Source organism: Scyliorhinus canicula, chromosome 19 (assembly GCF_902713615.1).
Source record: "Scyliorhinus canicula chromosome 19, sScyCan1.1, whole genome shotgun sequence".
Taxonomy (NCBI): Eukaryota; Metazoa; Chordata; class Chondrichthyes; order Carcharhiniformes; family Scyliorhinidae; genus Scyliorhinus; species Scyliorhinus canicula.
In genome coordinates this window covers 86,977,834-87,037,234 of record NC_052164.1, presented here as the reverse complement: position 1 = coordinate 87,037,234, position 59,401 = coordinate 86,977,834, and the positions used below count along the sequence as shown (strand labels likewise).

At 46.0% G+C, this 59,401-nt stretch overlaps 1 protein-coding gene across 1 annotated transcript; it reads left to right on the top strand.

Moving 5' to 3' along the window:
• The first annotated feature begins 4,468 nt into the window (after window positions 1-4,468).
• LOC119954198 (A disintegrin and metalloproteinase with thrombospondin motifs 8-like) lies at window positions 4,469-41,471 on the top strand. The gene is made up of 8 exons (XM_038779214.1): window positions 4,469-5,776; window positions 10,387-10,519; window positions 16,415-16,582; window positions 24,617-24,909; window positions 27,289-27,475; window positions 29,049-29,221; window positions 36,979-37,154; window positions 39,871-41,471. Exons 1-8 carry the CDS (start codon window positions 4,865-4,867, stop codon window positions 40,607-40,609), a joined length of 2,781 nt encoding a protein of 926 aa, XP_038635142.1. The 5' UTR covers window positions 4,469-4,864; the 3' UTR covers window positions 40,610-41,471.
• Window positions 41,472-59,401: the final 17,930 nt, after the last annotated feature.

Genomic DNA, 59,401 nt, shown 5'->3' with positions numbered 1-59,401 from the left:
GTTCTTCTGACCTTCCCCTCACGGCACAGCGCAATGGCACAGTGGTTAGAGCTACTGGTCACGCGCCAGGGACCCGGTTCATTCCTGACCTCAGGTGGAGTCTGTACATTCTCCCCTTGTCTGTGTGGTTTTACTCCGAGTGCTTCGGTTTCCTTCCACAGTCCAAAGATGTGTGGGTTAGGTGGATTGGCCATGATCAATGCACGCGGTTATGGGGATAGGGCGGAAAAGTGGGCCATGGTAGAGTGCTCTTTGAGGGTGTCAGTGCTGGCTCGATGGGCCAACTGGCCTCCTTCTACACAGCAGAGATTTTATGACTCTGAATATTCTTGTCCTCAGCAAGGGTCTCAAAAACATGCCCTTGCAACCCCTTCTCAATGGATTCTGAGCTTGGTATATCGCTGAGTTCTGTCGCCTCTACCCACCATGCCCAGTCGTTTTACTGAGAGTCTTCTCTCTGCTCACCTGTTATCAGAGACCGTAGAATCCCTGCAGTGCAGAAGGAGGCCATTCAGCCCATCGAGTCTGCACTGACCCTTGGAAAGAGCACCCTACCTAGACCCACTCGCCTGCCCTATATCTATAACCCCATAACCTCACCTAACCTGCGCATCTTTGGACAATAAGGGGCAATTTAACATGACCAATCCACCCAACCTGCACATCTTTGGACTGTGGGAGGAAACCGGAACACAAGGAGGAAACTCACGCAGACATGGGGGGTGAATGTCCACAGTCATCCCAGGCCGGAATTGAACCCAGGTCCCTGCCATCATTCTCCATCATTCTCCCTCCACCAGAACCTCTTTTTTTTCCCTCCATTCCTAAAGTTACAAAGCCAATGCACAGAGCGGACAGGGCAAGCCCTAAATCCATCTCATAGCTTGCTGCAAAAAACAATTCAAATTCAAATTGAATCCAATTCACCATCTTCCACAAGAGACAATACAGGGGCTGGTTTAGCTCACTTGGCTAAATCGCTGCTTTTAAAGCAGACCAAGCAGGCCAGCAGCACGGTTCGATTCCCGTACCAGTCTCCCCGGACAGGTGCCAGAATGTGGCGACTAGGGGCTTTTCACAGTAACTTCATTGAAGCCTACTCGTGACAATAAGCGATTTTCATTTCATTTCATACAAGATCCAAGCTGACACGAAAAGGTGTTCCGCCTCATCTGACTCTTGACCTTAGCCAAGAAGTCGAGAAGGACCCCTCTTTCAGCCTCTTACCCTCTCTGGACCTTTTCACTGAGAACAGCCAGTGTGACATCAGCCACCTGAATTTCTCTGCTCCTCTCACTCACACTTACCTGTCTCCCTTTGAGAATCTGCTGCATTCCGCGCCCTCAGGTCCAGCCCACACATTGCTGCTGACAAGAGCTGGGTTGTTGCCTGGTGTCCTGACCTCTGCCCAGCGGAGGCCAAATGCCAACTCTCCTGCTGAAAGGCCATCAAGCTGAAACATTAACTCTTGTCCCTCCCTCCATGAATGCTGCCTGATCAGCTGAGTATTTCCAGCATTTCTTTTCCAGGTTCCCAGCATCCGCAGTATTCTGCTTTTCAACACTGTCCGAAGTGGATATCCCTTGAGCCCCCTTTGCAATGAAATTGAAAAAAGGATATGTCAGTGCACAGATTTAATACATTATAAATACATTGCTGGCCCGTTTGAAGTTTTTAATTACAGATGAACTGCCGTGCACAGGTTTTATATACAAAAGTAAAAATGCTGATGAGAAAAGGCTCTTACCGCAAGGGGCTTTGGAAGGTCGGAAGTGATGCTTTGGTTACACAGAGCGTTGGGTAGACCCATATCTGGGCCATGGTGTTTAATTTTCGAAAGGTTTATTGGTCTGTGGAGGGTTACAGCACAGATTCTTCAGAATAACATTGCAGCTTAAAGGGTTAAATTATAAGGCCAGGTGACAGAAACCTGGTTTAGATTGATTTTGAGTTTGGAAGGTTGATCTAACTGAGGTATTTAATTAAGGTGGCAATGCAATGGGATTGAGATGAGGGGATACAGATAAACAGTTTCCCCTGCAGGACCATCTTTAAACAAGAGGGTATAATCTTAAATCTTGGGGCCAGGCCCATTTCGGAGAGCACTTTCTCCCCAGGCTGTGGGATTGAGTCGATTGAAAATTTTAAGACTGAGATGAGCAGAGTTTTGCGAGCTGAGGGCATGAAGAGGGTGGGATACGGGGTGGACAAATGGGGGTTAAAAGGCACTGAGTAGCCACAATCTATTTGACGGTGGGATCAGCACCATGTGGTTGAATAGCCTTCACCTGCTCCTGAATTGTGTTTTCTTTTTTTTGCAAGAGTAGAACAACGCTGCCATCTGGCGGCGTGAGCTGGTGATCCATCACAATGTGAACGAATGATGTGGAGATGCCGGCGTTGGACTGGGGTGAGCACAGTAAGAAGTCTTACAACACCAGGTTAAAGTCCAACAGGTTTGTTTCAAACACGAGCTTTCGGAGCACGGCTCCTTCTTCAGGTGAACGGCTCCCCCCATTCACCTTAATTAAATACTAATGTGAACGAAAGCTGTGTTGAAAATAGTTGAAAAATAATATTAGAATTGAATCGCAACCATGCTGCCGGAGTGTTGGACAGCAGTGCCACCGTGTGGAAAATCGCAGAACTTTTCTTAGGGAACAAGCTCCAGCGGGAATTGGTCAGAAGAAGGTGATGAGTTCTGGACAGGTATCGAACAGTGGTGTGTGACCCAGTTGAGAGACAAGAGTAAAAAGAAACTCGAAGTATAAGAAAACGGGGACATGATGCCGAGGGATAATTTTGTTCATAAATTAACTCGATCTCTTCAAAGAATGTTGACAGGCAGGTGAAAATTTCAGCCCAGACTTTCCCCAAATGCCCAGCCACCGCAGTGAGTAGAGTTAATCTCACTGAGTGATGGATGGCTGGGGGGGGGGGGGGGGATCTCCAACATTGAAACTCCTGCAGCCTCTCACATTCAGCAGCCTGACCGACACGTGCATCAACACACACATTGAACCAGCCTGTCGTCCACGGGAGATGTTTTGTTTTTGTTTTTGTGGTTTGTTTGCCTTTTGTTTTTGTCCGGGAGCTTCCAAAAGTGTATTGGAAACAATAACCGGCCGGGAGAGGGTGAAGCGGGTGATGGGCAATCTCCAGCACTGTGCAGGGTGTGTATCTGATTGCGAGCCTGGATGTTTCACTGGGCGATTTCAGGAAATAGTATCAGAGCAAAACTTCAATGAAACGGGGAAGGTCTGCTAACTCCACCTGATCTGAATAACTAAACTTTATTTGAAGTTGACAGGTGAATGCAGCTTTAGAATCGGAATGTTCGCTGATTTAACAACATGGTTCTTGATTCCGAATTGTCAGATTGGATTAATTTCATTCAATAATTTGCTATATTGGGATATGATGCAACCCCCCCCCCCCCCCCCCCCCCCCCCAAAAAAAAGATGTTTCTCATCTAAAGGAGGATTCATATAGAGTTTCTTTACAGCACGGAATTTTACACCCTTCGGCCCATCGAGTCTATGCTGGCCATCAAACATCTCTAATCCTATTTTCCAGCACTTGGTCCATGTCCCCGACAGTCACACGTGGCCAGGTGGAAAGAGCAGACTGGGCTCTTCCAAAAGGGCCAGTACAGGTCACACCGGGTCGAATGGCCTGTTTTCCCGCTTTGACAAAGAGCCATGCAGTCTGGAAACGTTCGCCCCCTCCTCTCCTCGCAGATGCTGTCAGACCTGCTGAGGCTGGTGGTCAGAGTTTTGCTGTTGCTCTGCTGCCGGGGTTTAGCTTCCCCGCTGAGGAGCTGCATTTACTGAGCTGGATTCACACGTTCACCCCCACCGGGCACCGATTCCTGTCCGGGGCGGGGGCGGCGGGGTTGAGTCAGTTTCTCTTCCGAAATCCCCGAGAGCGGGGAAGGCTCAAATAAAGAGAGAGGGAGACAGAGAGAGGGAGGGAGAAAGAGAGGGAGAGAGAAGGAGGGTGGGAGAGAGAAAGCGAGGGAGGGATGGAGAACGAGAGGGAGAGAGAGAGGGTGGGAGGGAGAGAGAAAGCGAGGGAAATTGAGGAAGCGAAAGAGGGAGGGAGAGAGAAAGCGAAGAAAATAGAGAGAAAGGGTTAGAGAGAGAAAGAGGGAGGGGGAGGGAGAAAGCGAAGAAAATAGAGAGGGAGAGAGAAAGGGGGAGGGAGAGAGAAAAAACGAAGAAAATAGAGAGGAAGGGAGAGTGAGAAGGAGAGAGAAAGAGGGAGGGAGAGGGAGAAAGCGAGGGAAATAGAGAAAGCAATAGAGGGAGAAAGTGAGGGAGATGGAGAATGAGAGAGGGAGAAAGCGAGGAAAATAGAGGAAGAGAGAAAGGGGGAGAAGGGGAGAGAGAGAATGAGAGAAAGGGTGGGAGAGAGAGGGGAGAGAAATGAGAAGGAAAGAGAAAGACAGGGAGAGAGAGAGAGAGAGGAGAGAGGCGTGGCGAGCCGGGCTGCGGTTGGTGGAAAGTTTGCAGCGAAGCTGTATTGGGGAGGTGGAGGCAGCGGGCAAGTGATCAAAGCCGGGGCTGGGTAAAAATAAGAGCGCTTATGTCAATGGAGGCGGTGGAGAGAGTATAAAAAGCCGGCGTTTTGCGGCCACTAATTGGTGCTGCAGACACGGGAGATCCGGACACTCAGTCCGTTCAACCCCCAGCAAAAGATCTTCTGCAGATCAGAGCGACTAGACACCAACTTGCTGCAAGAAAGAGGGAAAAAACTCGTTGAATTATCAGCCCAGATAAATCAGTGATAGATTTTAACAGCAAAAACAGTGCAGTCTAGTATATTTTTGTGTTGTTTTTTTAGTTGTGAGCATTTGCTGGAGATGGTTTGTGCAATTCTCCTGGTGCTCAGCACCCTCCCAGTGTTGCTGCCCTGTCTCCCGCTGGGACAGAGGGGTGTCGATCCCTGTGTGGTGGAGGTGATCCCGGTGAGGTTGGATGAGAAGCGGCCAGCGCCTGGACTGGGAGCAGATCTCCCCGTTTACCAGCTGCGGGCATTCGGCGGAGAGTTCATCCTGAGCCTGGCTCCCGATTCCAGCTTCCTGGCTCCTACTCTGCGGGTGCAGAGGGTGGGCAGCAGGAGCGGGGCTGCCCCCACTCCGAATGGCACCGAGCTGAGGGGCTGCTTCTACTCCGGGAGGGTCAACTCCAGCCCCGGCTCCATGGCGGCCGTCAGTCTGTGCGGGGGGATCCAGGGGGCTTTCTACACGGACACCGGGGAGGAGTACCTGATCCAGCCGGCCAGCCCGGGGCGAAACCTCTCCAGGGTCCACCTCCTCCAGTGGAGGTGGGGAAAGAGAGGGGGGCAGAGAGTGGGGGAGAGGTGCACCCTTTCTGAGCTCCAGCAGCCCAGGTCACAGCCCCCCAGGCAGGAAGCCAGCCCAGGGCATGCAGCCCAGCCCAGGGCCAAGAGGTTCGTGTCCGAGGCGCGGTACATCGAGACCATGCTGGTAGCTGACCACACCATGCTGAATTTCCACGGAGCCTCTCTGCAACATTACCTCCTCACCCTGATGGCCATGGTGTCCCGCCTCTACAAGGAGCCCAGCATCCGGAACCTGGTCAACGTGGTGGTGGTGAAGGTGCTGCTGGTGGAGGACGAGGTGGAGGGGCCGAATGTCTCCAGCAACGCCGGCCTCACCCTGCGCAACTTCTGCAACTGGCAGCTCGGCTACAACCAGGCCAGCGACCGACACCCCGAGCACTTTGACACCGCCATCCTGTTCACCCGCAAGGTAATCAACCGAGAGAGCGGCCCTTCGGCCCGTCCTGGCTTTGCCAGCCCGTTTGGGAAAGAGCTGTCCAATCCCTTGTTCACCAAATCCCTGACGTTTTCCCAAATGTTCAAATTTGATCTAATTCATTTTTGGTTCGAAATGACCGTGTACTCTTTCGGGAAGAACAATCCACATCAAAATCCCTGCTTAAAATCTCGTTCCTTTAACCTGGAGTCATGGTTCTCCACTGACTGACCATTCCCGCCCCAACTCCCTCATTTATTTTAACGTTAACTTAATGTGGACACTAAACCCCGATGTGACAAAGAGGGGAGGGGAGGGCTGGTTATTGGTGACACATCCCCAAGGTTTTGATTGCACTCCATATTCAGAGTTACTGTCGCCCTGATTGATGTATGTGTGCGTCTGTGTGTGTGTGTCTATCTATCTCTATCTGTGTGTGTGTCTCTCTCTGTCTGTGTGTGTGTGCCCGTGGTGATTCCCTTTATCTCTGTGTTTCTCGCTGTGTCTGTGTGCGTGTCTCTGTGCATGTGTGTCTATGTCTATCTATGTATGCCTGTGTCGGTGTCCCTGTCTGTCTATTTGTGTGTCCCTCTGTGTACGTCTTCTGTATGTGTGTTTATGTGTGTGTGTGTGTCTGTGTCTCTCACTCGGCCTGTGTGTCTCTGCGTGTCTTTGTGTCATTCTGTGTGTATCTCTCTATTTGTATGTGTCTCTCTGTGTGTGTGTCTGTCTGTGTGTATCTGTTTTGTTTCTGTGTGGGTCTGTGTGTCTCTCTGTCTGTGAGCCTCTGTGTCTGTGTGTCTCTGTATCTGTGTTTCTGTCTGTATGTGTCACTCTGTGCGTCTCTCTCTCTCTGTATCTCACTGTGTGCGTGTCTCTCTGTGTGTATCTCACTGTGTGTCTGTCTGTGTGAATCTCACTGTGTCTCTGTTTGTGTGAATCTCACTGTGTCTCTGTCTGTGTGTATCTCACTGTGTGTGTCTCTGTCTGTGTGTATCTATGTTTCTGTGTGTGTCTGTGTGTATGTATCTCACTGTGTGTGTCTCTGTGTGTGTATCTCACTGTGTGTCTCTGTCTGTGTGTGTATCTATGTTTCTGTGTGTGTCTGTGTGTCGCGAACGCATTCCCTCTGTCGCCACGGTTACCAATATGTGGACTAATCCATGAATCCAAAACGGGATCCAATGTAACTTCCAGGCTCTATTATCGAGCGAGTTTTTAAAAAATCTGTTGCCAGCCAAGTCACCTTCAAGTTGAATGAGTCTGGCAAATCTCGGTAAATGTGATTTCCTGTCCCTTTATCGGGCGGGACAGTGGCATTGGGACTGACTCTCCCCGGCTACTCCGGATTAAAGGGTCGGCATTGGCTGGCATTCTCCCTCTGCTCTCGATGGACTGTGACAATCAGAAATACAACGGGTCAGGGAGGAAAGGGGTGGCAGGATCAAATTGTCAGTAAGTGTGGGAGAGGGGGGGGGGGGGGTAACCCATTGAAAGCAAACTGCTTTCACCTTTAAAAAGCCTCTTGTGAAATGGTGACCAGAGTCTCGGATCAGAATCAGAGAAATCCCCAAATATTATCACTGCTGCCAGCTCTAGGACTGCACTGGAGCGGCCCATTAACCCTGGGAATGGCTGAACGCGGGTTTATATGTCAGTGATCTTGTGCTCAGTTACAGGCAGTGGCCGCTCCCTCGTGGTGGCTGAACCCTCCCTGTGTGGTGTGGAGTTTACCTGCAGTGTTATAGCAAGGTGGGTCTTCTCCACATTCCCGCCTCTTGAAGGAGTGTTTAACAGGCACCTGATCAGTGGAACCACCTCGGCACAAACTCCACACCAGAGGCGGGGAGGGACCAATCTACCCACCCATGTGGGTAACACGAGGAGGGGGGAGTGGAACTGGTGAAAATGAAATTTGGAGAAGAAATTGCCTCTATAACAATGTCACCTGTTCACAGAGCTAACTCCTGATATCAGTTAGTATGTCTCAGTCTGTCCCTGTGTGTCTTAATCTGTCTGTGTGCGTGCCTCAGTCTGTGTCTCAGTGTGTGTGTCTGTCTCTGTGTGCCTGTCTATGTGCCAGTCTGTGTGTGTGCCTCTGTCTGTCTCGGTGTCTGTCTGCCTTTGTGAATGTTTGCCTGAGTGTCTCTGGGCGTATCTGTGCCTGTATGTCTCTCTGTGTGCCTGTCTGTCTATCGGTGACTGTCTGCCTCTGTCTCTGTGTGTATGTGTCTGTGTGCCTGTCTCTGTGACTCTATATCTGTCTACTGTGTGCCGGTCGTACCTCTGTGCATGTGTGTGCGTGTTTGTCTTTGTGTCTGTCGCTGTGTGTGTCTGTGACTACCTCTGGCTGTGTGTGTGTATCCGTGCATTGCGATCAAACAAATTCTCTGTAATCTGTCAGCACCCGGACAGGGTGGTCTGCAGGTAATGATCCTCAATGGGGTCTCCATTCAGCGGGACGATGAACTAAGAAGGCAGTGAATGTTCCCACAATCCTGCTGCCGCCGAGTTAGTGCTGTGTCTGCCCGTCTCCCATCAGCTCTGATTCGGCAGCTTGGATATGATCACAGAGCCGGTTCCTTCCACCGCCTGTGTCTCTCTTCACTGAAATGAGAGCTGGGAGACTGCCCCCGCCTCCCCCCCCCCCCCCCCCCCGCCCCATTCAGTCTGCTTCCCTGGAAAACTCACAGAAGGTGAATTGCGGGTCAGCATCAACCCGGCGGGACATGTACAAGTGGGTCTGGTTTTACAGCCGGCCCCAGGGGAGCTGGTGACAGATTGAATCATCAGAGCCCTGTCTGGATGGAGGTTTTTTTTTCATATCTGTGATATATTAGAAAACTATGGCATTTATGTCCAGGTTACGACGTGACCTGTTTATAAATGAAATCTTCCAGCCACTGAGATGTTAATAACTGGAGTAGAGGGGCTGGCTTTAATAACACGTATATTCTGGATATAATCATCCTATCTCACTGTTCAGCAGGGAGATGTGGACCATTTCCCTACTGGGGAAGAGAGTAAAATTGACGAAACGTCAGCCCTAAATCAGAATACTGCCCAGGTAAAGATTGCAACACCCAAATCCTCCATCCAATGTGTAGAATGGTGATTGCAGATTTCAACAATCAAGTCACCCGGGAGTGATGACAGATATTTGTAAACAGCTACGAAGTAGATTTGTATAAACAGTTCTCCTGGGATGCAGCCATCCACGAGGATCTGTGGGGCGAATTAAAACGAGGGCGTCTGTTTCCCAGAAAACGGTAAAAAAAATATTAAACCGGATGCATTGTGTGTCTGATCCATAATTCAGTGGGACTTGGACATATGCTTGTGATATTAATGGCTTTATTTTTTTTTAAAAACCGCTGCAGTCCACGTGGTGGAGGCAGGGTCATCGAACACTTTTAACACAGCAAGAAGTCTCACAACACCAGGTTAAAGTCCAACATGTTTGTTTCAAACACTAGCTTTAGGAGCGCAGCTCCTTCCTCAGGTGAACACTTTTAAGGCAGAGGTGGATAGATCATTGACTAACAAGGGAGTCAAAGAGTTTTTTTTGTGGGGGGGGGAGGGGAGAGTTAGGCAGAATGTGGAGTCCAGGCCACAATCCCATCAGCCATGACCTGACTAAATGATGGCTCAGACTCAAGGGGCCGAATTGCCAACTCCTGGCTGGTTTAGCACAGTGGGCTAAACAGCTGGTTCGTCATGCAGAACAAGGCCGTACCGTCCTCCCCGAACAGGTGCCGGAATGTGGCAACTAGGGGCTTTTCACAGTAACTTAATTGAAGCCTACTTGTGACAATAAGCAATTATTATTATTAATTTAGTTGCATGTGGTGTAAGTACAGCCACAGTGCTGTTGGGGAGGGGTATTCCATCACACTCCTGACCTGTGCCTTTGTAGATGATGAACCGGAGTTAGGAAGTGAGTGACCACAGCTTCTAACCTTCTGTTGTAACTACAGTATTTATATGGTTGGTCCAGTTAAGTCTTTAGTTAATGGTAACCTCAAGGATGTTGCGGGATTCAGTGATGCAAATGCCATTGAATGTCAATGGGAAATGGTTAGATTCTCTCTTGTTGAAGATGGTCATTGCCTGGCACTCGTGTGACACAAATGTTACTTGCCACTTATCAGCCAAAGTCTGAATAGTGTCCAGGTCTTGCTGCATACTGGTACGGTCTGCTTCAGTATCTGAAGAGTCATGAATGGTATCGAACATGGTGCAATTATCAGTAAACATCTCCACTGTTAGCCTTATGGAGGAATGTGTTTGATGAGCAGTTGATGCTGTTTGTGCCTAGGACATTGCCCTGAGGAATTCCAGTAAAGGCATCCTGGAACTGAGTTGATTAGTTTCCAACAATCACAGCCATCTTGTTTTGTGCCAGTGGAGAGCTCCCCCCTGATTCCCATTGACTTCAATTTTACCAGGAGGTCTTTGTGCCAATCCCTATCAAATGCTGCCTTGATGTTAAGGGCAGTCACTCTCACCTCAAATTGCAATTTGATTCAAATGACCATAGCCCTCGACCATTTTAATTTTGGAGTGAGAATCGTTGCAAAGTTGTTTCATTTCCTTCCTCACAGGACATCTGTGGCCACGAGAGCTGTAACACCCTTGGAGTGGCAGACGATGGAACCATGTGTGACACCAGTAGGAGCTGTGCCGTGATCGAGGATGATGGACTTCAGGCAGCTTACACCATAGCGCATGAACTAGGTACAGTGACAACTATAATTAATGTGTGTCTGGAATGTGTTTATTTCATGCAGTTTTCTGCATATAATCCATCGGTCATCAATGTCTTAACCATTCTATACATCTTGACCATATTTATGTCCATTTTCTTCCTCATCCTTAAATGACTAAAATATTTGTCTGTTTTATTCTTTGCTAGTTGTGACTTTTTCTACTATTATTATTGCACAGAATGTTTCTCTCCATTCGCACCCTGGCTAATTACCGTCAATCATTTGATTTTGATTTTTGCTCAACGGTACTCAGGAAACAAATAGCTATATAGAAACCATATGATTGTATATCATTGATATATTGCTAAAACTCAGATTGCCATAATGCATATATTTGTAAAACAGACATTTACCCATAAATGTTTCTCAGTAAATGTCCTCCCATACAGTATGATCTACCCATCTGAACATTTAAGGCTTCAGATAGACTGATGCTCACTATTCAAGTACATCACAATCTCTATCTCATCACTTGGATACCTACATCCCGAAGAAACCAGCAGCTGCCTTGTGTCAGGCACTGCACTATGTGTTCCATTCCCTGACATGTGTGTTCAAAGGCATGTGCTTCTTTAAAGTCACTCTGTGCTCTTACTGTGGCCAATTTCCACAAGATTTCTCTGTTTCTACTCGACCCTGCCAATCTTTGCTCTCCTGTGGTTGCTGTTCTTCACCTTCCTGTGTACCAATATCAGAGGTAAATTGACCAATTGTAGTGTCAGAAATGACACCCACTGATTTCAGCTTATTTTACCAAGGCTAGAAACGGAGCTTTCCTGAAATGAATGATAATTAAGCTGGCAGGGAGCTTGATTTGTTACATTTAACCTGTACTGTGCCTGACTTGAGAGGGCTGAGCATAGAGTGGAAACATTATTTTCATTTTCTTTATTACTTTATAACCATGCTTTAATTTTTTCTGCTACATTTGGTTAATTCACCAATGGGTGAAAAAAACCCTTACACCTCAAGATATGAGAATGGAGAATATTACTGGCTATCTTGTAAAACAATGCAGGTGTTGATTCAGTATCTAAACTGGACACTGCTCAAATGTCACACATGGGATTATATACTTGATTGGAATGGGGAAGCTAAAAATATAAAGTGCTCAGTATTTCTGTATAAATGGTAGTGTACATGTAATGATTAAAAACAGTGAGGTCCACGTTACACGTAGCATAATGTAGCTCTCAGGACCATGATACTTGAGTCCAGTTTTTGCACAGAGATTCAATCCCTCAAAATGTTCCAGAGATCTTGGAAACAGGAGATTGGGGAGGGGCATCTTAAAAGAAATGTAAGATAGTCCCTGGTATAGAGAAATTAAATCTACATCCCAGCTGAAGCTAAACTAGCAAAAGAAACAAATTTCAAACTGGTAACAGAAAGTCCTGTACTTACAATAATAAATACGAGAAATGATAAACAGCTGGAATGGATATAATCAGGCAGGAAAAAAATCCTGGAATCATTCTAAGATTCCATTAGAATGCTGCATTGGGTGGATCTTTAGGATCCTCATGAGCACAATGACCATTCCTATCAATAACTATAATATAATAATAACATAATTAATAATAATCTTTATTGTCACAAGTAGGCTTACATTAACACTGCAATGAAGTTACTGTGAAAAGTCCCTGGTCGTCACATTCTGGCGCCTGTTTTGGTACAAGGAGGGAGAATTCATAATGTCCAAATTACCTAACAGCACGTCTTTCGGGACTTGTGGGAGGAAACCGGGACACCCGGAGGAAACCCACGCAGACACAGGGAGAACGTGCAGACTCCGCACAGACAGTGACCCAAGCCGGGAATCGTACCTGGGACCCTGGCGCTATGAAGCAGCAGTGCTAACCACTGTGCTACCGTGCCGCCCAGACTTCCTGCTGTCCGTCTAATATTCAGTTTAATTCATATACATGAACATTTCTTCCCTTTGGGGAATAGTGGAGAAGTGTTGAAACCTGGTGAATAGCATTAGGAATATTCTTTCCATGGTCAGCAAGGCCTCCAGTGGAGCCCTTTTGGATGAGGTCTTCACTGACTGCATCAAAATTTATTGCCCATCCTTAATTGCCCTTAACTGATTCAAATACATCGCTGTGGGTCTGGAGTCACATGCAGGCCAGACCAAGTAATGACAGCAGATTTCCTTCCCTAAAGGGCATTAGTGGACCAGATGGATTTTTACAACAACCAACAATGGTTTCATGGTCATCATTAGACTTTAATTCCAGATTTTTGTTGGATTTTTCATGGTCTGAGTATTACCCTAGGTCTCTGGAATTCTAGTCCAGTCACAATGTCACTGCACCAACTCCTCCCCTTGAAACCAGAGCTTCTAGCTCCAAGACCGGAGTGTAAGCTAATGAGCCTGAAGACCTCCGGCTGGGTCAGTAAGGCACAGACTGATTCAGTGTTGTCCTAAATGTTTTTCTAAAATTCTGTACCTTTTTGGGGGGTTTTTTCTTTATAAATTTAGAGAACCCAATTCATTTTTTTCAATTAAGGGGCAATTTAGCGTGTTCAATCCACCTACCTTGCACATTTTTGTGTTATGGAGGCGGAACGCACGCAAACACGGGGAGAATGTGTAAACTTCACATGGACGGTGACCCAGAGCCGGGATCGAACCTGGGATCTCAGCGCCGTGAGACTGCAGTGCTAACCACTGCACCACCGTGCTGCTACTGTTTTGTTATGAAGCATCATCTGCAACATAGGTCCGAGAAGGGAAGAAAGATATTATCTAGGAGGGATTTCCAGAGTTTGAGCATAATAAAATCTTCAGATAGCAGCAGTAGTTGCACAGGGAGGGTTTGTTTTTTTAAAATATCAGTTGTATTTATACAGCAGCAGGTAATCAGCTCATGTGGGAAGGGGAATGATGAGACAGGGACAGGATAGGATATGCACTGACAGACTTTACAGTCTAATATGGTTAAGACCAGCGGATTTTTAATTTCTATACATCTTTTAAGTTGAATTTATTCGTCTTTTCACTTGCCACATCCAGACAACTTGCTCCAATGACAAAAATAAGCATGAGATTCGATTCAAACTTTTTTTAGCAAATATTGAGTGGTGGGGTAGGGAAGGGAGAAAGACAACACAATACAGTAGAAACTAAGCCGATCATTAAATCACTGTGAAACTTGCCCTGCATACCCCCACACACTCCATCAACTGAGAACCTCTGACCAATCAGATTGGCTGGCAGCTCTAGTAGTACGAGCAGGGACAGAGCTCAATAGTGGTCACTAGCGGAGAGAAAGGGAAGTGGGGGTGGGTGACACTTTGGTGGGTGCCCCAGATTCACACAGGGCACCACTCAAATGAGGTGCCCCTCTTCTTTTTTCATCTCAGCTGGAAATAAATGGCCTGCCCACTCCTGCCCACCTACCTGGGTCAACCATATTATGTTGTGGGCTTTCTAACCAGCCTAATTAATCTTTAATTATTTAATTCCACCTATCATATTACAGAGGTGAGCTCTGGGGTGAACCGGAAGCTGGTTGGCTAGCCACCCGGCATAATACCCAACAGGGCACGTCAAACCCAACCCTCAGTGCTTAAGCCCTTGTAAATAGGATTAAAGTGCAAAAGCCAAAATAATGTTCAGAATTTACCTTTTCAAATATGAGTAATCTATGGCGTACAGTAGCACTAACCTGATTATTACCACAGAGACACAATGCTCCCATTGTTACAACAGGGATAGTCATCTATCAACTGTTTGGGACAATCAGATACTTGCAAAAAAGTTATTTCCGCCTATTTAGAAAAGTCTTGTTTTATTCCGGGTTTCTGATTTTCTTTTGAATTGCAGAAAGGCATTTTTTTTTAAAACTACATGTTTTTTACACTTTACCACAGAAAGTTGGACATCCTAAACATTACTTGTTGCTTTGCCCAGAGTAGGCTTGGCTAAGTGCCAGTTTTGTACTCCTGAGAGAACCTGGCACATTTCCATCTTCCATGGTCGTAAGGTGCGGGACACATCTGGAATGCTGCAAACATTTTACTAGATATAATTTTTTTTGTTTTACAGCTAAATGGTTCTGCACATTTGCATTCCTGCTCTCCAATTAGCCCATTCTATTACACGTTTTGCATGCAACATGAAGAAAATTGACCTTGTGGGGAACAAAAGTGGATAATGTAATTCAGGTGTGAAGTGATGCAAATTGAATCTAAATTGGCAGTTTGCAACCAGCTCAAGGAAGATAGTCTTGCAATGCATTCGTTTCACATCAGCTGCATTATAGACGTGATTCATGCAAAGCAACATTTAATACATTTGTAAATGGTTCGGTGGTCTAGGTTGTAAACATTTGACATTTAGTTCTCAATTTTTAATATTAACACGAGCTGCTAAAACACATTCAAATGATTGGACACAGATAGAGCTCGGTGATGTATGTAACTAGACATATGCACAAGTTGTTTTTTTCCCTGGCCCAGCAGTTGTAAAGGTAGCCACGAATAACACTATCTTGCATAAATGTGTATGGACATTAGTCTTAACAAGTTGGCCATGAAAACCTGAAACCAAAGTATCTTCATCTTCACTAATTAGCATTGCAAAAACAGATAACATCTTAATCTTGTTATCAAACTACGCTCTCTCTGTCGCTACATTGAGTGAAAACGAGTGTTAAACTTACAAAATATTAAAGCCGCAGTGGATTCTGATACTCTTCAGACAATTTATATTGTCATAACGTTTGACTTAAGATTTCAATGAGCCCCTCATCTCAGTAAACCACTCTGATTTCAATCTAAGTTCAAATACTATCACTACTTAATGTGGTCTTTTGGAAGAGCTGTTTAGTGTGCAGATGATAGGCGGGATTGGCAATAGTCAACACAATAAAGCACTAATCATAAATATTTGGAAAGTATGTATATACTTCTATTTCAATGGCACATTCAGTATTATCTTTGGACCGAAAATTCTATACAATTGAGGGTGAATGGGAAATGACTTAATGCAATGGTATTCTGAACTTGGATCAGTTACATCTTTTTATCTGAAGTCATTGATCAACAATTCCATCTGTTGTTCAGTTCGTCAGACAGGAAGTCTAACAGCAGTCAATATGTTGTTCAAAGTTCCATCATGTATCATAGTGACGATTAGGGGCTGTTTAGCTCACTGGGCTAAATTTCTGGCTTTGAAAGCAGACCAAGGCAAGCCAGCAGCACGGTTTGATTCCCGTAACAGCCTCCCCGAACAGGCGCCGGAATGTGGCGACTAGGGGCTTTTCACAGTAACTTCATTTGAAGCCTACTCGTGACAATAAGCGATTTTCATTTCATTTTTTCATATAATGTAATGTGGCTTAATTCTAGATTTCAAAAAAATAATATAGATATATTTGTAATATCTTCAAAAGTTTATTCTTACCTATTCCCAAGCAATCAGTTATGTGTGGGGTTTGCACTTTCTCCCCGTGTCTGATGGGTTTCCTCCAGTTTCCTCCCACAGTCCAACGATGTGCAGTTTAGGTGGATTGGTCATGCAAAATTGCCCCTTAGTGTCCAGGGATGTGCAGATTAGGAGGGGTTATGAGGTTTCAGGGATAGGGCGGGAGCCTGGTTGAGGTGCTCTTTCGGAGAGTCGATGCGGACTCAATGGGTTGAATTACTGTAGAAATTCTATGATATTGGGATTGCTGTTTGATTGTTAAAAATTATACCCTATAGTCACTAAAGTTCCTAAAAGTTGAACAGTAATTACTTTTAGAATGATTTCATCCCTGCAGTATATTTATCCATCAATACTGCAATAATTGTATAGTCTTGCTATTTTCAGTTTGGATTTGACTAGGTTCATGTTTTGTCATTGTGACAGGTCACGAATTGAGCATGCCACACGATGATTCAAAGACATGTGATAAGCTGTTTGGTCAAATGGGGAAAAACCATATGATGGCTCCATTGTTTGTCCATCTGAACAGAACTCTACCTTGGTCTCCTTGTAGCGCATTTCATATCACCGAGTTCTTTAACAATGGTTACGGTAAGTGATTTAGCTGTAATATGATGAAGTGTTGTCTTCTCCGTTTTGGTAAAACACAGGCACGTGCTGCATAGCTGATGCTCAAGAACAGTTTATTTCTAGTTTATATAAGATAATATTATTGTTGAAAACTACTGTAAATTTCATGGGGATATCCTGATATCTAACTACTTGTTCAAATCCTCCATATTTTGTAACTGAGGGAAAATGTCTACGTTGTTGTAAATGTTTACTGATAATACATTGTTGGCTGAACCTGGATTGCATAAAACGAGAACTATCTTGATTCAGTTTCCAAATGCCCTGGATTATCAGCCTGAAACCATCAACTGATTTGCAGCTGATCGACAAGCTGACTCATACAGACTATATCAATGGTAACTTGGAACAAATGCTGATATTGTGGGTGGTAAGGTTTAGACCCAGGAGACCTGTATACGTGGAGAAGCAAGGTTCACTGAATTATATCTTAGCCATGTTTGAACCTGACTTTTGATAATCTATTTATGTGTAAATGGGAGATTTTTTTTCATTCCCAAATTGCACCAAAACCCTTAACTGAAATAGATCAACGTGTAACCAAAAAATGCCCCACCTGTTTAAACAATTTTAACACAAATAGTGCATGCATGGTTAACCATGCAATATGCGTCAGGAAAAGATTCGCATACCATGATGATTCCAAACATTTATTTGAATGAAGTTTGTTTTTTCTGGCTACCAGTAAAGTTGTCACAGCGATGTACATGGATGGAGAAGTAAGGACTTGAAATGGAATCCACTTACAGCTGAGACACCTTTTCGCTGGCAGTCAATAAATTGAAAAAGGTTGATAATTCAACAGTAGGTTTAGTTGATGAATCGAGTTCTGAATATATTTATTATTATTATAGTTTATTATTATCGAACATACAGTACAGAAGGAGATCATTCGGCCCATCGAGTCTGCACCGACCCAATTAAGCCCTCACTTCTACCCTATCCCCGTAACCCAATAACCCCTCCTAATCTTTTTCTTTGGTCACTAAGGGCAGTTTATCATGGCCAATCCACCTAACCTGCACGTCTTTGGACTGTGGGAGGAAACCGGAGCACCCGGAGGAAACCCATGCAGACATGGGGAGAGCGTGCAAACTCCGCAAATACAGTGACCCGGCAGGGAATCAAACCCGGGACCCTGGCGCTGTGAAGCCACAGTGCTATCCACTTGTGCTACTGTGCCGCCCTAAAGATATGCATCTTTATCCAGGATATTTAGCATTACAAAAGCGCAGTGCAATCCTGTAAATACAGTTTATTCTTTAATAGCTACTTGTGATACACGGGGGGCTAAATTTTCCACCTCGCGATGTCGCAAACGTGACCGCAATTGGGTGTCCGGCTTAAATCGAGGGCTGTTCCCGGCGCCAATTCGGGCATCATGCTCTCGTTCCTTGCTGGTGGCAATATCGAGGTTTGCACTCCATGTCGGTAAACAAAACCGGCATTTGCATTAATTTAAGTGTGATTAGCGCATTTCATCCGATATGCTCCAGGCCTCTGTGATGCTCCGCTCCACTCAAGTGGAAGTCAGGCGGGCGTGGTTTACTTTTGGTATTTACAAACGGGTACTGGGCACCGTGGCTGCTGAGGGGGAAAGAGAAGGTAAGCAAAGTTCGAAATTAAAAAAAAAAAATTTCACGTTTGCTGAGGGGTGGCTGCCAGGGCCCCCGGGGCGGTGTACCAGGGAGCGACTTGGTGACAACTCCGTGGATTTAGGGTGTCCCCCTCAGGATCGGGGTGGCCTGGTTCAAACCGCTATTGCTGCAGTATTTGTTTTAAATGCACCCATTTGGTAGAAGTTCCAGGCCCTTGGCTGCTCACTCTGCTGACTGCTCACTTTATCCTCTAAATGTTCACAGAGCTTCTGGCCATTTGAAAGCCCACCCAGGCCACCTCAATGGAAATCTCGGACCCCAACTGGCCCATCAAAGCTCCATTAGTGGGCCACCAGGTGCTGCAACTCCTCAGTGCACGTATCAGGAGTGCAGCCCCACTGCAGGGGAAGCAGGGGAATAGCAGAGCTCACCCCAACCAGAGGATAAATGCATCGTGGCCTTTGGCACCTTCCCTAACACACTGCCACTCTCACCAATGACTCTATCAGCTAGCCCACGCCGCAGGACCAGTAGCTGTCTCCAAGCCCTGCCTGTCCACCACGCACCTGTTCCCATCCATCCTGCCCCCAGGCAAGTTGTCACAACCTGCGTGTCACACCCAGGACCCAGGACCCACATCACACTGCAGCTGTGCTTCCAGGTACACACTTCCCTGCCTCACCCCCATTTGTATAACCAACCCCCACACAAGCCTCTAAGCATGGAGGTGATTGATGGCACGCCGTGACCCTCTCCACTGCACAACCAGGTGCTACCCTGCTGGTGGGATAACACACAGCCCACCCAATGAGGACACCCTCATTAGACCCCACTGGAGAGACAGGGCAGGGGGCGCAGAGCCTATCATTGGCACAGGATGTAACAACCATTGGTACCTCTGTTGACAGGGATAGGTAGTGAGGATAGAAGCTCCCTACATCACAGGCCCGGTGCCTCTTACTGATGTGGACAGGGGTGCAGAGTGAAAGGCCACATATCGGGGGGGAACGGCTGAGGGATTGGGATGGGTTTGAGGGGAACATGTGGAGGGTGGAATGAAGCGCAACTCAGTGACACCATGTAGCCTGTTGGATCTGGTCAGTCAAGGAAATACTCATCTTGCGAACATATCTTCTCTTTTGCCGCCTGCAAAGAATGAATTTCTGAGTACAGCCGGGAATGCTTGCTATCTGCCTGGCCACAGCTGCCGTAGCGGATGCGTGGAGGCTGCCAGGGAGAATTTTGCACAAGGGGAGCAGGGACCAGTGAGACTCCAGTGCCGGCCATCCAACAGACAGAGGAGGGGCTGCGAAGAGACGCCGCATCAGGGCACGTATATATCAACAGCGCCTGTCCTTCAAGGAGATGTCGGACCACTTGTGTCACCAAAAGCATTGGCAAACCAAGGGGAGCATGTGCCACCTGTGTCAGATAATGGCGCACCTGGCACCTCGGGGGTCTGGAGGCAGTAACTACTCCCGGTGGCCATCAAGGTGATGGTCACCCTGAACCTTTACACCTCTGGGTCTTCCCAAGCAGGGACCTGTCTGGGATATCTCAGACATCAGCACACAGGTGCTTCAGCACTCTGACAGATTCCCTATGCACCCAGGCCATGGACTATATAACCACAATCTGGACAACGCCACTAGGATACCCAGGCAACAGGATTCACTGCCATCACTGGCATGACTCAGGTCCAGGGGGTAATTGATGTGAGACACGTCACCCTACGAGGATCGCCTCATCAGGGGGTTCCCATTCTTAATCAGAAGGGCTTCCACTCCCTAAAAGCGCAGTTGGTCTGGGACCAGCTGCACATCATGCACGTCTGTGCCTGATATCCAGACAGCAAGCCCGACGCATACGTTCTGGCGCCCAATTCCCAATGGGAATGTGAACGACATGCAATTCAGACCTGGGCCAGGATTATCCCCTACCCGGCGGGGCGGGGGGTCCCGGTGTCTTGGAGTGGCGTGAACCACTCCGGTGTTGGGCCGCCCCAAAGGTGCGGGGGTCTCCGCACCTTTTGTGGCCAAGCGCTCATATTGAGGGGCTAGGCCCGCGCGGAATGGTTCCCAATCCGCCGACTGCCGTGAACCGCTTTTGGCGCCACGCCAGCCGGGGCCGAAAGGACTTCGCCGGCCGGCGTAAGTCCGTGCATGCGCCGGAGCGTCAGCAGCCGCTGACGTCATACCGGCCCCCATAGCACAGGCCCGCCCGCCGATCGGTGGGCCCCGATCACGGGCCAGGCCACCGTGGGGGCATCCCCCGGGGTCAGATCGCCCCGTGCCCCCCCCCCCCCCCCCCCAGGACCCCGGCGCCCGCCCGCCCCGCCAATCCCGCTGGTAAGAGAGGTGGTTTAATCCACGCCGGCGGGAGAGGCTAGTCAGCGGCGGGACTTCGGCCCATCGCGGGCCGGAGAATCGCCGCGAGAGGCCCGCCGACCGGCGCGGCGCGATTCCCACCCCCACCCAATCTCGGGGGCGGAGAATTCGGGACACGGCAGGGGCGGGCTTGACGCCGGCCCCGGGCGATTCTCCGACCCAGCAGGGGGTCGGAGAATCCCGCCCCCTGTGTCAACACATAGTCTCCCAAACATAGAATTTTGCCCAGGATGTCTAAGATGAAAATACCTGGTGATAAATATTTAGTGCACTGTAGCCAGGGGAAAAGCTGATGGAGGGAGTCGCAAACCGGGGCGGGATTCTCGGACCCCCCGCCGGGTCGGAGATTCGCCCAGGGCCGGCGTCAAGCCCGCCCCCGCCATGTCCAGAATTCTGCAGCCCCCGAGATACAGCGGGGGCGGGAATCGCGCCGGTCGGCGGGCCCCCCGTGGCAATTCTCCGGCCCACTATGGGCCGAAGTCCCGCCGCTGACAGGCCTCTCCCGCGGCGTGGATTACACCACCTCTCTTACCGGCGGGATTGGCGGCACGGGCAGGCGCCGGGGTCCTGGGGGGGGCGTGGGGCGATCTGACCCCAGGGGGTGCCCCCATGGTGGCCTGGCCCGTGATCGGGGCCCACTGATCGGCGGGCGGGCCTGTGCCGTGGGGGCACTCTTTTTCTTCCGCCATGGCGGAGGCGGAAGAGACCCCCTCCCCTGCTCATGCGCCGGTATGACGTCAGCAGCCGCTGACGCTCCGGCGCATGTGCGGACTTGCATCGGCCGGCGAAGTCCTTTCGGCCCTGGCTGGCGTGGTGCCAAAGGCCGTTCACGCCAGCCGGCGGAGTGGGAACCACTCCGGCGCGGGCCTAGCCCCTCAATGTGAGGGCTTGACCCCTAAAGGTGCGGAGACGTCCGCACCTTTGGGGCGGCCTGACGCCGGAGTGGATCATGCCGCCGGGTAGGGGAGAATCCCGGCCCTGATATCCTCTTGGTATAACAAGTCCCTCGAACGAGATTCCCTTCCATTTCTAGGCCCAATGAAGTGGAACTGATCAAATGCTTAATGCCTGTGTCTGAAATATCTTCTTCTGCTGTTTTAGTCGAGTTATCAATTCACTTATTTTAAACTGGATTCCAGCTCATGTGAAGAAAACGTGGAGGGATAATTTTAGACATCTCTATATTAAGAGTTTGTACTGTTGTATCTTAATACCATTTCAAATCTTCAATCTCCAAATTTGTGCTGTGTTGTGGAATTGTACCTTCAGTTCAACTTCACCAGTTGAAGTTTGAAATTCCCATACTACTTCTTATTTTCTCAGTAGTTTTCAATGACATTCGACGATATGGTCATAAGATATAGGAGCAGAATTGGGCCATTCAGAGCATCGAGTATGCTCTGCCATTCAATCATGGCTGATATTCTCATCCTCATTCTCCTGCCTTCTCCCCATAACCCCTGATCCCCTTATTAATCAAGAACCTTAAAACAACTCAGTGATTTGATCCCACAGCCTTCTGCGGCAATGAGTTCCACAGATTCACCACTTCTGGCTAAAGAAATTCCTCCTCATTTCTCTTTTAAAGGTTCGTCCCTTCAGTCTGAGACTGTGCCCTCGGGTTCTAGTTTCTCCACTCATGGAAAGATCCTCTCCACATTCACTCTATCCAGGCCTCTCAGTATTCTGTAAGTTTCAATGAGATTCCCCCCTCATCCTTCTAAACTCCATCGAGTACAGACCCCGAGTCCTCAACCACTCCTCATCTGACAAGCTCTTCATTCCCAGGATCATTCTTGTGAACATCCTCTGGAGCCTCTCCAAGGCCGGCACATCCTTCCTTAGCCAAACACTGCTCACACTATTCCAGCATATATTGGATACTGTTCCAATTCTTCAACTTTGCAATAAAGGCAGAGCAAGAATATTGAGTTTTCTTTTTGTTTAAAAAAAAATGACCGTATCTAGTACAGTAGTAGTTTTCAACCCCATTATCATATTGGTCATAGAAAAGTAGCTCATTTTCTTTGATTGTATTAGCACATTACACAAGCTGACGGGCGGCATAGTAGCACAGTGGTTAGCACTGTTGCTTCACAGCACCACGGTCCCCGGTTAAATTCCCAGCTTGGGTCACTGTCTGTACGTTCTCCCCCTGTCTGCGTGGATTTCCACCGGGTACTCCGGTTTCCACCCACAAGTCCCGAAAGGCGTGCTGTTAGGTGAATTGAACATTCTGAATTCTTCCTCTGTGTACCCGAACAGGTGCCAGAATGTGGTGACTAGGGGCTTTTCACAGTAACTTAATTGCAGTGTTAATGAAAGCCTACTGGTGACAATAAAAATTATTTTATAAAGTGTGATTGGCCTACTTCCATTGGTGAAACAAAAATGAAATTCTGAAGTACACTACAGATATGGGGCGGGATTCTCCCCTACCCGGCGTGACGGGGGTTCCCGGCGTAGGGGAGTGGCGCCAACCACTCCGGGGTCGGGCCTTCCCAAAGGTGGAGAATTCTCCGCACTTTTGGGGGCTAGCCCCGCGCCAGAGCGGTTGGCACCAGAAGACTGGCGCAAAAAACCGGCGCCCCCGGCAGCGGGGCTGGCCGAAACGCTTTCGCCGGTCGGCGCATGCGCCGGCGGCGATGTCAGCGGCCAGCTACCGCTGACGTCACCACCGGCACATGCGCGATATGGGTTTCTCTTCCGCTTCCGCCATGGCGGAGAAAGAGTGCACCCAGGGCACTGGCCCAGAGTCTGAGCGGGGGGCCCCGATCGCGGGCCTGGCCACCGTGGGGGCACCCCCTGGGGTCCGATCGCCCCGCGCCCCCCCCCAGGACCCCGGGGGCCCGGTCGCGCCGCCAATCCCGCCGCCACCAGAGGTGGTTCAAACCTCGGCGGCGGGAGAGGCCTCCCAGCGGCGGGACTTCAGCCCATCTGGGCCAGAGAATCGCCGCAGGGGCCTCGCCGATCGGAGTGGCGTGCTTCCCGCCCCCGCCACTTCCCGGGTGGCGGAGAATCTCTGCCACGGCGGGGTCGGGATATTCGGCGGCCCCAGGTGATTCTCCGACCCTGCTGGGGGTCGGAGAATTTCGCCCATGATGTGAAATGGATAAGTAGGTTAATATTTGAGTTATGGTGGATTCCATGTGAAATAAATCTTCCCCCTCAGGTGCTAACTGACCTGTTGTTTCAACATTTCTACTTTCTATTTCAGTAAATACTGAGCCAATATTTATTAAGTATGTCTGTATATGAAGCCACAATACCATTGCCGTATCATTTTTTCTCTATTGGCATTTCTTGAATGCAATCTTGGACTCTTGCAGGGTGAAGGTGGTCTACGAGAAGAGCATGAAACAGGCTACTATTGAATTGAAAACCCCATTGACTTCAATGGAAAAGAAAATCACGTGCGGTGTAAAACCGATGGCTGATTTTTGATTAGAAACACATTTCATGCTCCTGGCGTAGACTAATGTTATCATCTTTAATATTTCAATGGATTATTAGCTTGACTAACCTAGATCTATAAATGGACATATGCTATCGGGAAGAGCTACAAATTGAGCTCACAGCCCTAACTAATTGTAAAAACCATCTTGACAATTGATTTTCAATTATTATTTGAATGCAAACTGATTTTCCCTTCTCCAGTATTTTCCTCTTCCCCTAAATCATTCCGCATCATTCTCCAGCTAGGGATATGGAGTTTCTGGGCTGAAAGTAGCAGGTAGCCACTGTCAATTACATGCTAAAATTAACAACTTTCCTTTCTAAAGAGTGGATTGATGCAGTTTTAATGTTCTTTATAAATATAAACATAGAAGCAGATGTAAAATGGGCGCAAGGTTCAGGCATAATGTCATGAGTTTCTAAAGAAACATCAGGCATATATGAAAGTAAAATAATATTGTCAAAATAGAATATGCTCATTAAAAATTCTTGTACTTCCTTTAAACATGCTAAGTACAAACAAAATACTTAATTGCATCTGGTGTTCTTCTCAGGTAACTGTCTGCTCGACGCTCCTGCTTATTCAGTTTCATTGCCTACTGAGCTGCCAGGGCAGACATATGACTTGGACACACAGTGCCGGCAGGTTTTCGGAGAGGAGTACCGACACTGCCCAAACACTTCAGACTCCGATGTTTGTTCTCAGCTGTGGTGCAGGATTGAGGATCAACCCATGTGTCACACGAGGAACGGAAGTCTCCCGTGGGGAGATGGGACTCCATGTGGGCAGAACAAAATCTGTGTCGATGGTGTGTGCCTGGGCAGCGACGAGGTAACTACCTTAAAGGTAAGGTGTAGAATTGTGTGGGCCTTTTCCAGACATTCTTTCTCGGCGTTTAACACCTCAAACATTTTCATTGATCTTTGAATCCTAATGGTTTTAAAGACATTCAAAATACAATTGTGTATTAAGAATAAAAAACGGAGAAAATTTTAAAAAAGCATTCTCAATTTATTTCGGACAGTAGTTCACTTGGTCGCTCGCAGCAGCTCTTTCATAACACAAAATGTGTTGTATTGCAACAGAATAGGACTTCAATTTGCATCTGTGAGTTTCCTCCTGCGCAAAACAAGCAGATGTGCTGTTAACCCGTTTGAACAACTGCCTAGAAATCACATAAAGCGGGCGTGGGGCCCTGAGATGTAGACCAGTTGCCCCACCCTAAACTTTTAACCATCTATGATTTGTTTCTTGGGCAAATAATGGGCAGCCAGTAATCGAGGATTACCCCCACCCACACGCCCCCACAATACTATTGTCCACATAGGGAACTTTGTAATGTGATAGTAAGTTTGAGAAATCTTATTATGTTTCACAAATAAAGTGAATACTGATTTTTAAATGATTGCCGAAGTTGTATATATTGTGTTACTTCAGTATTAAACAGTGCTATTTGATATCAGTGTCCTGATTAGATAACAAGGTCGGAGTTATGAAACAGAATGGAATATAAAAATGATAGACAGGGAAATAGGTAGAGGAGCTACTGACATTGGACACCCTGCTACTTGGTTTGAATCCAGCCCAGGTTGATGGGGTGAAAGTCTTCTCTCTATCCTTACAGTATGTGGCCTGTGCAAAAAGCTATATTGCATCAACCTATCCTATGTTCACAGAACAAAACTATCCATAATTCGGCCAAAGTTGGTCCTGTCCTTCAAAGACGTCATTTTGGTTCATGAGAAAAATTCTGATTGCTACAGAAAGTGCTCTTTTGAAGTTAAGACCAATAGTTGGGACAAAGTCGAGGGAAATTCAAGTTGCATTGGACATATGTTCTTAGACTAAGAGGTTCTTGATACTGACATTGTTCTAAGTGGAAAAGTGTTTGGGCTAGATTTTAAATCTAGTCTCAGGACAATTTCTGGACCAATTGCTTCACCCAATTTCCACAAATCTATTAGCATCTGTGTTTCATAGACACAGGGCGAAATTCTCCCCCCCCCACGACGGGTGGGAGAATAGCGGGAGGGCCTTCCCGACTTTTTTGACGCCCTCCCGCTATTCTCCCGCCCCCCCGCCGAAATCCCGACACGAATCGCTGCCGCCGTTTTTTTACGGCCGGCAGCGATTCACAGCTGTTAGAAGGGCCGAAGTCCCAGCCCTTTACGACCTTTTTACGAACGGCAAACACACTTGGTCCTGCCGTTCGTAAAAACGTCGTGACCACCTGGAAAAAAATAACCATGGCACCGATTGGCACGGCAGTACCACGGCCGTGCCAAGGGTGCCATGGGCCCGCGATCGGTGCCCACCGATCGCGGGCAGCGGGCCCGATGCCCGCGCACTATTTGTCCTTCCGCCGCCCCGCAGTATCAATACGCGGGGCGGCTGAGGGGCAACCCGGACCGCGCATGCGCGGGTTTCACGCAAAAACCGCGATGACGTCACCCGCGCATGCGCGGGTGGAGTCTTCCCACCTGCGCATGCGCGGCTGACGTCATATGACGCGTCAGCCGGCGCTAAGTCCGACAAGCGGGCTTAACGATTTTCGTTGAGCCCGACTTGTCGGAGCCTCCGACGTCGGGCTGCTAGCCCCGACGGGGGACCAGAATCGGTCCCCCGTCGGGAAGGGGCGCGATGCCGTAAAACCCGCCCGGGTTTTACGGCAGTTTGACGATTTCTCCCGTTTTGGGAGAATTTCGCCCACAATCTTGCAGTGACCATCCTTGCGACATGTATATATGATGGAGTAAGGGGGTTCAAATCCTGCAACATCATAAATAATTGTTGGTGATCAATTGAAAAAGCATTGATGAAATGTGAGAGACAAAATTAGAGGCGCTGGTTTAGCACAGTGAGCTCAATAGCTGGCCTGTAAAGCAGAACAAGGCAGTAGTGTGGGTTCAATTCCCGTACCAGCCTCCCCGAACAGGCGCCGGAATGTGGCGACTTGGGGCTTTTCACAGTAACTTCATTGAAGCCTACTTTTGACAATAAGCTATTACTATTAGTGGTGCATGTTTTAAAAATGAGAACCACAGCCTTGGTAGAAGATTGGAATTGCTATGATTGGGGCTGCCTACTTTTTCTCAGATATTTGAGGATTAAACACACGATAATTATTGTGATACAATTGCACAAATTTATTTAAAGTCCACAGGCATGGTCACCTGAGACAACATGTGATCAGAAGCGGGTGTTGAGCTTTTGTCTTGTTTGCAGGTTATTGTCCAAGGAAGCTGGGGGTCCTGGAATCCCTGGGGAGAATGTTCCAGAACGTGTGGTGGAGGTGTGCAGTTTTCATTCAGAGAATGCAATGATCCAGTGCCTCAAAATGGTGGAAAATATTGTGAAGGACAGCGAACACGATACCGTACCTGCAATACTCAAGATTGTCTGAACAATAATGGTAAATGGATAATTTTAGCGATTTATGAATAATTGAAGTGAAGACCTATGGAATAAGTGCGATTACATAAAGAAGATAATATAAACCACGCTGAAATGTAAATAGGTCACATGCTCTTCCACATTCACCAATCATAACCCATCAGTTCCAATTCATTGACAGGTTTGTCTGAAATATACTTTTTGATATAAAATTTCCAATCTCAGGGCAGGAACCAGACATGCAAACCGGTTCTGGTTCCTGACCCCACAAAGTGTACTTTAGACACCCCACCATAATCTCCAGCAAATTAAAGGTCAGAAAGCAGACTGGTCGTCCAATCAGAGATGGTAGGCACGCACTCTGGAGTGCCAATGGGAGGACCTCCAGCAGTCTGTGATTAGCAGCCGCATTGGCCGAGCTTGGAGTTGATCATGGAGACTGCAAGGAGCAACGGTGGGTAAATTATGCATTTTAAAATGCCACAGCTCCCTGGCCATAATCCTGGAGGAGTAACCCCTCTAGCAGATTGCCAACTGCTGCAACTGTGGTTCAGCTGCCATTTTGGGTCCGTTGTGAGGGGTTCCCTCAGGTTTTCTCTCAGGGATCCTCCACATCTCCCCTGAGCCCATTGGATTGGGCTAGACATGGTCCAGTCCAACTTGGGCTATCCGCATTGCTGACTCAAAGTTCCAGTCAATGTAAGAACGGGACCTTGGTAGGCTTCATAATTTACAATAATTGGCGGCCAGCAAATCTTTTCCCAAGCCACCCTCATTGAAAAAGGCTCCAGGTCGGAATCATGGCAGAGAACCACCATACTTCAGGCTGGCCTGCCTCTGATCATGACCCCCAATGCCATTAGAAATCACAGCCATGGGAACACACATGTCCCATCTGCCCCAAGTCTTTTTTTTCAATGAATAAACACTTCAATAAACCAAATATGTGAAATAGATCAAATGTGAGTGTTGAAATATTTTGGTTTATTGTGCTCATAAATTGATGGATGATTGTGCTGAGGCATGAGACATCACACTTAGGTCCTAGTTGCAGCATCAGGCATTCCAGTCGGATGTGGAAGGTGAAGTGGAACATTTCTCTACTTGGATCACCAGTACCTCCTGCTGCCTACGTCTCCAACAACCAGTACCTGAGTACAATGACAATTGGAAAACCTTCCTCTCCTCCCTGGTCCGAAACACATGCTACACAATCAGTTGGGTTGGATCCACTCTGAATCACAACAGTACTGGCCAAGGGACCTGAAATGGAGTTAAATATGCGAAGGCTGCTAATGCTGTCTAGTAATCCTGTGACTAATTTGCATTTGGCCTTCTTGTAAAATGCTGTTTTTCAAGGTTGAAAAGGAACACCGTACACTTCAACCTTATTCATTGCAGAAATGTAAGCGTATTATAATTTTGTCTGGCACACAGATTGTGCTGTTACATTGTTCTGAAAAGCGCCTGTGGTTTTGGCAGTTTGGATCTGAGTCATATTACAATAGAGTAAATATTTTAAAATAAGAGAGGGCTCACTCCCAGTGTGACACAAAGAAAGTAACTTCTGGACTCTGTTTATTTTGCAATAGGAAAAAGCTTCAGAGAGGAGCAATGCGAAAAGTACAACAGCAGGAATTACAAAGACTTTGTTGGCAACACGATTAACTGGTTACCCAAATATTCTGGTGTTTCCCCAAGAGATCGGTGTAAACTGTTCTGCCGTGACAGAGGGAATACGGAGTTTAAAGTATTTGAATCCAAAGTAAGTACCTCCTTTAGAATAGACAGTAATTTACAGCTATAACTAAAAACAGAAGAGGCTGGGAACACTCAACAGGTCAAACAGCATCTGTTACTCCATAGATGCTGCCAGACCAGTTCAATGTTTTCAGCGTTTTCTGTTTTTACTTCAGTATTTTAGCATCCACTGTATTTTACTTTTGTTTCAGTCATTTTACAGCGTAATAATTAAAAGTTCAGTAATACTGTATGTTGTGTTATGTACTCTGGAATAACACAGGCTGCAACTGGATGCAGCTTTAACCAAAAGGTACTCCAGACCTTGAAGTTAGTTCAATCTGATTTATTGAGCCAGTAGCACAGTTAGCACAGTTCTCTATGAGTTCGACTCTCTGCTAACCTAAGTGTGGTTACTCTGTCTGACTGAACCAGACTAGCTCTTAGCCACGTGCTGGAGGTGTGATACTGTACATACACCCTGACTCACTCTGTAGATGCTCATCAGTGGAAAGAGGCAGAGTGTGAGCGCCTCGTGCCTTTTATAGTGAGATACCACCCCTGAGTGTCTTGCCTGCTCACTGGTCATGTCCTGTTCTCTGTGTTCATTAGCTGCCTGTCTATATATCATTATCTGCATGTCTGCATATCATGACACTGCATTTTTGAGATACTTCCTGGTATCTTACTATATTGTCAGGTTCCCATGTTACTTCATCCCAATGATGCATTACGTTCTCGAGAGCAGGCCTGATAATTGATTCATTTTTTTTACCAAAAGAAATGAATCGCTCATTGCAAGAATAAGTCATCTGTATTGAAGGCACTGTTGTTATATTACTGGACCAGTGCTCTAGAAACTCAAGCTGGTGGTCTGCAGATATGGGGCAGAGCCACAAGGAAATGGGTTTGGGTACGGGTGGTTGGATGAAGGCGGTGGAACTTAAAGCCCAGAAAAGTCTGGCATCGGGTTGGGAACTCAACATGATTATGTCCAAACTCTAGCTTAACTCAGGCGGGTTTGCTAGCCCCTATGGAGCCGTTGGTAAGTAATTACAATATTTATTTTAAAAAATAAATTTAGAGTTCACAATTATTATTTCTCCAATTAAGGGGCAATTTAGCGTGGCCAATCCAGCTCACCTGCACATCTTTGGGTTGTGGGGGTGAAACCCATGCAGACACGGGGAGAATGTGCAAACTCCACACGGACAGTGACCCAGGGCCGGGATTCGAACCTGGGTCCTCAGCGCCGCAGTCCTAGTGCTAACCACTGTGCTGCATGACGCCCTGTAATTACAACATTTAAAGAGGCAATTAATCGAGGATTTGAGCCCAAACTTTGGCTTTAACCGGCCTCACAGCAGATTTCCAGAGCTGTGTGGAGCATGCCAAGGACAACCAGATGAGAAACAAAAGCAGGGAGTGTATGTTCAATGAAACTGACAGGCTGGGAAGCCTTCAAGCCATGAAACTGAAGAGTTGAAGCCATGCTTATGCATGGGGCTGCAACTCACCTACTTTCTGATGGAGTGATCTTACTGTTTGACATGTGGGGCGAAATTCTCCGACCGCCAGCAGGGTCGGAGAATCGCCCGGGGCCACCGAAAATCCCGTCCCCGCCGTGGCAGAAATTCTCCGCCACAAGGGAATTGGCGGGGGCAGGAATCATGCCCCTCCGATCGGCGAGGCCCCTGCGGCGATTCTCCGGCCCGCGATGGGCCGAAGTCCCGCCGCTGGGAGGCCTCTCCCGCCGCCGAGGTTTGAACCACCTCTGGTGGCGGGGGGATCGGCGGCACGAGTGGGCCCCCGGGGTCCTGGGGGGGGGGGCGCAGGGCGATCGGACCCTGGGGGGTGCCCCCACGGTGGCCAGGCCCGCGATCATGGCCCACTGATCGGGGGGCGGGCCAGTGCCGTGGGGGCACTCTTTCTCTTCCGCCGCCGCCACGTCATCCGCCATGGCGGAGCCAGAAGAGAATCCCCCAGCGCGCATGCGTCGGTGGTGACGTCACCACCGGCGCATGCGCGAACCGGCGAAGGCCTTTCGGCCAGCCCCGGCGCTGGGCGGTGGGCCTGAAAGGCTGCTAATGCCGGTTTTGGCGCCAGTCGGCGTGGTGCCAACCGCTCCGGCGCGGGCCCAGCCCCCAAATGTGCGGAGAATTCCGCACCTTTGGGGAGGCCCGATGCCGGAGTGGTTGGCGCCACTCCCCTTTGCCGGAACCCCCCGCCCCGCCAGGTAGGGGAGAATGTGGCCCTAGAGTTCCAATTCCCTGGGAGCTATTTTGTCTTTCTCTCACCTTGATCTGCACTTCCTTGTTGCCACTATGGCAAGGGAGCAGTTTATGCTGCTCTACTTGCACCTCTGATGAGGAACAAGAATAGCAGCAACACTGGTTGCCGTCTCCTCAGCCACATGCTGGTGCTCGAGAGGGAAAAAAGAGCTGGACCCAGAGATGCAGCTCAAATGAGCCGAGAGCCAGGGGTCAGACGAAGGGTTGATGCTAACGCAGAATCTGTAGACTTTTATGACATAAAAACCGGTGCCGCACTGGGACCGATTCCGCTACCGTCGAGGGGCTAGCACAGGTGCCGCATAGAACACAGTTGATTCCAATGAAAAATGATTCGCTGACTCTGTGATCGACACTCGGGAGGCTGACAAGCTGCAGCTTCACATACACATTACGCTCCCCACACACACTTATCCTAGCCAAAAAGGTGGCACTGGTTGTGCTGGAGTGTGCCCACACAGCTGATGGGTCAGCTGAGGCCAGAGGGCATCAGGGGGGTGCCCTGGGGGGACAAGTATACAACCCATGGCACTAGGTTCAATGTGGGCTCTTAGCAGTGTGCGCAGCTGCATGGCTGCGTTGTCGGCTGCAGCAATGGTGTTCCATGCCCGTCCACCCGACTCCACAGCCCATCTCCTGGCCACCCTACACTACTCCCCCCAGCCTTGGCAGAAGCCCCCTGGCCAGCGGCACAACTGTCAGCAAACTATGGTGATGTTGGATGCCATTCATACCCGCTGGCCAATGATATCTACGTCCGCAGCCATGTCCTGTTGTGACTGGGCCACGCTCTGGAGAGCTGCAACAATATCCATGTGGCCCTGCTACATGGCTGCCCTGTTCTATGACCCAGTCTATGCCCGCGCACTGTGCCCCAGGCCTTGACCATCCTGACCCATTGATGTGACTCTCGCACCCAAAGCTTCCACTGCGGATGCCACCGTATGGTGTTGGCCTGTGTGGCATGCATTACTGGCACCGCCTCCTGCTCCTGGACACATCCTTCCGCACCTTCAGGCACTGGATGGTTGCTGATACCCCCTCATGTTGTCCCAAGCCAACTCTGATGGGTCCACCCTTTCCTGAAGCCCGAGATCTGTCTGGACGGCAGCTGGTTCCTGAGGCTGTGCCATCCACCGACTGTCCCCCCCCCCCCCCCCCCTCGGAAGTTCCTACCTCCACCTGATGTACCACAACATGTTTGCCGTGCGCACCAGAAAGTGTCCCAGGAGCCACTTCACTAAAATGACTCACCGAGGAGAGTGTCCCTGGGATGGTGCAGGGTGTTGGCGACGGCTGCGGTGAGAAGTCGGTGTCATCCCAGGCCGGTGCTCCAGGGTGTTGCGTGGTTGCGGCTGACGGCAAGGGATACCAGCCGGTTCCGCCTCGTCAGCCCTGCAAGGCACAAGACGGGACACGTTGTGAGATCATGGGTAGGCACTGTCTGTGGGGAGAGCGAACTCACTGCCTTAGGGACGTCCCATGCCGACCAGCCTCTGCTACTGCCCACTCTCCCATCCCGCTAACCTGGTCCATTACCCTCCAGCGGTTGTGGGCCGCCTTCTCCTGGGGTACGGATAATGCACAGTACGAGACACTCGGACACGGGCAGCAAAGAGAATCCACAGCTATAAGTCTGTGTGTGCAGGGCACAAAGCCATAGTGGGCATTATAGGTGTTAGCACCTGGTGCAGAGTGGGGTGCGAGCGGACTGCTGTCCCGTGGGGTTTGGTCACCCTCTGATGGGGGTGGATGGGTTACAGGTGTGTGGTATGGGGGTGGTGCCAAGGGTACGATGGTGGAGACTTACCTGGTGGCCTGAAGGGGTTGCCCATCCTCACCCAGTACTGCCTTCCGGTCCTCCTGGTGTAGGCCACATGGGGGTGCGGGGAGGCGGGGGTGATGGGTGTGGGTGTGCAGGATGGACTGGTAGCAGGGGCACGGAGTTGGTGACTCACTCGGGCCGTCCTGAGGAGGCGGTGCAGCTTCTCGTGGCACTGCTCTCCGGTCCTCACGGTGGGGCCCACGGAGCTCAAAGCCTCTGCCACCTCCACCCCAGGCCCGTTGATAACGGAGAGTGGCAGCCTACAACCCAGCCCAGGGAACAGGCTGTCCCACCTCTCATCCACAGCATCCAGCAATATCTTCAGCTCTGCATCCGCGAACCTCGGGGCCGCTTGGTGCCATCTTCTTGGCCGGAATGACTATGTGCGGAAATGCTTTCTGCAGCTGTAGCTTGTCAGACTCTTGAGTGCAGCAAATCACACGGCAATGCATTGGAATTGCATTAGTTCCACATGGTGCGCATGCTGGCCCATTAGCATGTCCTGAATGGCTCTGGCATTCGAATCCCCATCGGGACCATGGAACACCCATCCCATTCAGTCCCGGCTCCCAAACGGAGAATCCCGACCTATAATTCCAGCATCTTTACTTTTTTACCGTCCACCATAACCTTACAAAACAAAGGCATGTACACAGCAGCAAAGAGTGACATTCCAATGCTGGCATCACTCGCTGCTGGGATTTCAAATACCCAGTTATGATGAACAAATCCCATTCTCAAGCATTTTTCTCCTTTTGTGCAGAATAAGATGAAATAAGAAACCGCTGGGTATCCGCAACATAACTCAGCTGTAAGCTGCATTTTTAAAGGATATTGAAACATTTTATGTTTAATTATTTTTAGATACTGCCCAGATTGTCAAGGATAATAGCCATGCTGTCAGCACCTCGGTGCTCTGCTTATTGCAATGGATGAATTATAACTATGAATCATTGTTTTGGCACCATCAAGCTTTGATGCGATCAGTTGAAGACTTTTAACTATATTGTGGCATTTGCATTTAATTATTTTTGGAGACACTAATTTCACATCATAAAAGAAAATAATATATTCTGCAAAGTTCCTTCTCTTTGCAATAAAGTACAAATAATTACATATGGGCCAACTGCAAAATACGATGGGTTCTTTTACAGTTTTCAGAAAAGTAACTTCAAATGACAAGTTCTGAAAATCTGATGCTTTGGTTGACTGGATTAGTTTATTGTATCTTATAAAATAGTCAGAAAAGGATTAAGTGCCTAAAACTCTTGCTTTCCAGTACTAATGTACATTTAACATATTTCTATGAAATTACTTTTTGGGTTTTTCCGGTCCTGCCCACCGGCAAGATATTCCAGTCCCGTCAAAATCAACCTCATCAACCACAGTGGGATCCACTACGCCAAAAACTCCCGTCGTCTGTCTTTGATTTTAATAGAGGCAATAGGTGCTTGCACATACAGTCGTCAGATAGGCTTGGATATTACGGGCGTAATTTTCAGACATTCCCACCCGCAGGATCTTGCGGTCACGCCGACGGCGATCCCCCGCCACAGCGGAAAGTGCGAACAACAGGAAACCCTGTCGACAGGACTGGAAGATCCGACTGCTGGCCAATAGCAGGCTGCCTCTGCCATTGCAATACACACCACGGGGGGGGGGGGGGGGGGGGGGGGGGAATCCTGCTCAATGAATCTGATAAGTGAGGGGCTGTACTTGGTGAAATCAGTAAATTTATGCCAGAGGACATACATTTTAAGACGAACACCAAAATAACAAAGGGAAGGAATAGAGGAGATATTTACTTTTAAACAGAAGCCATGTTAGAAACAGTGTTGAAAAGAGCTTTTAAAATGGAAGCAAGGAAAATATTTTGAAATGAGAAATTTAAAGCGATGGAAGAAAAGGCTGAGGAATGGGACTAATGGGACTAATTGGAATGCTGGCAAAAGACCAATTGGCCTCCTTCTGGCCTGTAAAATGTTATGGTACTGAAAAAAATAAATTCTATCGAATCACAGTCCAATGTTGGTGACAGTAGTTAATTAGCAGTTTAAACTCTATGCAGGCGGAATAAGAAACCATAGACTGCAGATGTAATACCCTCTTCCTAATTTCTCTTTCCTGAGGAAACAATTCCGATATATAATCAAATTGACGCTTTTATGTCAATGTTGACTAATTTCTTGTTAGACCAGCCAATTAGATCAAGGCTTATTTTGGTGCCCTGTTCACCTAAATGATTGCCATTAATACAACAGTGTGGGGAAAGGTAAATGAACATGCGTAATGTTAATAATAAATTAACACCAAAATGCACCTTGAAGCCTAATTTCATAACTAAAAGGGTCACTGGGTCCAAACTATCAAAACCTCTAGACTAAAAATCTGATGTAAAATTCCCAACCTTTTGTGCATCAAGAAAGAAAGTTATTTCAGTCAGACTGGAATACAATGCAAATTTCCTTTCTAATGCCTTCTCCAAACTTCTCTGGAATTTTTATATGCCTGTCCTACACAATTAATCATGCTGTATATTATAGATTTTAGTCAGAACATATAAAGAGTTGGATTCTCCATTTTGGATTTTCTGCCGGAATTGCTTCTGGTTTGCGCTGATGCTAGGAGCTGTGCCCAAAAGCGATTCACTCTCCCCAGCCATGCAAATTTATATGTAGTGGGGAACGCAAGGGACTCTTTTCTCAATCCCGCTATTAGGCCGCCACTTTGAGCCGGAGGCCCAATAGCAAGGAGCAGTAGCTAGCCCCCATCTGCCCTCCCCCCCACACAGAGCAAATCCTTCTGACCCCCCCATGCTGCCATGTGGAGGCATCCCCCCCACCACCACCACGGGATTGGCTGGGTCACACACCCCTCCCCCCACAGCACACATACGATTGACCCACCAGAGATTCCCCCCTCTATATCAGAGCATCCTCATCAGAGACACCCCCCCCCCCACCCCGCTGCCAATCAGTCACACCTGCCTGGAGGCTGAAGAGCAGTCCAGGCAAAAACACTTTAAAAATCATTGTTTTTTCACTTTTCAGCCCCTTACCCCTGCTGCCTCAGATGGATGTCAAGAAAGCAGCAGCTGTTAGAAAGTCAAAACACATTACAAGGCTTTAAACCCTCTCAGATCCTTTGCGCAGAAAGACTTCTATTCACTTTCAAAGAGAAATAGCTTTTAATAGGCTGCAATTGGCAGGGTAACAGCTTCCAGATAGCCACTTGATTATTTTTATTTCCCTTCACGCTTGAACGCATCTCATGTACTCTGCTTTGAACCTAACAGAAATGTTTAGGAGTTAAGTGCTTTCACTTTCTCTTCTTCACGGCAGAAAGCACTTTACTGTTTTTTGACATGTTCAAGAGTTGCAGTCATAGCTAGATGTTCATAACAGCTCTCTAGGACTCCTTCCAAGGTCGGGTAGGGGTGGGAGAAGATCAACCTGCAGCCACTGAATGCTCATTTGGGAGTGGCGTAGCTGCGGGGCACTTGCTTTGCTCTGCTTGGTGGGAAGCGCGACTCCACCATCTGAGAAATTCTGACCCTGGTTTAAATCAATGCTCCATTATACCAATCTCATTTTGAAATGTTGCACATCAAAATATCTTTATGGCGATGAAATGTAAACTAATTTAAATACATTGTTGGTGTTGCAGGTAATTGATGGAACGTCATGTGGTCCTGATACAACATCGATTTGTGTTCAAGGTCAATGCGTAAAAGCGGGATGTGACCATGTCATTGGATCCAGCAAGAAATTTGACAAGTGCGCAGTCTGTGATGGGAATAGCTCATCATGCAGGAAAATAAGTGGCTCTCTGACCAAGTCTAAGTACGTCCATTTCTATCATAGCTTCTACGCTGTTCAAAATTAAAACCTGCTGACAAATCTATCCGATACAGTGGAAGATGTGTGCTTAGTATTTTAGAAACATTTATGATTAGATTTTACAGCGGGAGAAAAATACTTGGCAAATTTGATAAACTACTGATGAGGTAGTATTGGTTTAACTATTGTCTGTGGTAGGCAATAGTTAAACTACTCGCACATTGTATTCTGAATTAGATATCTTCTTTGAATCATTACTCAGACATATTCTAAAGGGTGAATTGGTCACTTGCAAGCTTGTTACTTTGGGAATGAAAAAATAAGCTTAAGGATATTTCCACTCTCTTAGTCAGAGATGATGGTGTGAGGTGAACAAACAATGAGGGAGAACATAAATACAAATTACCAATAACATACACATGACAAAAATGTTTCCATAGATCTCTTAAAGCATATATAATGGTTGGATCTATGGCTACAAGATCGGTATGATAGATCCTCATCGACAAGAGTTAGGTTTTAATTTTAGTTCTAGCTGACTTTCAAACCTTTGTTTTCTTTGGGGAGGGCTATCCCAGCAGATTGCATTATTGATTGATCATCCCTCTTTCTGCATCACACAGAATCTGGTTTGAACAGGACCTGATCCATTTGCCAATCCAGTTTGCATTAGTTTGCCTTGTCTGCACTGAAATTACTCAAATTATGGTCCATTGTTCTTAGCCTACAAGGTCCTACAGCCCAGATTAGCTTTACAAAGCATCTTGGACAACCAATGAATAGTGAATCTGTAAAGAAGTCAAATATACTCCACCATTAAATCCTCCTGACTAAGTCTGGATATCTGACAAACTTGGAAGAGAAACAAAAATAGATTAAATTTTTTTAAATCTGAAATACATGAACGAATGGAGCCAAATTGGTCCCAAATGCTTCTCAAAAGGTTGGTACAACGAGTAAGTGAACAGATTCATGTATTTCAAGATTGGCGAGATGTGGGTCACTCCTTATCTAAGGAAAGATATGTTGGCATTGGAGCAGTCCAGAGAAGGTTTACTAGGTTGCTCCTGGGTATAGAGGGATTTCTCTTTGAGTAAAGGCTGAGTAGGTTGAGCCTGTACTCATTGAATTTTTGAAGAATGAGAGACAACCTTACTGAGACATATATGATTCTCAGGAGGTTTGACAGGATAGATGCTGAGAGGATGTGTCCCCATGTGGGACAGTCTAGGACCAGAGGGCATAATGTCAGAGTAAGGGGTAATCCATTTAAGACATTGATGAGGAGGAAATTCAACTCTTGAGAGTAGTGAATCTGTAGAATACTTTACAGCAGAGGGCTGTAGAGGTTGGGTCATGTTCAAGGCTGAGATAGACAGATTTTTAATCAGCAAGGGAATCAAAGATTATGGAGATAAAGCGGGAAAGTGGTTGAGGATTATCAGATCAGATCAGTCATGCTCTCATTGAATGGTGGAGCAGATTCGATGGGCTGAATGGCCCACCTGCTCCTCTGACTTATGGTCCAAGGAAGCTATGTTGGGTGATTTTTACTTTGTTTTTATTTTTACCAAAGATCTGTCGGCACACGAATATTAGCATTGAAGTTTGAATGTCAAATAAAATAAAGGCAAGATCAAATTGTCAGGAAGAATGGGAGATATTCCAGGAGGATGTAAACAGATTAGCAGATGAGTGGCAGATGCAATGCAATATGAAATAGGATGTCCTGGGGGGGAAACACAATGAAGGGAAGTATACCCAAAACAGTAAGGTACAAGAGTGGTGGAATAGGTAGCCTTAGCTTTACAGATATAGATGTATTAAAAACTGAAACTGGAAGTCAGTTAGAAAAGGCCTTTAAAAGGCAATGGGATTCTGGGTTTTATACATCAGGCGATTGGTGTTAAAAATGAGTCACTAATGCTGAATTTGTATAAAAGGATAGTTTGATGACAGTTGGTGTTCTGGGGACCCGATTGTTGGAAGGGAGTTCCAAGTCATGGAAAGGGTACAATAGTCATTGGAAAAATATTGGATTGAAGTTTTATACCGGTGATAAAGGGTGACACGGTAGCACAGTGGTTAGCACCATTGCTTCACAGCACCAGGGGCCCGGGTTCAATTCCCAGCTTGGGTCACTGTTGAATTGGTGAATTTAAAAAAAACAAAGATGATAGCATTAGGAATACTCGTGGAAGGATAAATATTGATTTTTTTTTTTCTCCACACTGATGGTTATTCAAACACACCACAATTGGCTATTGAGGCACAAGCTAATATGGATAACACGTTGAAAAAGAAGAGATATAAAAGTATACAGAGGAAAAGGAGAGAAATGGAATTAGAGGAGCCCGCTACAGCTAAAGAGTTAGCATGAATATAGGTATGATGGGCTCAGTAGTTCCATGATTTTAGCAATGATGGAGATTTTAGGCAAATTGGATCTCAACCCAGTATAAATATGTTAAACAATAAAAGGGAACATTCCTTCATCTCTGCACATTTATTTTGTTGAGATTCAATCAAAGATTCAGAAATTGTCGGTGATAATTCTGCCATATTTCCAGAACCCTGAGATTGCGTTTAATGCATTCTTAATTCAAAGTAAGAAAACCCTTAATTGTGGCAGAACCTCGTTTCACCCAGTAACAAATAATGAATTTATTACAATTAGACATTAGTTTTTATGGATTTAACTTTTTTTTTGTCTTCCTAGGTATGGATATAACGACATTGTGACAATCCCTGCTGGAGCAACCAATATAGATATTAAACAACGGAGCCACAAAGGGATTAAACATGATGGTAATTACCTGGCTGTGAAGTTGCTGGATGATAAGTACATTCTGAATGGAGACTATTCAGTGATAACAGTAGAACACGATATTCCAATTGGAGGGGCTGTTCTCAAGTACAGTGGGTCCTCTACAACCCTGGAAAGAATTCAAAGTTTTAAACAACTTCAAGAGCCACTGACAATTCAGCTGCTGTCTATCAGTATAGATACATTGCTTCCCAGGGTAAAGTACAGTTTTTTCATCCCCAAAGATGTGTTATTCAGCAAGCCAAAGGTGAAAGTAAACAAGAAGTCCCCCAATGCCATCAAACAATCCATGACCTCTCAGTATACTCTTGGGGAATGGTCAGAATGTTCTCGGAGCTGTGGATCTGGTTGGCAAAGGAGAAATGTAGAGTGCAAGGACAATGATGGCAAAGTGTCCTTGGAATGTAACTGGGCATTGAAGCCAGAGGACATCAGACCCTGTGCCGATATGCCATGCCCACTTTGGCAGCTGGGTGCTTGGTCTACCTGCTCAAGAACTTGTGGCAAGGGGGAAAGGAAACGGACTGCTTTATGTGTTGAATACACGGGCAAAACTGCAGAAGGCGACAAATGCGATTTTTCCAAACAACCCAAATCTGTGACTGAGGAGTGCTTCCTACAGGAGTGCTAAACATGGCTATTTTATTTGCAAGAAGAAATACAATCTGACAGCCCCTACTAACCAGACGCAACCTTGCTTAGCTTCAGGGTTGTGTAGCCATAGGAAAATGGAGAAAATGCACTAACTGACCCAAATAGGTCAACAAAGTAGACCTGTTTGATGTAGTAAGACATAAAATACCACTGTATATCTTCTTTTTGTTGTTTTGCCAGATAGTTATCTACCTCAGATGATAGAGAACGTTGCCTTTCAGAAGTTAGGCTAATATACTGTAAGATTTTCTTATATGCTGCTGTTTCAGTCTTAACGCTCGACAAGTCGGCCACTGCGAAGACGACAAACTTGTAATCATAGGAACTGTAATTTAATAATTAAGAGGTACTGCCTTTGGTGTGTCTATAATAGTTTGTTACATATCAGTCCCATACAACTTGTGTGTATATTTTATTGGAGATTTAAACCTAATTCAGATGTAGCATTCCAATACTATATATAGAGTACCTGAGGTATCATATACCTTCAATGAAGGAGTGTAGTTATTTTTAAGCTTCCTTTTAAAGCTATTTATTTTTGTACAGTTTATATCTTAATGACTTCATTTTTTTTTTAGTTCCTGTTGTGTTACAAACGGGAGACTTTTCTTTCTCCCCTTTATCTAAAGAGATGCTTTACTTTGTACACGTGGTTATCAGCTCATGTGGCAAATCAGGAGACTCTGCTCAAACTGAGAGCGCATTGAAATAAATCAACTCAATTTTATAAAATCTTGATTTTTATGTATGAACTTTGCCACTTTAGTGAATAATGCAGAATTTGTCCTGTCAACAGCCCTGTTTAATCTCGCACAATAAATCATGGATTATAACTTTTATTCTACCCTCTGGTATTTTTAAAAATCTTTTCCTCAGTAATTATTTCCTTTTCTCATTGTCTCGTGCTTTATTCATTATTTAGTCTTTATATTTTTCTTTGTATCCTCTTCATTATTTTTCAGGGAGATAAATCAAAGTCATTGCTTTTACCCATGTGAATGCAAGTCTCTAATTTCTGTTGCAAATAATAGATTCCAAATCTTATTTCAAAACAGAAGGATGTTTGGCTGCCAAAAATCAGTCAAAGAAAACATACATGTTGAAGTTCATTTCTGAACCATCAGGTTGCTCAAGGTGACACTGCAATAATAGACAGGAGTGCAATTGAATTGTCGTGAGGTGAAAGCTTGGGATTACATCTCAAGAATGAAACAGGGGCAGCATGGCACAGTGGTTAGCACTGCTGACTCACAGTTCCAGGGACCCAGGTTTGATTCCAGCTTTGGGTGGCTGAATGTGGAGTTTGTACATTCCCCCTGTGTCTGTATGGGTTTCCTCCCACAGTCAAAAGATGTGCTGCTTTGGATTGGCCATGCTAAATTGCCCCTTAGATTTCAGGGATTTTCAGGTTAGGTGGGATTAGGGGAATTGAGTGGGGGAGTGGGGCCTAGGTAGGGTGCTCTTTCAGAAGGCCGGTGCAGACTCGATGAGCCAAACCTGCACCCTAGGGATTCTATTCTATTATATTACAGACGGCACAGTGGTCTGCTGTCTCATAGCGCCAGAGATCTGGTTTGATTCTGACATCAGTTGACTGTCTGTGTGGAGTTTGCACATTCTCCGCGTGTCTGCGTGGGTTTCCTCTGGATGCTCCGGTTTCCTCCCACAGTCCACAGATGTATAGGTTAGATGGATTGGCCATGCTAAGTTGCCCATTAGGATGTGTCTCTGGAATACGTCAGGGGATTGAGGCTAGGGAGGGTGGTCTTTCGGAGGGTCGCTGCAGACTCGATGGGCCAAATGGCCTCCTTCTACATTTTAGGGATTCTACGATTCTAAAAATCTCAAACTTTTACTTTAGCTTTTATTCAGGCATTTTCAAATTTACAACTGCAATATCAATAAGAACTGTGCGGTTTCTACTAAGAAAAATATCAGTCACACATCTTTTTATTATCTAGTTACAGAATGGTGTCATCTCTCTGTTAATATGTTACTTATGTTCTGGCAAGTAAGGGGGAAAATAAATGTACAAGAATTGGAGCAAAAGAGGCAAATTTCAGTTTTGCATTTCAAGAGAACTTCAAATTCAGGAATATTGAAGGGTAAACTTCTAATATTTAGATCAAAGGTTGATCTTATTCATTATGCGGAGCAACGTCTCAGTAGAACTTTTAAAAACAGCTCTAAATTCAGATTCTTCCCAAGACTGATGTAGACTATTTCACATCTTTTCCCTCAATTTTTCAGCAAGAATTAGATAAAGTTTGGAATGAGTAAAGGATATTCAGATATTCAACTCGTAGGACCACTCCTTTTGCAGATCATGCATAGTCCATAGTGGCTTGGCCTGTACTTCAAAGTTGTGGGAATAACCAATATTCTGAACTGGCCAATAATTTTCTATCCTGACGGGATATTCCCTGACTGGCTGAAAGTCTTTGCTCAAAAAAACAAAAGTTTTTTTAACAAACAGAAGTTTTCATGAATGCAGAATATGGAAGAGATACATTTAGGCTAATGGGTCAGTGAGCCACTAAGAACACTGCATGCATGAAGACAAGTTCTGTGACCTGTAAACTTAGCAGGCTTCATTTGCATTTGAGAAATAGAATATATTATGGAAGACATGACATATCTCTGGTTGTTGTTCGACTTCAGTTTGAGCAAATGGTCCACAATCCACTGATGAACTGGAAAATAGGTTTAGGATTGTACATTATTGCATCGTCCAAAAGTTATGTTACTCAGCAAACTGCAACAAATACAATATAAAAAGGGTATTTTACACACCTAATGGACTCACTACTTTTAATTTAATTATTTTGTCGGTTAAGGATCTTCCTATGAATTATTGGTTCTGTGTATTGTTTGATCTTTAAATAAATTTGACCTGGTAGCTTTTAGCCTGCAGACATTGGTTTTATTGCATGTTATTTTCTAACTTTTGAATGCGTCAAAAGATGTAATAGACCCTCCACGTGATCCCATTGCCACTACACTGAGGAGATGAATCTGGGTATGGATAAACCTGGATCGGAGTGGCATTAGAACACTATGGCTGGAACTTTCGAGGCGTTCACGCCAGTGGGATCTTCCTGTCCCGCTGAGAGCACGCCTCCGCCTCCGGCTTCACGGCACATGGGGTGCATTCAACAGGAAATGCCGCTGACAATGACACGGCCAGAAGTTCCCGCCACCGGCCAATAGTGGGCTGCTTCCACACCACAAAACACACGGCAGATTGCATGGAAAATCCCATCATAAATACCTATGGTGTAACTATCGTGTAAGATGAATGCGTATATTGCCACAGCTTATCATTTCAATGTACCCCACGATTCTCCTTGCATTCTATACCATCCAAATTAAATCCTTTGGTCCAAAATTCTAATTCAGATTTTTTTAAACGAGTTAGTTGAGCATCTAATGCTTTATGCAATAAACCTGGTCCATTGCCTTGAAGAAACAGTACCTTTCAGACATCTGCTCATTTTTCTTGAAATATTTAAGTGCCACTGGTTGGACACACAGACTGCATTAAGTCATTCAGGTGGATGTGGTAGAAGGATCTGCAAATTGTCCCTCTTGATCTAACAATACAGATTCTAATCATACGACAGTTCGGGTTTAAGCAGAACAAATGTTATCAAATTATTATATATAATCTTAGAAACATGGATAATTTTGTCAAAATGGATTTGTGATCCGTGTTATCCTTTCTGAGCATGTTTTACTTCGACCATTTCTGAATATATTTGTCTAGTAAGAATCAATGTCATCTGCGTTACTGTTGTTAATGATATTCATTCTTCTCCATTTGCCCAATGGAATGAACTCCAATTGCCATAGAATAAGATGGTTTAACATTCCCAGTGAGCACACAATTGTTTGAAGAGATAATGGGTGGGATTCTCCGACTCCCCGCCGCGTCGGAGAATCGCCGGGGGGGGGGAGGCGGCGTGAATCCCGCCTCCGCCGGCCGCTGAATTCTCCGGCACCGGAGATTCGGCGGGGGCGGGAATCTCGCCGCGCCAGTCGGCGCCACTCGCAGCGGCCCCCCTGGCGATTCTCCGACCCGCGATGGGCCGAAATCCCGTCCGTTTTTTGCCAGTCCCGCCGGCGTAAATTAGACTAGGCGATGCAGGTGGTCTCCAGGGTCCTGGGGGGGGGGGGCGATCTGGCCCCGGGGGATGCCACCATGGTTGCCTGGCCCGCGATCGGGGCCCACCGATCTGTGGGCGGGCCTGTGCCATGGGGGCACTCTTTTCCTACGCGCTGGCCATGTCAGCCGACGCGATCGCCGCGCGTTGGTGAACACCCCCTGCGCATGCACGGGGATGATGTCAGCAGCCGCTGACGCTCCACGCATTCGTGGACCCGCGCCAGCCGGCCGGATTCCCTTCTGCCCCCGCTAGCGCAGCGCCAAAGGCCTTCCACACCGGCCGGCGGGGCGCAAACCACTCCGGCGCCGGCCTAGCCACCATTGGGGCTGGTCGACGCCGGAGTGGTTCATGCCACTCCATCCCTCTGGGACCCCCCGCCCCGCCCTGCCGGGTACAGGAGAATCCCACCTCAGGTCAAATTTATAACAGAATTCTCGATCAAGAATACATTTTAAAACCAAATACCTATCTTACAGATTTAAAGACTTTCTGTCAACTTCCCTTATAAATGTCTATGTCCGGGCAGCACGGTGGCCTAGTGGTTAGCATAACCGCCTCACGGCGCTGAGGTCCCAGGTTCGATTCTGGGTCACTGTCCGTGTGGAGTTTGCACATTCTCCCCGTGTCTGCGTGGGTTTCGCCCCCACAACCCAAAAATGTGCGGAGTAGGTGGATTGGCCACGCTAAATTGCCCCTTAATTAAAAAAAATAATTGGCTAATCTAAAATTTTAAAAAAAAATTTTAAAAAATAAATAAAATAAATAAATAAATGTCTATGTCCTGGGCGACACTGTGGCGCAATGGTTAACACTGCTGCCTATGGTGCTGAGGACTCGGGTTCGATCCCAGCCCCGGGTCACAGTCCGCGTGGCGTTTGCACATTCTCCCTGTGTCTGCGTGGGTTTCACCCTCACAACCCAAAGATGTGCAGGTTAGGTGGATTGGCCATGCTAAATTCCCTCTTTAGTGGAAAAAAATAATTGGGTACTCTAAATTTTAAAAAAATAAATAAAATAAATGTCAATGCCCACAATTATAATGGAGCTGCTGTAAATAATTGTGCCAATTACTATAATAATCAAAATGTACAGACAATTTGCTGCAATCCTGAAGTCTAATGGCACACATGAACAGAACAAATGGTTATTCATTCATACACAATGATTATTGAATATTTATATAATTGTAATAACTATTGCATTACATTCTAAATAATAAATCTACCTACGTGGGGAGATTTTGTAGAAAATAAAACCTTGTTTCTATGCAGCTTTGATCATTTTTTTAGGTTCCTCGCTCTATGAATTCAATTATACTCCCTTGATTAACTGCCAAACCTCTTTACATTATAAACATACATCTTCACAAATGTCCGAATGCTCAACCTCCTCCCTCGTGTTCAATTGCTCCATTTTAGAGGCTTTACTGCCATTAATTTAAATTAACATCAATCACCTGGATACTTGCCACAGTACAAACCTTTTCCCACTAACCATTGTGTAGCATTTCAAGCAGCTTGTCAATTTTTATCTATTTTCAAACACACTTCCAGTTTATCTAATAGTCCCAGAGAACTAAACTTAAAAAATATTAATTCTTCAATGTTTAATGTGACCTTTTACCCCCTCCGTTACAAGTATTTTTAAAAATAAATTTAGAGTACCCAATTATTTTTTTTTCCAATTAATGGGCTACTTAGCGTGGCCAATCCACCTACCTTGCACATCTTTGGGTTGTGGGGTGAAACCCACATAGACACGGGGAGAATGTACAAACTCCACACAGACAGTGACCCAGAGCCGGGATTCGAACCCGGGCCCTCAGTGCCATACGCTGCAGTGCTAACCACTGTGCCATGTGCCCCCCCCCGTTACAAGTTTTGATGTCTTACTATGGTAAATGCCCTGTATTACCTGGTCCAAGTGAACATAAATGAGTGGACCCAGACAATTAATGCCACCAGACTACTCAATCATATGGAATCTCAGTTGAGATGGAGGGCTGTGTGGTAGTCACCACTGATGTATATACTGTATATATATATATATATATGGGTTTTACGGTAAGGCCCCTGTACTACAGGTACGGAGGTAGATCCCTGCCTGTTGGCTCCGCCCAGTAGGCGGAGTATAAATATGTGTGTTCCCCGTACATCAGCCATTTCATCAGCTGCTGTAGGAGGCCACACATCTCTGTGTAATAAAGCCTCAATTACATTCTACTCTTGTCTCGTCGTAATTGATAGTGCATCAGGCCGAAGGGCTTTTTCCTGTACTGTATTATTCTTTGTTCTTTTGTTCTTTGAAACTGATCTCAATCTTGCAAAAACTGTGCCCTTATGTTCTGAACAGTGTCATGGAGTAAGAGCCCTCGTCTGATTTGTAAAAATGAATACTATTTGGTTTATTTGACTCTGCTACTCACTGTCTCAACCAAAGGAACCATTAGTGAGTAGGCCCAATTTTACATAATACGTTACTGAGGGATTTGCGTATTTTCTATCATACCACTGGGAGAAGGTCACATCATAATAATATTATTGGTTATCCAAAGGCCTAGATGAACACTCCAGAAACTTAAGTTTAAATCCCATCCTGACATCTGGAAGAATTTAAGTTCAATTAATGAATAAACCTGGAATAAAGTTCTTGTCTCAGCAATAGCGATCATAAAACTACTGGATTGTTGTAAAACCCATCTCTTTCACAAATTTCTCTCAGGAAAGAAACTCATTCCCTGCCTTGCATGTGACTCCAGACCGACACCAATATGGTTGACTCTTGATGTCTCTCTGAAATTTACCATGAAACCACTCAGTTGGAAGTGGCTCACATTAGAAATAGAAGAACATAGAACAGTACAGCACAGAACAGGCCCTTCGGCCCTCGATGTTGTGCCGAGCCATGATCACCCTACTCAAACCCACTTATCCACCCTATACCCGTAACCCAACAACCCCCCCCCCCCCCCTTAACCTTACTTTTCAGGACACTACGGGCAATTTAGCATGGCCAATCCACCTAACCCGCACATCTTTGGACTGTGGGAGGAAACCGGAGCACCCGGAGGAAACCCACGCACACACGGGGAGGACGTGCAGACTCCGCACAGACAGTGACCCAGCCGGGAATCGAACCTGGGACCCTGGAGCTGTGAAGCATTTATGCTAACCACCATGCTACCGTGCTGCCCTTAATGGAAAATAAATGCTGAGTTTTCCAATAATGTTAACATCCTAAGAATGAATAAAAACAAATGCCATAAAAATAATCCTCTACTATTTTCTGTATACAGGATCTTCCCACTGTTAACGCCGGGGGTATCTTCTGGTGCCGCTGAAGGTGCGCCCCGTCACAGGTTTCCTGGCGGCATGGGATGGATTCAATGGGAAATCCGACTGACAGCAATGGCCAACAACCGGCTGCATCCCACCGCCAAGATTCTTGCCCCATAATCTTTTTGGTAGTGTTAGTTTGAAGGATGAATGTGTCGGCCAGGACATTTGGGACAATTCCCCTGATTGTCTTTTAATAGTGCTATTGTATCTTTTGGGTGAGATTTAACTTATTCAAAACCCATTCATGCTCACAGGATTAGAATGAGCGTGCTATGTTCAACTGATAGGGTAGACAGGGTCTCAGGTTAATATTTCATCTTAGCACAAGGCACATGCCTCTTTACTTTTGAAAATATGACTTTTCAATTTATAACTGACTGGAAATTTTGCAATTTGAACTGAGACAAAGAAAACTGTTTAAAAATGCAAGGCCACAATCTAAGGTGAATGTGAGGAACTAACAAATCACCCTCTGTGAAAAAAGAAGCATTTTCGATACTCCAGACACCCACTGAATCTCACAACTACCCAAGGAGGGATATTGAAACAATGGCCAGATTTTCTAGTCCTAGCTCTTCCAGTGGCGCTAAAGTCAAGCACCCCATGGCAGGTGCGGCAGCAGCGAGGTGGGCGAGTTATGGAAAATGCCATAGACCTTGGCAGGACCAAATAATCCCACCAGTGACCAATGGCTTGCTGCAAGAAAGTCTACCCCGCATTTGGGGGGGAGGGGGGGGGGGGGAGAGAAAAGAGGGGGGTGCGTGAAAAGTCCCTGCCAATGGCTGCCACAGACAAACATACCCAAAACCTCATAGCAATACATAATGGGTGAAGTATTTCAAGGCAAGGCTGCCCAGCCACTTGAAGGAGGTTGCAGGTGACACAAGCAATGTCAAGAAAGGCTTCAGCAAAGGAAATAGGTAGAAGGCCGTTCAATCCGCTCTTACTTTTGCAATGTGTTTTGTCTGATTCAAGAAGCCAACTCTGCTAGAAACCGACCAACAAACCATGCTTTTGCAATAATTGCAATCTTTTCTACATCCAAGAAACCAGCTAATCCAAATCAGCTGCAATGATTAAAATATACACCTCAAGGAGAATCAAAGGACACTTAACCATATATGTTTTTATATATTTTGTATTGGGTTCTGAACCCTCTTTATTTCTGATGTGTGCGTGTGGCCTCAATGGCTGCATGACGGTCGACTGCTTAAAGTCATATTTTTATTACTTTTCTCAGGTTTAGTGTTTGATAAATTTTCTCTTTCTTTGACTCCAGAAAACCTTGTTTGATTGGCTCCTTATTACTCACTGTTCAAATAGTCAAATACATTCTGTATTGGAAAAGACATATCCTCGTGAAAAAGAAACTAAAACCGTTGTTGGGACCAACCGAGAAGGTTGAATAGAAGGAGAGTCAGTTCACCCCTTCTCACGTGGCCATAGCAGTCTGAAGGATGGCTCATCTTACAGTGTGGCACCCACTCAATACTGCACTGCAATGTCAACCTAGATCATTTGGTTGAGTCACCGGAGTCGAACTTGAGACCACAGCCATTTGATTAGGTGAGAACAGTAGCTAACTGAACCATGGCTGACGTCCAAAATCATAGCCTCCAGTCAGCTTAACTAAGCAAATCAACACCAGAATGGAGGCCTTCAATAAACATGCAAGGTGCACTTGTTGTAATTTTCAGACAAGTCTGGAAATGGACAAATAGCATTTGTACCAGGCACCGTTGGAAGCCATTCAGTAAGGGCCCAACATTTTTTTGTCGGTGGAGTGAGGTGGGGTTGGGAAGCAGGGCATTTATGTGGGAATAGGAGAAGCTGTAGCATCACACAGGTAACAGCCAAATGGCTCAGGCATCCTGACACTGGGCTTTGATCACATGGCATAGCTGGTCCCCTGACTTAATGCCCATCTGGGACGGTAGTCAAATTCACCCCTTTGCCAATCTTGTGTCTTCTCAAACTCTAAGAGACCTTTCCTGAATGCTATAACAACCCAAGGCCTGAGACACCTCAACAGAGATTTAAAATCATCTAATCCACTGCAGCATTCACCTACACATCCTTACTGTCAGACTTTTCCCTCTAAATGGTGTGTAGCTAAACAATAGTCCCAGAATAGAAAAGTCCAAACTGCTCTCAGTCTTTCAATAACTGTAACCTTGGAATTCATTTCAAACATTGTGGAAATAGATGTGATGCAATCATTTCAGGTTTACTTAATCCTTTGGAAACTCCACAATATTCTGACAATGTTCAATGGAAGATATCTGTCATACAATAGAAGAGAAATTTGAGAGTGAATTAATCCATGATCATTCTCACTGTTCTCAACAGCTGCTTAAAGAACTCCATTGGCAGAGTAGTTGAAACAGGATACATACTGATTGTTTTTGTGAGAGAATTCTGTGCTGTACTGTGCAGTTAAGGGAACCAAAATGTGGGATGCGGGTAATAATTATAAATCAGGGAAAATCTAATCCAAGGTGGAATAAGTTAGAAAAAGTTGCATGCAATGTGCTTCCAGACTATGTGCCAGGTGGATGCCATACCAAGATAATATTATAGTGTAACTAAACAAAGATAAGCAGCAGAATTCTTTCTTTAAACTCATGAAGATGTATAATATCAGAAATTAAACTAAATTTCTCTCAGTAGAAAAAATTATGTTATCAACAAAATGACTGCAAAACGGCATGTATGAAACCATTTTTTATTTACCTCAGATCTGTTTTGGTTCTGAATTTCACGCTAGTATTGAAAGGGAGAATAGATTTTATGGACATTCACATGCAAAAGTGAAATTTAGAAAATAATATCTGTAAATATTGATCCTTGCTCTTCTCTGAAGCATATACCTGCAGCCAGTATATCCTTTATTTATAATGATGCGTTAATAATCTATATACAATTCAGAAATCTTTCAGTGGAAACATACCCTAAGTATCAATTGGGTTTAAGAAAGTGTCCAAACTGCTAAAACCGCGACAGGCGCTGATTTGACGCCAAATCACTATTCTCCGTCATCTCAACAGGAGCATCAATGCGATCCGGAGTGCATGTACAGTAAACACCGTTTGCATATCATTAGTGGGCCTTATCCAGTATTCCCCGGGGCCTCCACGATGCTGTGCCTCCGATGGGCAATTTCCTGACGGCGGAGTTCACTTGTGCTTTTAAAAATTGTGAAACTGGCATAGTGGCTGCTGAGGGAAAGAGAGAGGTGGCACAGAAACTGTCCAAGATCGTCATAGTTTGCTGACAGGTGTGCAGCTGGCCAGAGGACTTCAGCCAAGGCCGAGGGGTGTAGCCAGAGTTGGCCTGGAGATGGGCTGTGGTGTTGTGGTAGACAGATATGGAACACCATTGCTGCAGCCGGAAAGCCATGCAGCTGCGCAGGTCTCGGACAGCCCATAGGGAACCTAGGGCCATATGTCATGTAGGCGTACTCCCAGGCCACCCCACGAGGTGCCCTCTGGCCTCAATCGACCCATCAGCTGCATGGGCGCGCTCCAGCACAACCAGTATGATCTTGTTGGCTGGAATGAGTATATGTGAGGGAAGTGTGATGTGTATATGCGGCTGCAACTTGTCAGCCTCCCGAGTGTCAATCACGGACACAGCGAATCCCACAGTGTTTTTCGTTGGAATCGATTGAGTTCCACGTGGCGCCGGTGCTAGCCCCTCCACAGTTGCTGAATTGATTCAGGTCCGGCACCAGTTTTGCTGTCATGAAAGTCCACGAATTCTGCGTCCGTGTCAACACTTAGTCTCAGAAACAGAGAATCCCGTCCAAAATGTTTTAGGTCAATGACCCTTCATCAGAACTTAACTGCAAAGTAAAGATGGCCAACTCAGCAGGTAAAATAAGGGATTTATTGGAGGAAACAATTATATACAGACAGAGATAAGAACGCTTCTGAACTCCACAATTCACGGACTAATTTATTGGTCTAGAATGCACTGCCCAGGAGGGTGGTAGAGGCAGGTTGCCTCACATCAACAAAGAACAAATAACAAAGAATAATACAGCACAGGAGCAGGCCTTTCGGCTCTCCAAGGCTGTACCGGATATGATACCAACCTTTGCCAAAACCCTCAGCACTTCCTTGTGCCGTATCCCTCTATACCCATCCTATCCACGTGTTTGTCAAGATGCCTTTTGAGCACCGTTAATGTATCTGCTTCCACAACCTCCCCTGGCACTCATCACCCTCTGCGTAAAAGAACTGCCTTGCACGTCTCCTCTAAACTTTGCCCCATGGACCTTAAACCTATGTCTCCTGGTGACTGACCCCTCTACCCTGGGAAAGAGTGCCTGCCATCCACTCTATCCATGTCCCTCATAATCTTGTTGATGTCTATCCTTTAAAAAGTACCTGGATGAACACTTGGCAAGCAATGACATTCAAGGCTATGAGTCAGGTGCTGACAAATGGGATTAGGTAGGCAGGTCAGTTGTTTTTCAAGCGTCGGTGCAGACTCGATGGGCCAAGTCCTCTACACTGTATTGTTCTGTGATTCTGATTCTGTGATTGCCTTCATCTTCCCCTCCATAGGATGGAGTCCCTGGGTATTAATCCTGAATCCTAGATGAGCAATTTTGTGAGCTTCGAATTTACATTTTTCTCTTTTTATCCTTACTCCTACTTTTTAAAATCTTTCCTCAAGATTTGCTAAATAGTCTCTCTCAGAAGCTCCTGTAATTAACACGTTGTCTAAATAGACCACTATCTTGGCAAATCCTGCAATAAGCTTTCGATTGTACGCTGGAATATGACAAACACTGAAGATCTTTCGAATGGCAGCTGAGTATATTGACATAAGCCTTTGTGGTTGTTGATTGTCATGACTTTCCTTGATGCCTCGTTCAACTTCAACTGCTGGTAGGCGTGATTCATGTTGAGATTCGGGTAAGTCAAACCCCCAGCTAATTTGGCACGGAGGACGTCAATTCTAGGTATTGGGTACCAATCTAATTTGGCAATTTGATTATTTATCATTTTATAATCTCCATTATCCTGAAAGCCCTGTTCAGCTTAACCACTGGAACAATGGGGGCAGCCCACTCAGGAAAATGCACAGGCTTAAATATTCCTAAATTGTCTAGCCGCTTGAGGTCAGCTTCTACATTTTTGTGTAAAGCATAGACTACTGGATGAGCTGAGAACTTGGGTGTTGCCTCAGGATCAAGATCTTTACCTTGATACCATATATTTTGCCCAGTTCATTTCTGAACACTTCTTGGAATTTCCTTAATATTCCAGTTTAAATTGATTTGTTGGAGCCAGTCTTGGCTCATGAGACTGGGTTTGATGATAAGTAACTGGGCTGATGGATGTTGGTACATTACTGATGCAGCAGATATTCCCAGTATCTTCAAGGCTTCTCCTTGAACATGGACAGGCTTGCTGTCGTATTTTTGAATTTTAAGGGCTAGACTAACCTTGCAAATATTGATACATCTGCTCTTCTATGACAGTGGTAGCGGCTCCTGTATCCACTTCCATATTTAGTGTCGACCATTCACCATTAACACTACGACAATTGGGGTTGACTTGTTTAGCTTAGTATTGCTCAATCTGTAGCCTTCAGATTCTTCTTCGGAGTCATTCTCTAAACCAAGCACTGGAGTCAGAGTACTTTTTTTGCTTAACCTTGGTTGGCTTTTGTTTGTCCTCTTCTGTGACATGCAGAACATATTGCAACTTTAAATTTACACTTTTCCTGCGGTGCTCTCCCCCACACCATTGGCATTCTACTAAGCTCGAGGTCTGCTGATCTGATTTTCTCTATCCTGTATCCTGTCTTGCTTATTACTCTTATGCTCGCGGTTTTCTGCCCTCATCCTTGGTGCCACGACTGTCAGCGGTTTCCCGCCCAAGTTGGTTTGTCTTACCTGCCTGCACACTATGCAATTCCAATGCACCTCTTTCAGCGATTTCTGTAGCCTGAGCATTATCCAACCCTCCAGTCAAGGTACGTTCTGTCTCTGCTTGTAATATTTTTTGTATATTGAGGTTATTCACACCACAAACTAATCCATCTCTCAACATATCGTTGAGTGTTGATCCGAATTCACGCTGCTCAGCCAACTGCCTTAGCCGAGCCACGAACACTGCGATTGTCATCCCTGAGTTTATCATTGTTGAATTAAATTTGTTTTGCTGCAGAATCACTTTAAAGGTTTTGGTAGTGTTCCTTGACTAATGCAATGAGCTGCTCAAAAGGTTTTGAATTGGGGGCCTCTGGAGATGTCAGACTTTGAATAATATTGTAAGTCTGAGCCCAGTAGGCTGTTATAAGGATGATTTTCTGCTTCTCCTCCCCCGTCATTTCATTGGCCTCAAAGAACCATCAGGGACGCTCGACATATTAGACCCACTATTCCATTTCAGGGCCAAATTTTTCCAATTTCCTAATCAATGGCAAATTGGCACTGACAAGTTGTTGCAGCAATGTTTTTTAAAAGGTGTTCAATGTGAGGACTGCTCTCCCAATTTGTAGCAGACAACAGAAAGGGCTCAGATTTACCTCATCACCAGACGTAATAACTGCGAATAAGTGATGACCAACTTGGCAGATAAACTAACAAGAGATCAGTCGGGGGAAACAACTATACATGGGGCAAAGATAAAAATACTTCTGAACTCCAAGACTCCCAGACTCCAACTGTCAACTTCAACTGTCAATTCCAACAGTCAAACAATAGCCTTTCCGTGATTGACCCAATGGGTCATGTGGCCCCGGATACCACCCCTCCCCCCCCCCCCCCCCAACCGCCAAACAAGGGGGGAATGTCACCACACTTAGATTACTTCTGTTAAGAGAAGGCATATTGCTTATAACTTGCCCAAAAGCAGTCTACAAGATGACAAGTCAGGGATCGTTCTAATAGACTGATAATATTATGCCCAATGGGAAATATTTCCAAAAGCACCCATTCAAAAATCCAAAAACAGGCTGTAGCTCATCAAATAGCTGCTATAAACTGAAATTGAAACAAATGGATTGGCCACTTACCTGGACTTAAAGGGTTTGTGCAAAGAAAAGCAAAATCAGCAGCCTCAGTTATAACACTGACATTTCATCATCATTGGCGCTGGCTGCCTCTTGGTTTGAACATGATATTTAATCCGGGTTGTGAGGTTTTGCCAGGTCATGTGACTGAGCAGCTGCTTCTCAGCCCATAGATCTTTGGACAGATGGGGCAGGGTGTCCCACAAGATAATGGAATCCAGAGTTTCAGGATTTGCTTCCTTTTCTCATCTTCACTGCTGCCGCTCGAGACATTGTGACTTAAAACAGGATGCAGCTTGATGGGCACGTCACCATTTTCAACAATTGATAGCAAGCTCCTCCCACTCATTAATATCAATGCTGCCATGCTTCAAGAAGAGCTCTATAGTGTTTTCTTTCTCCTCTCCTGAAATGTTGCCCATTTGAGAGTTGAGAAAATAGCACCTGCTGAAGGAAGACATTTTTCCCAGCCATAGTATCCAGCACATCAAAGGTGATTTTGCAAGGATTTTGCGTGAATGCTTGTGAAGCTAGAGTTTGCTCAATTGCCCTCTCTTTGAATCCAGAGGATGTTGCAGAGACATTTCTGATGGAATTTCCCTTGCATGTTTATGTGTTGCTGATGCACAGTCCAGGTCTCACTGCAGTACTCAAGTGTGGAGATGTGTACACGAGGACTTACATTGACTTGCTGGTGCCTTTGTTGTCAAGCATTTGCTGCTGTAGTTTGTAGAGGGCTGTGTGGACACAGCTGAGCCAGTGTTAGATTTTTCATGGTTAATCGTGACCTTTTGAAAGGGGTGGCAGTTAATGTATGGGAGGCACTAAACATATTCAAGGGTCTCTCCTTCAACAGGTACAGGAGGTGAAATATTTAGCTGGCCAGATGTTGGTTGATGTAGGAATTTTATTTTGGCAACATTCAAGGTCAGGCCAGGTTTCTTCTATGTAGAATTGAAGAGATGGCGAGATAAAATCATAGAATCCCTACAGTTGAGAAGGAGGCTATTCGGCTTATCAAGTCTGCATTGACTCTCTGAAAGACCACCTTAGCTAGGCCTACATAGATGATTTGGAGTTGGGGACCAAGGGCAATGTGTCCAAGTTTGCAGACGACACTAAGATGAGTGGTAAAGCAAAAAGTGCAGAGGATATTGGAAGTCTGCAGAGGGATTTGGATAGGTTAAGTGAATGGGCGAGGGTCTGGCAGATGGAATACAATGTTGACAAATGTGAGGTTATCCATTTTGGTAGGAATAACAGCAAACGGGATTATTATTTAAATGATAAAATGTTAAAACATGCTGCTGTGCAGAGGGACCTGGGTGTGCTACTGCATGAGTCGCAAAATGTTGGTTTACAGGTGCAACAGGTGATTAAGAAGGCAAATGGAATTTTGTCCTTCATTGCTAGAGGGATGGAGTTTAAGACTAGGGAGGTTATGCTGCAATTGTATAATGTGTTAGTGAGGCCACACCTGGAGTATTGTGTTCAGTTTTGGTCTCCTTACTTGAGAAAGGACGTAATGGCACTGGAGGGTATCTAGAGGAGATTCACTAGGTTAATCCCAGAGCTGAAGGGGTTGGATTACGAGGAGTGGTTGAGTAGACTGAGACTGTACTCGTTGGAATTTAGAAGGATGAGGGGGGATCTTATAGAAACATATAAAATTATGAAGAGAATAGATAGGATAGATGCGGGCATAGATGCGGGAAGGTTGTTTCCACTGGCGGGTTGTGGCGCTAACAATTGTACAAAAAGACTCAAATCGGTACAAGAGAGGCTTTATTACAGTGAGATGCTATTCCTTCGGCTGCAGCTGTAGAATGGCATCTCAGGGAAATTTATGAATATTTATACTGCTCCCTGTGGGCGGAGCTAGCCGGCAGGGGCTTACTGGAAAACCTGTAATATAGGTACTGTCGTACATCCCCTAATGCAAGCACACACATATATACAGTGGTAGATCACCACACAGGTGAAAGCAGAACTAGGGGGCACAGCCTCAAAATAAGGGGAAGTAGATTTAGGACTGAGTTTAGGAGGAAATTCTTCACCCAAAGGGTTGTGAATCTATGGAATTCCTTGCCCAGTGAAGCAGTAGAGGCTCCTTCATTAAATGTTTTTGAGATAAAGATAGATAGTTTTTTGAAGAATAAAGGTATTAAGGGCTATGGTGTTCGGGCCGGAAAGTGGATCTGAGTCCACAAAAGATCAACCATGGTCTCATTGGGTGGCGGAGCAGGCTTGAGGGGCCATATGGCCTACTCCTGCTCCTAGTTCTTATGTTCTTCTGTACTCCCCACTCTGTGCCCATAATCCCACCTAGCCTTTGAACACTAAGGTGTATTTAGCGTGGCCAATCCACCTAACTTGCACATCTTTGGACTGTGGGAGGAAACTGGAGCACCCAGAGGAAATCACACAGACAAAGGGAGAACGTGTAAACTCCACACAGACAGTCACCCAAGGCCAGAATTGAACCCGGGTCCTTGGCGTGGTGAGGCAATAGTGCAAACCACTGTGCCACTGTGCTGCCCTGATGGCATGTAATCTAGTGTAGTGTGAGCAATGACACTGTAGTCAACTAAAAACTGTAGATCATGTGAGGAGGGGCCTCACGGTAGCATGGTGGTTAGCATCAATGCTTCACAGCTCCAGGGTCCCAGGTTCGATTCCCGGCTGGGTCACTGTCTGTGTGGAGTCTGCACGTCCTCCCCGTGTGTGCGTGGGTTTCCTCCGGGTGCTCCGGTTTCCTCCCACAGTCCAAAGATGTGCGGGTTAGGTGGATTGGCCATGCTAAATTGCCCGTAGTGTAAGGTTAATGGGGGGATTGTTGGGATACGGGTTACGTGGGTTTAAGTAGGGTGATCATTGCTCGGCACAACATCGAGGGCCGAAGGGCCTGTTCTGTGCTGTACTGTTCTATGTTCTATGTTCTATGTATGTCTATGGTGATCAATTTAGTTTTGACACAAAGGCAACTAAGTTTAAAGAGTTTTCCTTCAAAGTGGTATTGAATACTGACACCAAAGGGTCTTTGATGAGGTGAATAGCCACTGTCAGGTAGCTTGTAAATAGTAAGGGGGCTATCACACAGCCTCGCTTGACCCCGGTCCAGATTTTGAAGGTGCTTGTTTCAATTTTCCCACTCAAGACAGCTGCAGTTATATCATCATCCAAGCAACTGTGGGGAATTGGACATCCAAATCTTCGGAGCGTAATCCACCACCTCAATGCTTTGCTCAAGTCAACGTAAGAGAGCATCTGATGTTATTCTTGTTATTCATTTGTCTTGGATTTGTCTGACGACATAGGCCATGTCAGAGGTTCCTCTGGGAGGTCGAAAGTCACATTGGCTCCGGGAGGATTTTCTCACCCACGGGAAGTAGGTAGTTCAGGAAAATGCCTCAAGTGTCAGGATTTTACCCGCGACGGAAAGAAGGGAAATAACGTGATAGTTTCCACAGCATGATTTATCTGCTTTCTTGAAGATAGTTAGAATTGCTGCATTCCTGAATTTGGGGATGGTAGTGAGGTGGGAGTGAGGGAGATATTTTACCTCCCACGTTTGTAGAAATGAGTGCATAGGAGTCTTGATGTGAGAAAAAACCCACCAGCTTTGAAGACTTCAGCTTGAATATCATCGAGACCATAGGCTTTATTGTGATTCATCCATTTGATTGCTTGTCACAGCTGTCCCATTGATGGTGGTTCACCCATGGATGCTGGGAGATAGCTTGGAGAGCATCAGTCCCCACTGTGGACTCATATTTGATATTTAATGACATCCTGGTCTTTCATCTTTGGGTTTCCTGCTGCTGTGACATTTTCAATAAGAGAAAATTGAAACGATGATCCAGACCTCAAAAGAAGTGACAGAAGTCTGAATACTTCCTCATGATCCAAAATCTAATGAGACTCCTATCTATTACGCAGATAAAGAATGGGATTCGATAGAGTCAAGAAATGTGAAGAAAGACGATAGGTATTTATATGTTTCTAAAATTGTTTAAAGGTTGTAGTTCCAGAATAGTAACAAATAATTAGTGATTCACTAGGAACAATATAAGCACAACCAATTTTATCCAAGGATGTCTCACCATGTTTGATATGATTGGAATGTTACTAAACGACCAAAAACAAGTAAAATTTCAAGGTAGAATAATTGTAGTTGAAAGGCAGTGGTTAGAGTGAATACAAGAGGAACAGATTGGGTTTCCCAATTAGAAG

Excerpts from the sequence above, each read along its gene's own strand:
- LOC119954198 (XM_038779214.1), top strand. The coding sequence starts at position 4,865 with ATGGTTTGTGCAATTCTCCTGGTGCTCAGCACCCTCCCAGTGTTGCTG. Across the intron at positions 5,777-10,386 it reads CCATCCTGTTCACCCGCAAG|GACATCTGTGGCCACGAGAG; the intron begins GTAATCAACCGA and ends CCTTCCTCACAG. Across the intron at positions 24,910-27,288 it reads ACGAGGTAACTACCTTAAAG|GTTATTGTCCAAGGAAGCTG; the intron begins GTAAGGTGTAGA and ends TCTTGTTTGCAG.